Raw genomic sequence first — 71,244 nt, 5'->3', positions numbered from 1 at the left:
GGGCGTATGGTGATTTTACTCATTGCAATGCATAGGTGAGCTGCAGGCTACGGGTATTTTCGGTGGAATAGTTATCACACATCCAGAAATGAAAATAACTTCTTTCCTCATAAACTTTCTCATCACTTCTTTGAGCGTTATGGTTGGTTTGTCATTATCTAAACTCGCCAGGCCAACGATACCGGCGATAGCGCATTACTTTGGGACAAAAGGCAGGTACGAGGAAGTGAATCCACATCTATTAGATGACATTTTATTTGTAAACAGATCGCTGCTGGTTCCCCCCTCTCCAGATTGCCGTGCCGTTCATATGGTGTCGGTGATACGTCACGGGACACGCTATCCAACCACAAAAAATGTGAAAAAGATTGCGCGACTGTTTGATCTGGTCGTGTCTGACGCTTCGGGTTCAGCGTCTTGGCTTAATAACATTAAAACATGGAAGATGTGGTACACTGAAGATATGGACGGCAGACTGGTGGATAAAGGGCGAGATGACCACAGGCATTTGGCGATGAGACTGGCACAGTCATTCCCCACCTTGATTTCGGAGGATCTCCTCCGCGCAAACCGCATTGAGTTCATCACCAGCTCCAAGCACCGCTGTATTGATAGTGTTAAAGCTTTCCAAGAGGGTCTTCACAGACTCTGGGATGTTCAGGGTAGGCTTAATGTCCTTTCTTTACTAACGTTAGCTGTTTTGTTGGCTTCTTAAACATTGTTCATGAAAAGTTCATTCAGAAATAAAAAATCTCTTTATCACCCTCATGTCATTCCAAACCTGTATGCCTGTCTTTCTTCTGTGGAACACACAAGATTTTTAAAACGTTAGTAACTAAACCGTTTTGGTGACCATTGACTTCAATTGTAGGCTATGGACAGAAAAAACACTGAGACATAATAAATGGCTTCTTTTATGTCCCACAGAAGAAAGAAAATCATACAGGTTTGGAATGACACAAGGGTGAGTAAATGATGACAGAAGAACTATGCTTTTAATTTCTCTTATATACATAGACTGTGTTTCATGAACCCCCAGCATCCCAAGTTTGCCAGATATATACCCCATGATATACCACACATGTGATTTCAAAGCTGAAGCTCAGATTATAACAAACATTTGCATTGGGGACATTTTAAATTTACATGGCGTTTAATTGTTTTACATTTTTAAAACCCTACATTGTTTATTTCCAGATTTAAATAAGATTTTTTGATTTAGATTTTTTCAGATTCATTGGGATCAAATTTCTTTGAGCTCCATCTTGATAGGAAACAAACACAGGTATCTCCATTCTCATTTAAAGGGTTAGTTCACCCAAAAATGAAAATTCTGTAATTAATTACTCACCCTCATGTCGTTCCAAACCCTTAAGACCTTTGTTCATTTTCGGAAAACAAATGAAGATATTTTGTATTAATTCCTGTTCACGTGAGCACCACGACACATGCGTGTGATGCTGAAGCAGGAGCCGGTCAATACTGAGCCGCCATTCTGACGTAGAACCCGGAAGCGCTGCAGTGTGTTTACGACGGCAACAGCGTAGGAGACTGACACAAAAGAGAAGAAATTCTTCAGTAAAGTCGTTATTTTTATGTTTTTTTTGCGCACCAAAAGTATTCTCGTCGCTTCATAACATTAAGGTTGAACCACTGGAGTCACATGGACTATTTTAACGATGTCTTTACTACCTTTCTGGGCCTTGAAAGTGGTCGCTGCTTTGCTGTCTATGGAGGGGTCAGAAAGCTCTCGGATTATATCAAAAATATCTTCGCTTCTGTTCCGAAGATGAACGAAGGTCTTATGGGTTTGGAACAACATGAGGCTGAGTAATTAATGACAGAATTTTCATTTTGGGGTGAACTAACCCTTTAACTACAGCACCTTTAGGCCAAACAGCTGGCATTTAAAGACACTGAAACACATCCTCAGCACATCTGCCATAAAGTGTCGGTTGTTATCTGTGCATATACTTTGTAAACAACTCTCCACCAGCTGTGGTTGATGATCCTGCAAGCTTTATTGCTGAAGTAGTGGTCCTTGGTCATTCAACTGTTATTCAACTAACCATACTTCTTGTTTTATAGATATGGATTACAAACACTATGTGGATGATTCACTCATGAGATTCTTTGATCATTGTGAGAGATTTGTTGAAGGTGTTGAGAACAATAAAACAGCTTTGAAGGAGGTAGAGCGCTTTAAATCTTCGGCAGAAATTGATGCGGTCCGGAAGAAAATATCCAACCGCCTTCAGATTCCATACAATCAAATCACCCCAGGTAATTTAGCTTTTAAAATTACGGTGTACAGTTTTATCTTACTGTTCACTGAAGTTGTTTAATGTTAATCTGTAGACTAAAATAGTCAATAACAAAGATCCTTCCTGATATTGATTGAAATTTTCTTCCAAGATATGGCAGAGGCAGTTTTCTTTTTGTGCTCCTATGAGTTTGCCATCAAGTCGGAGAACTCTCCATGGTGCGATCTGCTGGATGAGTCTGACGCTCAAGTACGTATGTTGGTTGGAAATTGAAAACTTCCTTTTTCAGTGGATTTAATGGATGTTATTAGGATTCAAAGTGTAATTCCATGTCAGCTGGGGTGTTTGTATAATGTCTAGTAATTATGTACGGTAATAAGTGCCCTGATTCACTGTTTCATAACCTGATTTACCTTGGCGACCAAACGCATGTTTCTCTTTTTCAGTAACATGTTTTTGGCCTCTTGTTAGGTCCTGGAGTATAAAAGTGACCTGAAACAGTACTGGAAGAGGGGATACGGACATGACATCAACCGTAAATCCAGCTGCCCTCTCTTTCATGATATTTTCAAGCGTCTTGATAAGGCCGCTAATGACTACAGGTAAGGAAATTAAGATGTGGACCCATTCTCAGTCAGCTTTGGTGTATTTGTCCACTTACAATACTCCATAAAACATGCTAAAGATGTTTGTGTTCACTTGTGTCTCCTGTAATCTGACAGATTTGGAGAGGTAAAAAAGACTGCCACCATCCAGGTTGGTCATGGTGAGACCCTGCTGCCTCTGCTGTCTCTGTTGGCCTTTTTCAAGGATGAAAACCCTCTAACTGCAGAGAATTTTTCTTCGCAGCACAATCGCATGTTCCGCTCCGGTCAGATTGTACCTTATGCTGCGAACTTAATCTTTGTCCTGTATGAATGTAGTGATGGATTTAGAGTACAGTTGTTTCTCAATGAGAAGCCCATGACTTTTCCCAGCATGAATCATTCGGCTCCACTGTATGAAACCGTGAGAAAGCATTACTCAAAGCTCCTTCATGGCTGTGATTTTAATAAGGAATGTGATGTGCCTCAATCAAACCTCAGGAACACTGAATTGTGAGTCAGGTTATTAAATAGTGGATTACAGGGATCAATTACTGTGCACTTGCAATGACTGTATCTTCACTTTTGATTCTATTATTATTCTCATACTGTGGTTGGAAATCCAAATATTGTTTTATTTATTTTACATGCTACCAAATTACCAAGGGGTGTACATTTGTGCTTTAAGAATGATTTCTGTGTTCTTTCTTCTTTTATTTGCCAAAGTACTAAAGAAATGCAGTGCCAAATAATTTGTAATTTTGTAATTTATTTTATTTTGATAAAACAGTTAGGTTTTTATAAAAGTCATTCCGGCTATCAGGTTAGAACAAATCTTGAAAATGGGTTGCCAAAAAAAAAAAAAGGGATTCTGAAATTGGATTCCATCACATAATCCAGTCTTGGTTTTGATCTGGATCAAACCTTCAATATGTGTTGTTAACAACTATTTATCAGGATTATCCTGATTCCAGGGTCCAATTGTTCAGAAAGTTTAATCTGTATCAGAATTATCTCATTTATTGCTATCCAGGTTCAGGTAATCCATTTTATGTTTGTCGCGGTTTTTAAAAGCTTGCAATGAGCAACAAAAACAAACAAATATACATGGAATAAGGGATGCAGTTAATAGAAACTACTTTTGACTGGTTCAACTCTGATCATTGTGCCAATGTAGTTTATATAAAGTGATTAAAAAAACACTTTAAATCATACTATTTTTGTTTGATATTGACAGCTGTTTTGTGGATTATTTTATGGTGCCAAAATCTCTTTTAATTTAAAGTACTGAAAGGCTTAATAGGTGTCCTAATGTCTACTTCTACTTCATTACTGTAACAGTTACATTAATCAAGGGTAAAATAAAAGATATAAATGAAAAAATAAAATAAAAGTTTATCCAATCTTATAAAAGGTTTTGAACAACGTATACTGATTGTTTGATCCCAAAAAAAAAAAAAAACAAGATTGGATTTTGTGATCTAATCTGATTTCAGAATCCTTTGAGCTCATTTTCAAGATTTGATCCAATCCGATAAACGAAATCTGATCAGATTACTTTTGAACAACTGGGACCAGCAGAAGGGTGGATTTCAGGAGCAAAAGAAATAAAACTTTTTAAAAAACATTTATGTTTTGCACATGATTTGTGTTACCATTACAATGTCTGACCAGCAAAAATACAACAACCAAACTGCTCCACAACATCCCATACAACCTTGAAATTGTGATATTCCCTCTAGTCTCTTATTCATCAAGACAAACATTCCACGAAACCCCACAATCATCTAAATACAATAAAAATAACAGAAATTAATAAATTATTAAATAAAAAAAGTAATAAGTAATCAAATGATAAACTACATAAATGATTAATAATTTTAATCATTATTTTACGTTAATTGTAAATAATTAATTTATAACATTATGTTATAAATGATAACATGAAATGAAACAAAACAATTGTGTTGTTTTTCTTTATTTTGTATGGTTGCTCTCTTGAAGCTACACACAGTTTGCTACTGAAACAGATCCTCAGATTCCTATACTGTATATCCATAAAGCCTTTCAATACATTGAAGTAAAACATGTCCTCATAAAATAAACCCTCAAACAGCTCAATGTCAAACAAAAGCAATATATTTATTTGAACTGTCAATAATTATCATATGTTAATTATGAAGACAATCATCAAATGCATGTTTGTTTTCTATTATTTATTTGTTGTGGGACAGATGAGGGATCTGACTGTTTAAAACATTTTTTTTTTTTAAATGGACGGGGATGTTTGTAATCTTTTTATGATGCTGGTTTCGGTCCCAAGCACTGGCTATTCTACCGGTAGTTCTTCATAGTAAGATGTAGTCCGGTAATACGGATTTGGTGATCTAGTTTTTATCTGAGTCAGAGTGATCCAATTCAGTCAAAACCAGCACAAAAGTAAGATGGATTACCTGATCCTAGGTTCCATTTTTTTTTTTAAACAAAAAACTAAAAGTAAAAATACATTTAAAAAAGTGAGAGAGAAAGGTTTAACATGATTATCACCACATAAACCTGTGGAGTTCCTGCTGCTCCAGTGCTGTTCTCAGTAAAACAACAAAAAAGGACAACCCAAATACTGAGACATTCTGAATTTCACTCAAATTATTATGCTGATAATTTAATTTGTAATTAATTAAATGGTATTATAAAAAATAATGCAAAATAGCATTTGCACTAGTCAACTCAAACTTTGTAAACACACTGAAAGGGTTTTTTCTCAAAAATAAATGAGTTTTTTTCTAGAGAAAAGTTTTTTTCATTAGTTAACATTAGTTAATGTATTACCTAACATGAATTAACAATGTTATTAATAGAAATACAGTCATTCATTGTTTGTTCATGTTCATTCACAGTGCATTAGCCTTACTAATAACAAGCACAACTTTTGTTTTTAATAATGTATTAGTAAATGTTGAAATTAACATTAATTTAGCTTCATGAATGCTGTATGTCTTCATTCTTAATTCGTGTTAACTAAAGTAGTTAACTAATGTATTGTTAACTAATGAAACCATATTGTACCGACCAAGTGTTACCGACATTTCTTTTAAAAAATTATTCATTATATGTGGTTAATGTGGTGCAATGTTTTATTTTATTTTGTTTTTATAATGTTTGTTATTGTTATTAAAGCTTTTCTTTTTAGAGGGTCCATGTGGGTTGGCTGAGATTGAGATGGAAGTTGTCAACCCTAGATCAGAGCAGTAATAATTCAATAATGTTTATATCTTAATGTATCTGTGTTGTATTACTCTTTGTGTGCTGTGAGAGAGATGTTGAGTAGTAGGCTAACTGAGAATCAATGCAGTCAGTGTGTGTAGTCGTGATGGTGACGTGAGCAGCGCACGCTGATGAGTGGGAGGATTTCAGGAAGAACGCTGAGTGCTACGTGTCCAGTTTATCCTGACTTCCACTAACTTCACTTTCTTTTATTCTGTGTTAGTCCCTAAACTGCCTAAAGGGTCACATTATATAGAACGCTCTGACCAGCGTGTTCGCGTTGTGACATCATGTCTGGGTTGAAAAAACAGAGAACGGTACGTTTGCTGAAGTTCAGCCTTTTTCTTTCTTTTGTTTCTTTCTCGCTAAACTTTTAAAAGTTGCTTCGATACGAACTACGAAATTTCAACAGACTTTAAAAACGTATCAGAAGTATTTTGTATTACTAGTATTGGTTAAAAAAAAAGAAGAAGTTTATTTTGAAAGGCTTAAGGCTACATTCACAAAAATTAAGAGTTGCTCGACTGGTCCGTGTAACTTCGGGAACTTGGATAAATATGTAGTGACAGTCACTTAAAATAACACGAGTGTTTGCTTTCGGAAGGATATTGAAAATATTTGGTGATGTGGCAGGATGTTATGATTCAGGTTTATTCTTTTCATCAACTTATCTTGATTTGACATTGGGCTTAAACTCATTTGAATGGCTGAGGCTGATATGTTTAGTGTTTTTTTGTTAGGGGTCACGTCTTTTATACTAGAATGTCTTTCTTTGTTTTACGTGAAGTGTTTTCTGGTTCTGCAATAGGCTATAACCACACAAATCCCATGGAAGATTAATGTTATTTGTAACAGGTCCTATGAAGCCAGATTTTGCATATCCTCAGTCAAAGGGACACTGTGTACCAATGGGAATTAACAAACCCTAGGGTTACTTGCATCAAGCTGGGATTTCCTGTGTATCCAAAGAGCCTGGGTAGAGAGAGAGAGAGAGAGAGAGAGATGGCTCTGATCCAACTGGCCACATCTCCATGGTCCTGCATGAATGGCCCTTTTTGTTTCTTCATTTCTCTTTCCGAAGCCACTCCCCTCCTCAGTCCTGAAGTTTGAAGTTAAAATGCAATAATAGAAGTTAAAATTAAAGGGACCGCTTGTTCAAAAATAAACATAATTTCATCATTTACTTGCACTCATGTTGTTCCAAACCTGTATGTCTTTCTGCTGTGGAACATATAAGAAAATATTTTGAAGAATATTGGTAACCAAACAGTTTTGGTGACCATTGACTTCTATTGTATGGACGACAAACATTGATCCATTTCTCAAAATATTTTCTTTTAGGTTTGTAATGGCATGAAAGTGAGTAAATGATGACAGAATTTGTATTTTGGGTTTACTATCCCTACAAACACTTTATCTGACCCATTGTCCCTATAGAAACACACTGTCGTTATCAGTAAAGATGGAAATGGTGCTTTAGGCTCAGATTTGCAAATTGTTCTCAGTCTTACTTTTCACATCATGTATATCGTGTATATCCACTTTAGGACATGCAGAGAGCAACCAATGTTGTTTATCAGGCTCACCATGTGAGTAGAAGCAAGCGTGGCCAAGTGGTTGGGACCAGAGCTGGATTTCGTGGATGTACTGTTTGGCTGACAGGTGGGAATTTCTCCTGTGAGACTTCCAGGAGAAAATTAGATGGATCAAATTAAAAGAATAGTTAACTCAAAAATTTTAATTCATCATTAACTCCCCCTCATGTTCAGATCTGTATGACTTCCTTTCTTCTATGGAACAGAGATGTTAGGTTGAATGATCTCAGTCACTATTCACATAAAATATTTAAAATTTTGTCGCTACAGGGTTGTCTGGTGCTGGAAAGACTACAATTGGATTTGCTTTGGAGGAATATCTAGTTTCCCATGCCATTCCTTGCTATTCGCTCGACGGTGACAACATTCGACATGGCTTGAATAAGAACTTGGGCTTCACAGCCACAGACAGAGAAGAGAACATTCGACGTATTGCTGAGGTCGCCAAACTGTTTGCGGATGCCGGACTGGTTTGCATCACTAGTTTCATTTCTCCATTTACAAAGGTTTGGTGATATCAGAGGTTCCCAAATTTTATGAAATTGTTTAATAATTTCTGCAACAGGATGCATTAAGAGAATGATTTTACGTGTGCTCACAACAGGATCGAAACGATGCCAGGAAGATTCATGAAAATGCAGGTCTGCCATTCTTTGAGGTGTTTATAAATGCCTCACTGGAGGTGTGTGAGAGCAGAGATGTCAAAGGACTTTATAAAAAGGCCCGTGCTGGAGAGATTAAAGGTATTTTGAAGATTATTCAGGAAAAATAAATCTATAAATGCATGGTTTATAGCTGTCTCGTCATATTTATCTTGGATAGAAGAGAATATTTTAACATTGAAAACATCACACAGTAAAAAACAATTTTTGGACTGAAAGAGATAGTTCACCCAAAAATGAAAATTCTATCATCATTTACAAACCTGTAGGAATTTTTTTCTTCTGCTGAACACAAAAGAAGAACGTCTGTAACTGAACAGTTGATGGGTCTCATTGACTTCCAGAATATATATTTTTCTATACTATGGAAGTCAATGGGGCCCATCAAATGTTTGGTTGCCCATATTCTTCAACATATCTTCTTTTGTGTTCAGCAGAAGAATGAAATTCATACAGGTTTGGAACTACTTGAGGGTGAGTAAATGATGACAGAATTTTCTTTTTGGGTGAACTATCCCTTTATTAATTCGGAGCAATCATTTGCCAATAATCTAGAAACATGTTCAACTACATTTTGCTTCACGTAGGTTTTACAGGAATAGACTCTGACTATGAAAAACCTGAAGCCCCTGAGCTAGTGTTGAAGACTGGAGAGCTCACTGTCAATGACTGCATTCATCAGCTAGTGGATCTCTTGAAGGAACAGGTGGGTCAGTCTTTCATTTCTGGTCATTAAATAGATAATGGGCCCTATCTTGCACCCAGCGCAATTGTACCCGACGCACAGCAGACTTTTCCCTCCACAGACGCACGTCGGTAAATTAGGGAATGAACTTGTGCTCCCGCGGGCGGTTCAGCGAAAAGAGAAGGCGTGTTCCGGCGCAAACATTCCCTGGTGCCATTTTGCAGTTTCGGAAAACAATTCCACCACAGACCAGGAAAAACCTAGTCTAAAGTCAGTGGCACGTTATTCAGATGCTATTTTAAGGGCGCATGCTTGGCCATAATGTAGTGTGTGCACAACGTGTAGTTGCAATCTACACAATCTACACAGATAAAGGCAGCAGTTCCCATTTTTGCAAACCATACATAATTACAAGGAAAAATATTACCACACAAGGGGAAATCGTTGTGGTGCTCATGAAGATGTGAAAAAATAGGCATACATCTAGCTTACACATTTACACCCAAATTATTATACGCCTGTTAAACCGAAGCTAATTTGGGTGGGTTTCTCCCATCCCCATACAATGTCACTTCTCTGTTTTTTACGGCCCTGACGAGAACGTCGGTCTCCTCGGCTGTGAACCGCTCCTGGCGTGCGCCTGGCAAATCCGCCGTTATAGTAGCAATCCGCCATGGAACAAGCGTGCCTGCTTTTAAAAGGAATGTGAGATTACGCTTTGATTGGTTTATTTGGTTTACACGTTACGCCAAAACCACACCTATGAGTAATGAAGCTACTTCAGACCAACCCATTTTAGATTTGCGTCAGGCGCAAGAGGCATTTATCCCGCCGGTATAATAGCAACAGCGCCCGAGATACGCCCTCAAAGTTACTTGCGTTTTGCGTTTGATACTTGCTTTTCAGATCGTTAAAATAGGGCCAAATGTGTTTTGTCAGTTGTCCCTTTCTTTGTGCCAGCTGACAGACTGTCAGTATTCTCTTGACAGACGTTAAAACGCCACTGACCAGAGGATTTGTTCTCACAGGATATTGTGCCCACGGGTGTGACAGAGGAAGTGAATGAGCTCTTTGTTCCTGAAAACAAGCTGGACCTGGTGCTGAGTGATGCCAATATACTCCCCACTGTAACCATCACGGAGGTAATGCAACCCTTCATGAACACACACTGCTACTACTACTACTGCTGTGGAAATCAACTGCCCTTCTTGTTACACCACAGGCATTTCCTCACAGTTTAACTGAGAGCTTTTCACTGCAACTTGGTGTTTGGAAACCCAAATCTACTTCATAATTTATGTTCTGCAAGAGCTACTGAAATAACTACTGTAGAAAAATATGAACTGTCGTAATTCATAGTTGTTATTTTGTGGCAAACTGTCATTCTTGTCATGAGATAAAATGAAATTGCTGTTTGTGTGTTTCTCGTTGGTCTTGTAGCTGGATTTGCAGTGGGTGCAGGTTCTGGCTGAGGGGTGGGCGACTCCACTGAGGGGATTCATGAGGGAGAGAGAATTCCTGCAAGTCTTGCACTTTGGAACTTTGCTTGATGGTAAAGACATTTTCAAACTGATCATCACCCTCAAAAAGATATAGTTTTATAGTGTATCTACTGTATTTCAAAGAAAACTTTTAAATTGACATATTACATTTATATATTTACAAGTGTGTGTGTGAATATGTAAATTTATATAATACACACAAACACACACACACACATACTTACTTACATACACTTATTTTTAAGACATTTATAATATTACAAAATATTTATTTTTTAAATAAATTAGGGCTGTGCAACGATTGATCGCAATTAATCCCATCCAATTTAAAAGTTTGTGTTTACATAATGTGTGTGTACTGTGTATAATTATTTTGTTTATATAAATACACACATATACATGTATATATTTAAGAAATATTTGGATGTATACTGTATACTGTGTATGTATATATATATATATATATATATATATATATATATATATATATATATATATATATATATACATGATTTATATATAAATAACACATTTTCTTAAATATATACATGCATGTGTGTGTATTTATATATACAAAATAATTATACAATATATTTATAATTATAGTATAATTGCCTGTGTTTAACGTTTTGAGACATAAATGCATCACAGTGAAAAATGTTTTTTAGTGACAAATTTGTTTAGGCTATTGAGAATTTGGTTCAGAGAATGGTATAGTGTTTTAGCAATTCAGAAAAACTGTAATACTTCACAGTATTACTGTTTTTACTGTATTTTTGTTTAAATAAATACAACCTCAGTGACCATGAGGCTTCTTTCAAACTTTTGAACGGTGGTTTATTTAATATTGAATATTAATTTAATAATAATCTACATCTAATTAGTAATAGTTAATAATTTACATTTACCTAGTTATTCAGATTGCATATTTAGTGAATGTAATAATATCCAACATAACATTAAATAATAATAATATTATTGTTAAAAATAAAAATAGTAATATTAATAATCTTTTATGTTTAGGTGGGATCATCAACTTGTCTGTTCCCATTGTGCTGCCCGTATCCAAGGACGACAAGGAGAGGCTGGACGGTTACACTGCTTTTGCCCTGGAGTTCAAAGGTCAAAAAGTGGCAATCATGCGCAACCCTGAGTTTTATGAGCATCGTAAGGAAGAGAGATGCGCAAGGCAGTGGGGGACAACATGCCCGCAACATCCGCACATTAAGGTGAGAGGACACATCTCCGTGACATTGCTTTTAAAACAGTTGTATATTATACTTCCTAATACAGTCAGCCAATCAAATGACACCATTTATGCTTTGCACAGATGATAATGGAGAGTGGTGATTGGCTGGCTGGTGGAGACCTGGAGGTGTTTGAGAGACTTAGGTGGAATGACGGTCTTGACCAGTACCGTCTCACTCCACGGGAACTAAGACAGAAATTTAAAGAAATGAGAGCAGGTAAATGCGAAACATGGATCCTTCCCATAATTATTTGCTAGTGCGACAAAACCCTCTGCAATTGTGTCTTTTCCCCACAGATGCCATTTTTGCATTCCAGCTGCGTAATCCTGTGCACAACGGCCATGCGCTCCTGATGCAGGACACTAAGCGCCGTCTGCTCGAACGAGGCTACAAGAAGCCCGTGCTGCTTCTGCACCCTCTGGGTGGCTGGACAAAAGATGACGACGTACCGCTGGACTGGCGCATGAGACAGCATGCTGCTGTGCTAGAGGAAGGAGTCCTGGATCCAGAAAACACAATTGTGGCCATTTTCCCCTCACCCATGATGTATGCTGGGCCTACAGAGGTCAGACTCTAGCTGAACATGTTACACTGAAACAAATAAGAGGCTGTTTAATAAGACCTTTTTTAATACAAATAATTGAAATTGTGAGTCAAGTCAATTCTGAACAGGGCAAAAATTCTGAACGTTCTTATAGGTACAGTGGCATTGTCGGGCCAGGATGATCGCGGGGGCCAACTTTTACATTGTAGGGCGAGATCCAGCAGGTATGCCCCACCCGGAGACAAAGAAGGACCTGTATGAGCCCACACATGGTGGAAAAGTGCTGACCATGGCACCAGGCCTCACCTCTCTTGAGATTATTCCCTTCAGAGTTGCTGCATACAACAGAGTCAAGAAGGCCATGGACTTCTATGACAAGGAAAGGTGCGTACATATTTCATTATATTTTATTATATTATATATTATGGCTGTGAATAGTTTAAATTTGCCATAATAAATATATTTATTCATCGAACCTCCGAATTGATGTAGAATCAAGATGAAGTATATTTTAAATGTTTAATGCACAGCTTTTTAACTTTAAATATATTGGTATTGAAAGCCATCATTTTGAAAATTATTTTTTAATTCTGTCTGTTCTGTTTGTCGTTTTTTTACAATAATTATAGAACATGATCAATCTTATAACAACTTTAATTTAACCTACAATAATATTTGGTTACACATTGTAATTATACATTTAAGCACTGAGTAATTTTAATTAAGAACATTAACTTACTATAGGGTTAGGATTAGGGTTAGTTACATGTATGTATGTATGCATAATATACTCTGAATGTATAACATAATATACTATAATAGCAAGTACATGTAACATGTAGCAAAGACACTGTAAAATAAAATGTTACCCAATCATCACATAGACCCATTATAAAGACTGTCGCATTTAGCTTTGTGTTTATTTAAAGTGACCTCTAATAATATTCCTCTGTCATGTCGCTTGACTGCTCTGTTTCATTCATTTTGAACTTTATTTATGCATTATTGTTCATCAGAATATTAAAATCATTACAGTATTGATATTTATAGACATTTTTATATAGGCTGCAGCTCAAGTCAACAGCTTTTCTGTTTTTCAGACACGGTGAATTTGAGTTCATCTCAGGAACCAAAATGAGGAGCCTTGCCCGCAGCGGAGAGAACCCCCCTGATGGTTTCATGGCCCCCAAAGCGTGGAAAGTCCTAGTTGAATACTATAGTTCTCTGCAGAAGGACCAGTGAACACAAGACATACAGTCCAGTTTATAGAAAGGTGCATTATATACTACAATCCTACATTGTAGTGAGATTTTTTTCTTTTTTTAAATAAATACGTTTATTAGACTCATATGTACCACATTTTTAGATAAATGTTATCTATATTTATCCCCTGCAAATTTCTTTAAAATACAGTATATTTTGTTCCTGAGATCGCCCAGTATAAAAGCATAGATGGATCAAACTACACAGCTACTGCTGTTTCAAATGTGTTATATACATAGTCTGATCAAAGTATGCCGGACAGTAATAGGACCAATATTTTGCCTACCTCAACTGGAATTTTATTCGGATAAGTGCCTGTCTTGGCAGTATTTTTACCAGTGGAGAACGTCTTGTTCTCATTGTATACACAGGTTTTATTTTAATTCTATAACATTCTTTGTAAGAATTTAAAAACATTCAGTACTGGCAGTAGAGTATAACCACAGTATTGTCTTGCACGTCCATCTCTTTGTACTTCCTTGTGCCTTAATGTAAAAGTGGCATTACTGTTATATTCCCAAATGAACGAGTTACTGTAAAGAGTGATGTATGAATGTGAAAGATTTGTGCTGAATGCATAAACATAAAACTCTTGAGGAATCCAATGTGAAGGAACAAGAGCATATTTATTGTCTTGCCATTTTCTTATTGGTCCAACCTAAACATATTTATTGTCTTACAGGAAATGTATGGACTTGTGAGATTTACACTTTGTCATTTCTTACAATATTTGATACAATGTGCATCGGGCAGTAATTCCAATAAACGTAATTAAAAGAATACGATGGTCATCCAATTCTTGTACAGTGTAAACAAAACATTTTACATATATTCTGACTTCTAAACGGATTTAAATTGAATAGAGCAATGGACTATTGTGGATTAGGAAACCTAATAACTGAAAAATACTTGTATACGATTGTTCCTTGTATTGCCAGCATTCTAAAATGGTGCATCAATCCATATCCATAAAGAAAACAGTTTCTCTCCACTTATTAAATTCTCCATCGCCCATTCAAACCCCAGAAATAACAACAGCAGTGGCTTGTCACTTGCCCTAAATATTTTGTGCAAGTATATTTAATGTTTCACAAATAAATATTTATACAACAGCCAGGCCATCCCACTCTCTTTAATCTGGGCTAAATTTAACACTTAAACATTTTATTCAATGTAAAAGGCCAACAAGTCTTATGCGTTTATAATTTAAATCATTCAATCACTGGGGAAAAACAAACAGATGAGAGTTGTTAAAATTGTTACTAAACACTTTGTTCTTACAGATCAGCTAAATTGTTACATACCGTTGATGTAAAACACTATTCTTGCAGGGGAAATTAGATGCCTTATGCATAACTGGAAAAAGTAACTACAATGTTGCCCATCTTCATAAAAATCAAACACCACCCAAGCCAAACCTATAAAGACAAACACAATGGACCTCATTCTTGGAACACAAGCAGAATGAGTTTTATGTAAAACGTTCAATCTTTCATAAACTGTCCCATTGACTCAACTGTGACCATTACAACTTTTTTTTCTTTTCTTTTTGTGTGTGTGAATAAGGCTCATTGATTGAATGGCAAAAACAGAAAATGGAAATTACAGTGCAAAAAAAAAGGTGATTAGAGAAAAAATCCTCCATTCCACCATTTATAAATCCTGAGTTCCCCCTTTTACAAAACATGACATATGCCACAAATAAAAAAGAAAAACAGACCAAATTTAGTTTCATGTTCTTTTAAAACAGCAGCATCACATTCAGTCCAGTGCTACGTGCATAAACGCCTCTTGCACTCCTGCAGATTTGGACTTCTTCATCTTCTCGATTGCCCTCTGCATGTCTTCCTGCCTGATTGGCCGGATGAAGTCTTCCACTGGACTGTCATGGGATGGAAAAAAATGTATAAGAGCACCGCAAATGCAAGTTCAGTCAGGACCACTTCGCCAAGTAAATATAATTTATTACAAGTATAGCACACAGTTAATGTTGGCGGTATGGTTCTTTTCTGGGCAAAACTCCCACGCCTGTCCATGCAGCTACGCCTGGACAGAGCGGGGACAGCAGCAAGTCAAACCCCGCTGGGGTACAGAGCAGAACCAGTGTATGCATACATGATTACAATTCTCAATTACATGAGTTGTGGAAATACAAATACATGATAGAAAATGCTTGCAATGTAGTGAACTGTACGGAAAAACAAAATGACAGTCAGATTGATTACAGGTTCGGTTGGGTGGAGTTGGGGTTGGAGGAGGGAGTTTGATTGTGAGCAGCGATGCTATGGAGGAAATGCTGAAGGAATGGGAATTTAAATGGGCCGCTGTGATAGAAGTCGAAACTGGAGTGGTACACGTCAGGAACAGCTGGCTATCAGCTGATGCGAGCTTGGCTGACGTGGCGTGTCTGAACTTACAAGATGCTTGATTTTCATACAGTTTCAAATGTAAACTATTGACGAGACATTATGTAAAGGTGACAAGCCTCAAACTTAAGATACAGATAAAAAAAAAAAAAAGAGCCTGTTGTGTTCTGTGCAATTTTGGAGTCTGAGGTACATTGTACATGTAGCGTCCGTCTACATTAATCCGGATACGTTTGAAAACTGTGTTTTCATTTCAAAATGAAATGAAACGCTCTCCGTCCACACTAGCGTTTTCCAAAAGTTGCTCATCCACACTGAAACGTCTGAAAGCACTTGAATCACCTTACGGCGCATGGGTAAAACGTAATAAAAGCTCACAAGATGATACAGAGAGAGCTGACATAGTAAAGTTCTTGTGCTAATCTTCTGGCTCAATTATTTAATTAGCAAATATCCCACCACCACTCACTGATTAAGCATCCAGGTCACACTCAAAATCACCATTCCATGTTTGGTCTAAAACGCAATTGTTCATGTTTTGCCGCAGGAAAGCAATTGCGAGTAAATTTTTTGTCATCTTTGCAGGAATGTAATTATACAAAAGGAACATTTATATTCTTTAGCAACACTATGAAAGTGAATAAGCAGGCACACCCATAGATATCTATGGGTACAATATGCATCACATGAGTAAATATATGCCATTGTTTTCAAATACTTTCGTTATCCCATTCCACTCTACAACACTTCAAATTTATCCACTTGGGCGAGCATTTTGAAAAAGCCTAGTTTTTGTTGAAAAAAACGCCGTCTCAGTGTGGACGGATGGCCAAAACAGAGAGAAAAAAAAAGCGTTTTCAAATGAAAATGTATTAATGTGGACAAGGCCTGAAGCTCTTGAAGTGTTTACCTTTCTTGGTGCACAAAGTCCCGCACACAAAGCAGAGCAGCATCTCGGCACATCTCTCTGAGGTCACTTCCTGAGAAGCCGTCAGTCTTTTTTGCAATTTCACCAAAGTCCACGGCAGACTCCACCTTCAGAAAATGGGAAAATGTTCTTTCAGCATTTACAACTTTCAATAGCAACAACAGTCCAATTAATAAATACTTACATTTTCATTCTCCAGGATCAGTTTCAATATGTCTTTCCTCTGCTTTATATTCTAAATACATACAAATGACAAATGATCATTTATAAGAATCACTACAGTCAGAGTTTAATGAACATTTAATTTAAACCATAAAACATATTTTGAGCTAAAATCAGTGAACTTACAGGCTGATTGATGTGGAATCTGGTAGGCATCCTTCGGAGTATAGCAGAATCAAGATCTTGTGGCCGATTGGTGGCTCCCATTATTATGACCTTAGTGAAACACAATCACAACACATCAGTTAGAAAAGGAACCTGACTTGGATCTTGAGTCACTGATCAAACAAGTAAACCTCACAAAGATGCGGAATGGTACCTGGCAGTTGTAGTCAGTTTCCAGCCCGTCCCATAAGCTCATGAACTGAGCCTTCATCATGGCAGTGGCCTCATGATCTGAACTTGAGCGATTCCTCAAGAAGGAATCTAAGACATTAAGACAATATAAGTTCATTTTAAAAATGACAAGTATACAGAATCTTCCACTTATTGACATATTATGTGATTGTAAAGGAGCAACAGGAACCAAGTTAGGTTCAAAAGTAGACTTCTAGTGATTCATAAATGTGCCATTAAGCTAGAGATCTAGCTTTAAAAGCATAGCTTAAATTGATAACTACTGGGATGTCAATATTAGGAGTGGATAAAGCATAAAAATCAACATAAGCATTTACCAATCTCATCGATGAAGATAACAGAGGGCTGTAGCTTGATGGCCAGAGAAAACACGGCTGCGGCTAGTTTCTGGGACTCTCCGTACCATTTGTCAGTGAGAGTGGAAGGCTGCAGGTTGATGAAGCGGAATCCAGCCTCTTTGGCGGTAGCTTTGGCTATAAGAGTTTTCCCACAGCCTGGAGGCCCATACAGCAACACACCTGAGAAGATGACAGGCAAACCACCTCAGAATAAAGTGTGGAGTTGAGCTTAGAAACACTTTATAGAAACATTTTCATCCTAGTGCCTGCCTCTGGGAGGTTGAAGAAGTCTGGATCCTTCAAACAGATGTCTCTTCTGGATCGGAAGTATAACAGTGTCTTTCAGTTCAGTTATGACTTCATCCAGACCTGCAATGTCATGCCATGTAATCTGTGGACACACATGATTTGTGTAACAATGTAACATGTGTTACAATGACTTGCGTAACTTGCATTCTCTTAACAAAACGAAAGTAGACTGTTTTAGAGACAAGTAACTACTGGTAAATTAAGTCAGATGGTGACATCATTCCTCACCTGCATAGTCAACGGATCCACAAGATGAGCTGCAATACTCATCTCATATTCAGAAAGCTTCACATTCTGCACTCCAATCTGCCGCATGAGTTTCTCTGCCTGTGAGGGGGCAACAAAACTTCACATTATTAAACTCTAGCCTTCGGTGATGCTAAGGATTGTCAAAAGTTATAAACCTGCACTTAAGTTATACTTAAAACTTGGACCCGCATGTAAACAGCTACATTGCTTTTCTATGTCTGGAAATCACACAAATTTATATTTCCCTGACATTAAAACTGCATACCTGCTTTTGTGCCTCAACTTTCTGTTTTCTTGTTGGATCAATAGCATCAACCATCCACTTTATTGTAAAATAAGTGACAGCACCAAATATTGTGAGGCGGAAGAGTAAACCTATGACCTCATTCCGGCCCAAAGGGCGAGTAATATTGTCTGTTGGAATCTCTTTTAATACCATCTTCTCACATTTACCTGCAAAAGAAAAACAATACAAATAGTATAATTAAAAATCTAGGGGGGTTCTAAAAAACAGATTTATTTTACTTTTTACTTATGAACTTTCATCAAAAAAAACAAAAAAACATCTACAATATATTAAGCTGTTCAGATGAAAATATGGGCCTGTCCCAATACTCAAAAGGCAAAAAATATCCCATCATGCATCGCTTTAAGGAACTCGTGTGGCCTGAAATTTTGAGATGTCAAGACTTTTTAGTGTAAGTTAAATAAAATAGATATTACATATAATTTGGCTGTAAAGCACAGTGTGTTTGCACATTGCATTGTTGCAGAACGGCTTTTTATAACTCAATTAGAAACACCTCAATTAATTGACTTCTAAACAAAACATTTTAAAGTGCAAAGTATAGAAAATCGAAATGTGTAAATAAAGCACTGTAAAAACGCTACTTGCATCTTTACAACACTAAGATGTAGTGTTGTCTCATCGGGAAATGTTATAAAAAAGTTATACACCCACTTGGGGGGCTTCACGCCCACTCAAACACTTGGGCCAAATACAGGAAACACATCATTTACGTAAGAGGCCAAGTGCAAAGACAGCAAGTGTGGTTATTATTAGGACAGGCCCTGTGTGATGTAATGGCAGAGACAAAAATCTCATCTCCGTGCTCAAAACATTCAATAAAGTGTTCACACCTTAGCACGCTTTTGCGCTTAATTACCGCTTCACTGTAAAAAAAAAAAAAAAAAAAAAAAAAAGCAGCACGTTTTGAAATGGCACGTTCTGTCCGGAGCAAGTATTACATGAACATAGATACACACTACAGACGCATCCTATACGCGAAGTAGGCACATTTCTGTCAAATCTCACTTGTTATAATAATCAGATGATGTGTCAGCGCAGTTTACTTTCATTTTCACTGAAGAGCTGATGTTACTGAAATGAGGTTCTTGTGACCTTCCTGCATCTCAAACATATCACTTACCAGAAGCGTCTTTACTATTGGGTCTTGGAAATATTGTTTAAAAATTTAGCTTCCTTTTAATAAAATGATTCATTAACTTCCAGAAATCAGACTTTTTCCCCTTTTCTACCACATTTTAGCCTATTTTTCCTCCACCTTCTTCTTCGTCGTCTTCCTCTTCTTCTTCTAAGTTTTAATGGCGTTTGGCAAAGCAGCATAGGTGCATTACCGCCACCAACTGGATAGGAGTCTGGAGCGCCGTTATTGCCTACTTGCCTGGTTACCAAGTCACCATGTTATCAAAATGGACAATTCTTGTCTTTTTTTTAAATAGAATATTGCAGTTTGTTATAAATGGTTTATCCGTGCCCTTGTAATCTTTAATCAAAATAACTTGTTGAAGTGAATGAGGTGGAAAGCACAGGATTGTGGGATATCAAAGGCAGTGAAAGATACATTTATGCTGCCTTCAAAAATCGATCAGATAAAGGAATAAAACCTTGGAATGCATCTTACGAAGGCAGCATTTTTAAGCTTTTGGATGCAGCCATTGTGCCAGAGCTGGCGAGGGACTGATATAGCTGAATGAGTGTTGGCTGATTGAAAATGAAAACTGAACGGCCACGTTTCAATTAGTCGGTTTCTCTTTTATGTTGAAACAAATTTTGTCATGTTTGAAAAGATGGAGGTCGGAGAAGGTTTTATTGTTTTGTTGAGCACATTTAAGTTCCTTTGTCATGATAACAAGACATGTTTTTAGCATACTAATATGCACTATTGCTGGTTTTGAGGCACTGTTGTGGCACAGGAACTTAAATTGATTAAGTTTTCTTAACAAAACATAATGTGTTTAAATGAACTTGTTTTATTCATATTGTAAAACCAGGGGTGTCCATACTCGCTCCTGGAGAGTTTAGCTTCAACCAGAGCCATATAGAGAGAGAGTTGCGTCAACTGAAATAAAAAATGCTTGAAATGCTGAAATAAAAAATGATAGAGTTGATAGTGACAGAGTGACAGAACTGTGATTTTAACATATTAAAACATATTACATATAACATATTAATAAATTAACATATTTAACATATTGTCTTAAAGGGATAGTTCACCCAAAAATGAAAATTAGCCCATGATTTACTCACCCTCACGAGTCAGGTGTATATGACATTCTTCTTTCAGACGAATACAATCGGAGTTATATTAAAAAATGTCTTGGCTCTTCCAAGCTTTATAATGGCAGTGAATGGCCGTTTCTGTTTTGACGAAGTCCATAAAAGTTCATCTATCCATCATAAAAGTTCTCCACACGGCTCTGGGGGGTTAATAAAGGCCTTCTGAAGTGAGGTGATGCGTTTGTGTAAGGTTGTGAAAAAATATCCATATTTAAATAAAGTAAAATAACTAGCTTCCGACCAAACGAACATACGGATTCCACTTAAGTGTAAAGCACAACTTATGCGAGTAATGTGACGTACTGCTGATATTTATGCTACGCCATGACACACTACGCTACTTCCGACGTCACAAGTTGCGCAAGTTACACTTTTGGTGTTAGTGGAATCCACATGTTTGTTTGGCCGGAAGCTGGTTATTTTACTTTATAAAGTTTTAAATATGCACATCAGATCGCATAGCTAATGCAGAGGTAGGCTAGGTTTGTTAGTGTAGGCTTATGAAATAGACACCTGTTAATTTACATTAAGGAAATCTGTAATGTACCTTTCTAAACTGTGCGAAAGTGTATTGGTCTATTAAATTGTGTTTAGGTGTAATGTACTATATTATTTATCTTTTAAGCTATGGTTCTTGGTGTCATCGCTGAAAATTTCTTTCCCATATCCATCGCTCCAGTGATAGTTGAATTGGCCCAGAGTCTTGCACTTGATAAGATGGCCTTGGGACAAAGTAAGCTATCACACACCACAGCCTCCTACAAGTTGGTGAATGGCTTGGGGTGTACTTTTTTCCAAAAGGACGTTTTTTTTATTGGCAAATGTTGGTTAGCTAGCACCATGAAGATGCAAAGAAGGTGGTGGTAGAGCACCTGGGGTCCTTCGAAGTGCAGAAGGTGAATGCTGCCAGCTTGGAGAAGTCACTGTAACTTATTTAGCTGCATGAAATACAATGGGGAAATATGGTGAGCCTTATGATGGACAAGGTTATGAGAGGAAGCAAGACTGGTCTCGAAACCAGGATTCGCAGCACACTGCCTAATACTAATATAATGCCTAATATATATTTCTTACCCCAAGACTCAACTAATCTCTGCAATTCTTCAGCTGTGATCCTTGGAGAGTCTTGCACTCAAACTTTCCTCCTCACCCTGCATTAGGACGATATACAACAATCTTTTGATGCACATCAGAACTATATTCTTTGGTTTTACTCATTGTGATGAATGATTAAGGGAATTTGGCCTTTGTGTTTCTTCATATTTATACTCTTGTGGAACAGGAAGTCATGGCTGGACAAATTCATGCTCCTTGTCACCCTTGCATGCTAAATAAAAAATAAAATGAAAATAGGAAAAACAGAAAAACCGCTGCCTGCAAACATCCTAATTCGCCGATGACCACACGGGAGAGGACACAACCTTGGGCTTGAGAGAGGGACTGGCTGCATGGGCCTCTGTGAGGAGCGTCAGGTCACTGTCACAAGACAACGGCACTAATGTTGTCAAAGCGGTGGAGCTGAATCAGTGGTCTAGGTTCCAGTGGGCATAGACTTCATCTGGCCATCGGTAAGTTAAGCTGATTTCATCTTTTGTTATTAGGCTGCAGAAAATATTTTATACTATTATACTTTTAAGAGGACAGCAATTAACCATGGCGTTTGGGGGTAGTTGTACTGTCGATTTAGGAATAACAATTTTAAAAACAGTGTAGAATTCTGTTTGCCAAAAAGCATATTAAGAGTGGCCTTTTTCATTTAGGGGTAATTATTAGCATGAAGCATAATTCTGTAAGAGATGGTTGTGTGTAAATGACACATCTACCACACCTACAGTATTTGTCGACTACTGCACTATCATTCATTAGGCTTAGAGTGGTAACATGATATGAATATTAACTGTGTTTGCGTTATTTTGTATTACTAATTTATGCTATTAGTGTTGAACTGGTAATTTAATCAAAGTGTGAACATTAAATGTTTTGCAATGTCACTGTAGTAAGTAAACGTGTTGTCTTATTCAAAGTAAATGCTCTGAAAGAATGCACAATGCATTAACAGGGCTACTGCAGGAAGATTGTGGGCCACTTCTCCCATAGGTGGAAGAAGAGAGTGGATTTGAGGGAAGCACAAAGAGAGCTCACCCAGACAGCAACATATATATGGATTCCACACGCACCAGATGTGGGCCGGATCTGGGCCGACAGTATATTGCTGCATGGGCAACCTCCCAGAGCATGCCATGGTGACAGACTGCTCAACACGATGGGGTTCCACTCAGAAAATGATAGCAAGAGTCCTGGAGCAGCTAAATCCTTTGTCCAAGGTTCTCTGCAGACCGCAAAGTAGACTCCGTCCTACTCCCCTGGCAGGACGTGGAAGTTCTGGAATCTGTGAACAAGGCACTCAGCCCACTCCAGGAATTCACAGATGACCTGTCAGGTGAACGTTATGTGAGCATATCTTGTGTGAAGCCTGCTCTGCATCTTTTGAACACCTCAGTGCTGGCTGAAGAGGAAGAGGACACTGGCCTTACCAAATCACTGAAATCAAAAATTCTGAACTACCTCAACGAGAAATATGAATTCTCAAAGGACCTGATAAACATGTCTACATTCCTAGACCCAAGGTTCTGAACACAATACATCTCTGCAGAAGAGACCCAGACCTTAAAGGAACGAGTCATCTCTGAGTTGATAGTGAAACCACAGTGTTTACTTAACTGGTAAGAATTCCATGTAACAGATTTCTAAAACATGTGCATTTTTTATTTGTTTCAGGAAATTCACCAGCAGCATCCTGAAGCCCAAAGCACTGCAGCGATGGAGAAGGATACAGTTTAGAGAAACTCAACGATTACATTTACATGTGTACACCACGGAGAAGATCCACTGAAATAGAAGTTTCACAAAATAAGCTTCTCTAGGCTATGCAAACTAGCACAGAAATACAAGCATACAAGCAACAAGCTCTGCATCAGAGAGCGCTTTTAGCACTAGTGGTAATATTGTATTGAAGCATCGCTCCTGTCTGAAACCAAACAAGGTGGATATGCTTGTTTTTTGGCAAAGAACCTCTCAAGTGATACAGTAAGTAGAACTTTTTAGAAAGATGATTTGGAAGAACCAGTTATTGTTTTTTAAATGACAGACAACAGTTGTAGTGGTTTGAGTGGTTTGAGTGAACCACACTTTTATATCCTGTTTCCTTTTCAAAGAGTTAATATAAAGTATATTACATCCTAAATGTCCCTGTTTGGACAAGATATCTTATTTTCATGAACATACAAATTTTCTTATTTATTGTTCTAATTATTTTATTTAGCTGTACAATTGAGACAATAACAAATTTGCAGCAATGCAAAGAAATTTCATTTTGTAAAAATATTATTATAATTTGAAAACACTGTGCACTTCTAGTTGTTGCTAGCTTGAGTTGAGAAATACACATTTCAGCATTATCAGTAATCTGTGAGTGCACATCTTCCTTAGCCCCTTAACTGTCACCTGCCCGTATACGGGCAACCTAAATTTACTTCAGTATATTACTATTAAATCCTAATCTAGTCATGACAAACTATATATCGTTGGAAAGGTCTAAGACTCCTTAATAGATATTTCAGCATTGTTTTTTGTTACAATTTATGCCGGAACAGTAATAGATGAATTTATGACAAGAGCGCACCTCAAAAAATCTACATCATAACAGGCGTTTCTGGCGTTTGTCACAAAAAGTCGACGCACACACTTTTAATAATTTAAACTTTGGTTTTCATGCTAAAAGTTCATAATAAAACATTTAATCTAGTATTTGTCAATAAAAAAAATTATAAAATAATATTATCCTCTAAAAAGTATATATTATCCTCTAAAATATAATATTATCTTTTTTATTGCCTTTTTTATTACATCACATATTTTAGTAGTTATCATAAATTAGGTATCATTTGAAAGCTTACGATCTCAGAATTCATCCTGTGAAAACTGTTTTGAAATTGGACATTGTGTTACCATAGAAACGGTACTCTAAATTATTTTATCAGGCTCCTCCCCTTTTGGCCGTCATCATGTTTCATCATTTATGATCAAAATATTTTCTAATCTTGACAAAACACATATTGTCAGAAAGGTCTGAGTCTCAAGGTTACATATTTTGTGACAGAAGTGATATTTGGACAGAAATTTATTAATTTGTTATGGTAGAATGCATACAGTTAAATTCAATGGAATTCAATGACACCCGGTGGCTATTTGTGGTAATACGCCTAAACAAAATCTCATGGGAACTTCAGTTTTTGTGATATCAACTTCAAATTTGGAACACAACTTGGTTAGATATATGGCTTTGATTTTATAGTAATTTTTTTGTAAAACATATTTTGTAAAATATATATTTTATATAAAAGAAAAATATTAAATAAATTATATTTTATTTAATGTAAATTTAAACTTCCATAACTTTTTCATACTTGAATTTTTTTGAAGTGCTTTCACCTCAGTAATAATCTGCATTTCCCCCCCTTTAAAACAAGACCAAACTTGGGTCTATACTCCAAAGCATTCTTGAATTACAACCATTTAAGCTTGAATAGTGCATTTTAATGTCAATTCTCAAAAAGGGGGGTGACAGCTAAAGGGTTAAGAACCAAGCAAGTCACAATCGCAACATTGACCTCAATAATCGCAATATTACATTTCCCCAAATCGTGCAACCCAAGTTGGAAGCCTGTACAAACAGGGGTGATAATGGCAACATCAATTTTGATGGCCATGCTGACAAGAGGACACGTTTGGGTTAACTTCAAGGTTTACAAGACTTCCTTAAATACATTTAGCTGTGTGAGGTTTAAAAATCCTTTACCAACTCCAGTGGAATTCCATCATGCACTGAGAATCATATCTGTGGGGCAGTTCCTCGCCACCATCAATTCTGGCAGCTACCGGGAAGAAGCTTTTTTGGAGCAAAATGCAACTCCGTCAGTCAGAGTGGAGCAGCTAATTGCAGTGAACAGCAAAAGCAAAGCATGAAATTACTAACTACTGGGATGTCAATATTAGGGGTGGATGAAGGAAATGCAAAGCATGAAAATCAACATAAGCATTTACCAATCTAACGATGAAGATAACAGAGGGCTGTAGCTTGATGGCCAGAGAAAACACGGCTGCGGCTAGTTTCTGGGACTCTCCGTACCATTTGTCAGTGAGAGTGGAAGGCTGCAGGTTGATGAAGCGGAATCCAGCCTCTTTGGCGGTAGCTTTGGCTATAAGAGTTTTCCCACAGCCTGGAGGCCCATACAGCAACACACCTGAGAAGATGACAGGCAAACCACCTCAGAATAAAGTGTGGAGTTGAGCTTAGAAACACTTTATAGAAAAGTGTTCATAGTTGTTAGCTTTTTCGATCCTTCAAACAGATGCTTCTTCTGGATCGGAAGTATAACAGTGTCTTTCAGTTCAGTTATGACTTCATCCAGACCTGCAAAGTCATGCCATGTAATCTGTGGACACACAAATGATTTGTGTAATTATCTTGCATTCTCTTAACAAAACAAAAGTAGACTGTTTTAGAGACAAATAACTACTGGTAAATAAAGTCAGATGGTGACATCATTCCTCACCTGCTTAGTCAACGGATCCACAAGATGAGCTGCAATACTCATCTCATATTCAGAAAGCTTCACATTCTGCACTCCAATCTGCCGCATGAGTTTCTCTGCCTGTGTGTCAGGCTTTGTCACGGCAGTCTTATGGAGAAAGAGGACCCAGATGCAGAATGACCCAGGGATTTAATTTTATTGACAAGACAAGGCACAATAGTGATGGTTAGGAGTGAAGATAATCCAAACTGTAGGACAGGGCAGTCAACAAGAGAAAGGGAAGACATGATGAGAACCGAGGAGATGGAGTAACACCAGATAATGACAACACTGGAAATCAGGCAGTAGTTTGAGGAACCAGAGGCTGGAAACTTTGAGCTGCAACTGAAACTGTATCCGTCTTACTGCCTGGTCTAGGGAACAGCAGCCAGGGTGGATCAGGATGGAGGACAGGAATGAACACAACAAGAGAGAAAGATAATTTAAGTTAAGTTAATCATTTAAGCTAATTTAACTGCAGATAGAATTTTTTTTATAACAAATTCAAAAAAATTCAAAATAGAGACCAAAAATAAGGCTTAAGAAAACTAGAGCAAAAGACTAGAACTAGACAACAGCAAACTCAAAAGAATAAAATGCAAAAACTAGAACTGGCAGGGAACACTGTCTAAAAAGATCAGTAGACAAGCAAAAATCTCACACATACACACAAAGAACCAGCAAAGACATGAGGGAAGGGAGCACAATATAAAGGGATCAGAGCACATGAGGAGCAGGTGAGCACAATTTGTGAAACAAGGACCAGACAAGGGGTACTTCTCAATATCCCTCCTTGTCTCCTCGCACCTCTGTCCTCCATCCTATGACCCGGAAACCGATCGAGCTCAGCCATCTTGAAGGACATCTCAATTCTCTAATTGCACCGTGAGGAGTCGAGGATCGAGGAGTGAGGAGGCTTCCTGAGGAGTTATGAGCGAGGATACACAGGTGTATCCTATGCGGAAGAGTTTTATCGACTAAACGTGACGCACGTACAGTACAGGTCAAAAGTTTGGAAACATTATGTTTTTTTTATATTTTTGAAAGAAGTCTCTAATGCTTATCAAGGCTGTGTTTATTTGATCAAAAATACAGAAAAAAACCCAGTAATATTGTGAAATATTATTACAACTTAAAATAATAGTTTTCTATTTGAATATACTTTAAAAAATATTTTATTCCTGTGATGCAAAGCTGAATTTTCAGCATCATTACTCCAGTCTTCAGTGTCACATGTGACATCCAGTCTATCACATGATCCTTTAGAAATCATTCTAATATTCTGATTTATTATGAGTGTTGGAAACAGTTCTGCTGCCTAATATATTTGATGAATAAAAGGTTCAAAAGAACTGCATTTATTCAAAATAAAAAAATATTTTCTAATAATATAAATCTTCTTTACTATCACTTTTTATCAATTTAACACATCCTTGCTGAATAAAAGTATTGATTTATTTCAAAAAAAAAGAAAGAAAATAATTACTAACCCCAAATTACTGACCAGTAGTGTATATTGTTGTTACAAAAGATTTTTTTTTTTTTTTAAATTTGCTTCTTTTTATTTTTTAAAATTATTTTAATTTTTTTTACTTTTTATTCATCAAAGTATCCTTAAAAAGTATCACAAGTTATGAAACAATATTAAGCAGCAGAACTGTTTCCAGCTTTGATAATGAATCATCATATTAGAATGATTTCTAAAGGATCATGTGATAGACTGGAGTAATGATCCTGAAAATTCAGCTTTGCATCACAGAAATAAATGATAATTTAAAGTATAATAAATTGAAAACCAATTATTTTAAATTGTAATAATATATCACAATATTACTTTTTTTTTCTGTATTTTTGATCAAATAAATGCAAGCTTGATGAGCAGAAGAAACTTCTTTCAAAAACATTAAAAATAGTAATGTTTCCAAACTTGCATCCAAACTTGTTATCCAAATGCATACTTGTTTTTGTGCCTCAATTTTATTAGTTTTTCTTGTTGGATCAATAGCATCAACCATCCACTTTATTGTAAAATAAGTGAGTGATATTGAGATGGTGAGTGATATGTGACTCTGGATCACAAAACTAGTCACAAGTCGCACGGGTATATTTGTGGCAATAGCCAACAATACATTGTACAGGTCAAAATTATCCATTTTTCTTTTCTGACAAAAACCATTAGGATATTAAGTAAAGATCATGTTCCATGAAGATATTTAGTAAATTTCCTAATATATAAAACATTTATTTTTGTGAATGAATGCAGCACAATCGCGAACATAAATGGACAACTTTAAAGGCGATTTTTCTCAATGTTTCGATTTTTTGCAGCCTCAGATTCCAGATTTTCAAATAATTGTATCTCGGCCAAATATTGTCCTATACTGTCCTATAAAATTGACCCATGTGACTAGTTTTGGGGTCGAGGGTCACATATTGTCTGTTGGAATCTTTTAATAACATCTTCTCACAATTACCTGCAAAAGAAAAACAAAATTATCATTATTAATAAAAAGCTACAGTATGTGGTTAGAAAAAAGAAAAAGAAAACACTTCAAAATAAACTTTATTTAAAGAGCCAGTTTTGCCTCACTTTTTTTTTTTTTTTTTTTTTTACAAACAAAAATACCCTTGTAGTGAGTTCCAGTTTTTTTTTATATTTATAGGAAATAAACATTAGGCCTAGTTAAGGAATTATCATGCAAGCAACTGTCCTCTCACCCCAAACAGGAAAAATCGGTTGTCATACCAATCCAAACTGAGCAAAGATAACATTTTCATAATGCTACTTTTAATATAAGGAAATGTTTATGTCATTTTCCACAGAAGCGGAGAAGTGTGTGCAAGAGCACGACCTTTAACTGTGATGACTTGTCTACATGATATAGTCCCTTTTCAAGGCAAGTCAATTCACTAGGCGGCCACCTTGGCACTTATAGTTATTTCGTTTACTGTTTTAGTATTTTCAGTCATGCTACTTGAATGGGAAAATGTTGGTTTGAAAAAAAGTTATTAACTTTGGGGCCGCTTACACGAGACCGGTTTAACTGAAAACAGAAACCTTTTAATGTGTTCTGGCCGTTCATTTGCACGACACCGGTGTTTGGTGGCCCGAGAACGCAATAGGTTCCAAGGTGCAAGTTTTGAAAGATTTTGAAAAACGTTATCATCTCTGTGTACACTTCAAAAACGTGAATCTGTGAAAACTGACGGCGTGCACATGCATATGTGTTTAGTCTATAGGTATGTGCGTTTGAATATGTGCGCAGGCGCGTAGTCTTTCTTTACACATTGACCTCACCAAATTACTTGTCTGGCCTGCATAATACAGAATTTTTATTTATTTATTATTTTTTAACTCCCAGTAAAAGGCCAGTGCTGATCGGTTAATCCTCACTTGAATCTGGAGAAGCAGAGACAAAGAGAACACACTAGCATTTATATACATAATATACAAAAAACATCATGTATCTAATATATATAATTAAAACATGTTTATTTTGTTAAGGAGATCTAACCAATCAGCGACAAACTTATTGGTGACGTCGGAAAGGACGTTGGGTGGCGAGTTATAAACTTCCCGAACAGTTAGCAAGCAGAGATAAGAGAAGAACACGCATCATATCTTTCTGTATCTTAACCTTTAGAGTTTATCTTCTGTGTGTGCGTTCATGATAAAATACCACACATATACACACTAATACAAAGTAAAGATGAGAAGATCACCTTCAGCACAATCACCTTATCAGCACATAATGTCCTCTACATTATTACATCTACTTGTATATTCAATTGACTATTGCAGATCTTAATTGACTATTAACAGATTTGAAGCTGTACAGTAACTTTTATTAAATATTAAAATACATTTCGATTTGGTTAAATATGTGTAAATGTGTTCTCAATGGTCTTAAAGGGGTGGTATAATGCCCTTTTCACAATATGTAAAATAAGTCTTTGATGTCCCCAGAGTGTGTATGTGAAGTATTAGCTCAAAATACCCAACAGATATTTGTATATAGCATGTTAAAGTTGTCACTTTTTGAGGGTTCGCAAAAACGCACCGTTTTTGTGTCTGTCCCTTTAAATGCAAATGAGCTGCTGCTCCCGGCACAGAGGGCGGAGCTTCAACCGCTTGTGTCCTTTTACCTCACACAGGCATGCACCTAAAATGTCAAAAACTTTTAGCCTTTTATGTTCAAACCGGAGTCAGACAATGATGGAGAGACTCAAGAAGAAGTGACAACATGTAGAAAGCAACAGGGCATTTCTGAATGGTTAGTTGAAGAATTTATGCAGCTGATGTGGAGTTAAATATCTTCTAGTCATTGATAATCTATAAATCGAGTTCCCGGGGACGGGGTTTATGTAAATTTTAGGGTTAGTGATGTCACTAACCCTGGAGGAATGTTGTGTAGTCCCTACCAGCCGTTTGTTGTAGTCCTTAAAAAACGATTTCTTTAAAAGCAAATATATTCCTTTGCTTTGAACTTTGAGCGTTGGAACTTTGCAGATGTTGTTTATGCTCAAACAACAACATTACACACTAACTAAAGTTAGAAAAGTGAAATCATAATCAACCACCCCTTTAATAATTGTAGCGGTCTCATCTTGTGTACTTTCTTTCCCATGCGCAGATGCATAGTAAACAGTCATGAGTAAACAGTAATGAGCCTCAGCTGCTTCTCAACACTTTTTCTTTGTTTACATACAATAGAATATGCAAATTGAACATTCATTGCCATAACCATTCATAAATATTCTAGTTTGTATAACAACAACAAAATGTTTATGAATACCCAAATGCATTCGTAAACTCCTCTGTCACAGAGCCATTTAAAAACTCTTCCAACGGCTCTGCTCCATCGTGAAGTCAGACTGGTGATGCAGTTGCGCTATGAAAGCTGCGATTTATGCTATCAACTTCCTGTAGAGTGATGTATCGATGTATCGATGTATCCATTATTCCCTATGGCGTTCGCAGTACCCTTTGAACTGAACTGGTTCACTCCCTTCGGACTGGAATTTCACTTAAGATGGCAGAATACCCTGTGAAGTCCACTTCGCAGTCAGCTTACGGTCGAATGGAACGCACCCCAAGTCTGTCCCTGAGGGTGGTGTGCACACTGTGCAGTGTGAGACATGAGTTCATTTTGCTTTGAACCTTGTGAATAAGCTTGCAGATCACATAAACTATTATTGTAGGAAGCAATAGCATATCCTGCCTGACTGTTGCCTTCAATAACCTTATGCAAAGCCGAAATAGATTTATTTCCCAAAATTCCCCAAATAATGAAAATTGCAACATTTCTATCCTCCAGTGAAACAGTAGGGATCATAACAGAGGTTGAGTGACTGACTGGAATATGGTGTAGTATAACATTTAAGGCTGTGAGTGTACTATAGTGTCCCCACCCCCACCCAATGGGAGGAAGTGATAGTCAACTTTCCTTTGTTTATTTTACAAAGAGTCTTCCATCTATTGATTCCTATCATATTTCAAGCAATTTAAAACCATCATGGCGACCAGTGCGCATCTGAAGTGTCTCATCTAATAATCCATTATTTATCGGCTTTAAGATCTCAGACAAATTTCTTACCAAACCAATAACGATAACATTAAAAATTAACATATATATCGGCCGATACTAATATGGTGGCCGATATATTGTGCATCCCTGATAAAAATGAAACATGAAATGGTGTATTGATCAATGCGACATGGTTCTAAAACTCAAAACCTCAAGCTCCATTTTCAATATTGGCATGCAAAGTCGGACTCTTTTCCCTCATGACCATGTCAATATTCTCCTCTTTCACTTCCTCCTCTTTTTTTCAGCACACATAAAAGCCACAATTGCCAAAGTGCGATTCATCTTGCTCTATAGAGTAGTGCTGGTACGTCACTTTGTAGACCAACCGGCAGTTAGCATCACATTGGTTCCCTCGACAAAAACCCAATAGGATTTCCCCATAGGCTTTTGGATTATCAAAAAACACATTTTGTCCATCAAGATCATTTTCACAGATGAACACAACTTTTATGAATTTTGATGCCTAAATGCAGTTGCCAGAAGTAAAAAGCTAAAGGTTAGCTAAAGCTAAAGCTAAACTGAACCACACCATGGTCCCACGACTTCAGCGTCACCACCACTAAGCTTCCGACAACTCTTTCAGTTTTTATCTAAAAATATTTTCCCCAGAAAGTCTGAGTTAAATTAGTTATTATAAAATTAATTATAAGTGTAACAAGGCTGTAAAAGCGGACTGAGTTTACCTGTTCAACGTATTTTTTTGGGGCACTCATGGCCTTATGTTTAGCGAGTCCAACTAGTAACCCGAAGGTTGTGGTTTCTAATCCAGTACCAGCAGGAAATGACTGAGGTGCCCTTGAGCAAGGCAACAAACCCCTAATCGTTCCCCGGGCACCACAGCATAATGGCTGCCCACTGCTCCGGGTGTCTAACGGTTTGCAGTGTGTGTGTGTTCACTACTCACTACTCCTAACGAGTGCGCACTAACTTGGATGCGTTAAATGCAGAGGACATGTCAGAGGACTTTCACTTTTTTCACTTAATCTCCCCGACAGCCTATGTAGTCCCATTTAGCCACTTGTTAGCAACAACCTTTTTCAAGACACGTAACAGCTTAAAAATATCATGAGAGGGGTAATACTGATGTATTTTATGTTGCAGAATAAAATGTGAAAGTGTCTTGAGCTTGTGTTCAGCACAGACCTTATTTCAGCCCTTTAACCAAAATCCCATTAAAAAAACCCATTGACTTCGGGGCAAGTGCTAAAATGCTAACTCTTTCCGTGTTTTGGACTACAAATTGATGTCATACCTGCACCACTCTATTTGTTTACCGCTATCGCATGCTGATGACGTTTTATTCTTCTATACTAACTTGCGTTACAACGCCTATGTTTCAATAGGTGTTATCATCGTACAGTCTACATACATCGTACCCAAGTTTATAAGATCCATGTCGTACAGTGTGATTTGTAATGACCTTATAGGATTGCCGAAATTGAAAGTATGTAGCAGGCATAATGACTTGAGCTTGTCATGTTGAAAAAAAAAAGTTGTGTGTGTTTACTCCATCAGGGATATGTTGTGGTATCGCCTCCTAATTGTTTTTGTGTTTTCTGCACTGTAACTGAATTTCTTTGACAAATTATTTAACAAAAAGCAATTTTTTATAGTCTCCCATTGATGTCGATGGGTGATTCTGGGGGGTTGGGGCTGTTTGTGGGGGGTGGAGGTGTGTGTGTGTGTGTGTGTGTGTGTGTGTGTGTGTGTGTGTGTGTGTGTGTGTGAGCACGAGCGTTCCACTAGTGGATGTGCTAAAGGGTTGTCACTTCACTTTTGTGTATTTTTGTTCTGTGTTGTGGTTGATTTTGTTTTTTTATATTTGACAAATTTCCCTATTCATCCTATATAAAAATATATTTTTTTATTTATATAAATGTAAAAAATACCTTAAATCCTCCAACACTGCACAAATGTAGAGTAAACATAATAATGTGAAATGTTCATTAATAAGGGAGTGATATTACATTTGTTTAAAAATAAAAGAGATTATGTTACAAAATCACATTTTATTGTGTGGGGATTTGGGAGACAGCGAACATCCTGAGAGGGCCTTTTTTTCCACGCTAACATAGCTACAACTAGATAGCATTCCAATTTTTTTTTTTTTTTTGGAGCAAGTATCAACCAACATCAAGCCATTTAGATGAAGAAAAAAATTATAATAAATTCAGAAAACGTAATTTGGGGTCAAAAAGATATAGACTGAAACTCTTCATAAAAGATCACTTATCAGAAATGTAGTGGGTTTGGAAATGTTGATTAAAAATGTACTCGGTTACTATCGTAACCTCGGTTCCCTGAGAGTAAGGGAACGAGTATTGCGTAGCTATACGCTTATGGGAAAACTCCTTTTCTTGAGAATATTGAAGCCTTTATTATAAAACGCAGTGCAGCTGCACAGCGAGCACAGAGCAGAGCGGACTAGCGCGCTCATTGGCTGTGCTGCGGGAACTGCACGAACCTATGGCAGAGAGGCTGATGCGCGCAAACCAATCAAAGCACCTTGCGCGTGCCAAAGCCCACCAGAATGGGCGTGGCTTCTGGCTATATAAGCAGACCATTTCGCCATAGGAATCAGGTTTAAATCGACTGAAGCAAAAGCACCTGAACCAAACGTAATAGTACGGCAGGCTACGCAATACTCGTTCCCTTACTCTCAGGAAACCGAGGTTACGATAGTAACCGAGTACGCTCCCTTTCGAGAATGGTCTCTCGTATTGCGTAGCTATACGCTTATGGGAACCCATTTTGAAACTCTGTGCTATTAGCTTAAAAACTTCCCCTACACCTCGGGCTGAGAAGCCCGAGGTTAATAGTAGAGCTAAAAGTCAGAATCCAATGGGGACCAGACCATGTCGGGCCCCACAGAGGAGTAACTTGAGGCTTGGGCCCTCCTTTTGGGAACATAACCATGCCTTGGCCTGAGGACGACTTTAGAGTCGTTGGGCCCAATCTCAAGGCAGGAAGCGCTCATAGAGAGCGCTTACAAATCACCCACTCGCTTGACTGATGCTAGGGCTAGCAGGAGTGCGGTCTTAAGCGAAAGAGGCTTCAGGTCAGCCGACTGAAGCGGCTCAAAAGGGGGCCCCTTCAGGGCCCTGAGGACCGTGGAAAGGTCCCAGGCAGGTATAGAAGGGGGCCGAGGCGGGTTCAGCCTCCTGGCCCCTTTGAGGATGTGCACAACGAGGTTGTTCTTTCCCAGTGATTGGCCGGCCACAGGGGCATGGAAGGCTGCTATGGCCGTCACATATACTTGGAGCGTGGAGGGGGTGCGACCCGTGTCCAATAGCTCTTGGAGAAAGGAAAGCACCAGTGGCACTTGACTTGATTAGGGGTCAAGGTTCAGGGCTGCATACCAGCCAGTGAACATTTCAGGGCATAGAGGCACCTAGTTGACAGTGCTCTAGCCTCAGTGATGGTACTTAAGACTTTTTCTGGGAGGCTCCCAGATACCCGTTGAGGGGCCATACATGGAGGGCCCACAAGTCGGGGCAGGGATGCCAGATCGTCCCGTTCGCCTGCGTGAGGAGGTCCCTCCGGTGGCGCTGGCTTTGCTGACCCTAACCCGAACTGGAGCATTTCGGCAAGACGCCTTCTGTGCTTCGGTTAAGCGCTTGGAGAAGCCCTTCACTGTGGGACCGAAGAGGCCAGTGTTGGAGATTGGAAAGAGTCTGGAAAGAGTGACTGGAAAGAAAGTTTAGCCAGAGGTGGTGCTCTAGCACAACCAAACTGGCCATACTCCTTCCAATTGCCTGGGCGGTGGTCTTAGTGGTGCGCAGGGCTAGATCAGTGGTGCTGCGCAGGTCCCTAAAAGCCTCGGGGTCCGGTCCAGACTCGTCCATTGAGCGGAGGAGTTTGGCCTGGAACACCTGGAGGACCGCCATGGTGTGCAGGGCCGATGCAGCCTGGCCAGCGGAGGTGTAGGCTCGGCCAGCGAGAGCTGAGGTGGTTCTGCAGGGTTTAGATGGATGAGCCGCCTTGGATCTCTATCCAATAGCGGTGGGCGGGCACCGCTTCCTCTACGGGGGGCAGCTTCTCATATCCCTTTTCCTCAGCGCCGTCAATGGTAGAGAGCGTTGCGGAGGTGGATGTTTTCAGGCGGGTCGAGTAAGGGGCATGGACCTCAGGAAAGAACAGCGCTGGTCTTTGACGAGGTGCCTGGTGGCGCCCCGGCAGGAACCATGATTTCACTGGACTGAGATGGGGGGGCCGGGTCAACCACTCCTCTCACTCGGATGCTGCCAAAGAAGGGCTGTCATCTCCCTCCTCCTCTGATCCCCCGAAAGAGAAGAGGCCGGCTGCTTGCAGAGAGGGGCACTGGTCTGTCTGAGTGAACAGGGGTCTTCGCTGGAGAGAGTGAGGCATGCGGGGACGGGGCCGGCATGGGCTCACTCATCTCGGTTCGCTCAGGCATCCTCTGCGGTTCGAGGAGGGAAGGAAACGGGAGAGCGCGAGGGGTGGGGTCGCCCTCTGAGAAGAGGGCTAGCCGTGAGCGCAGCGTGGAGATCGGCATACTCTCACAGTGAGAGCAGCCGCCTTTGCCGAGTGCAGCTTCCGCATGGTGAGGTCCCAGGCACGAAGCACACTCTCTGTGTCCATCCACGTCATGCAGAGGCTTCATGTTGCATGAAGCGCAGTCCGGACGCGACATTTGAAACAACGGCGGTGAAATTTGCTCTTTTAAACAGAGAACACAGAGAACGCTCAGAAAGGGTATGGGGCTTTTCTTGCCGGATGGCCGCAGGTGAATGGCGAATCAGGAGAGGCTGCGTCAAGTCTAGCACGTAGAACAGGAGGCCGCCGTCCGTTGCACTGTTTAGCTGCAGGTCGCTCATTGCTCTGCTCTGTGCTCGCTGTGCAGCTGTACTGTGTTTTAAAATAAAGGCTTCAATATTCTCGAGAAAATTTGTTTTTCCATAAGCATATAGCTATGCAATACAAGAGACCTTTCTCGAAAGGGAATGACTGCTTCTCTTTAATCAACCGACCCTCGTCACCTAGTGATGGGCCCTTTGGAAATATGAGTTTGCCCTTTCTGTTTGAATGCTGTAAATAGGGAAAACTATTCAGACAAAAACACTGATAAGATATTTATTTAATAAAAAAAAAAAATATTTAATAGTGTTGTGTTATATTTCATCTGCAATAACATTGTGAACTTTTAAAAAGATACGAATAGCTACTTATTTTCTCTTCAGTACGTTGGAAGAATGATTAAGTAGCCTAAATTACAATGTGGGTTTATATGAGGATGCTATTCATTGACAGGCAAAATCCGGTTTACGCATAGACTGTAAAAAATACAGGATGCACAAAAAACAGTAAGCTACAAACTTTCAAGACACATAACCATAGTCACTCTGTGCACCAACACTACCCTCTACTGGCAAAGAAAAGCCAGCAAAGAATACAAGAAGATATTATTCAACGGCAAATGGAATAAGCATACAAAATATAGATAGGCCTACCATAAGAGAATAATAAGATAAATAAATAAATAAAAACCAAACATATCCAACATAGCCTAAATAAATTAGAAACAGCACAAAATATGACTACTATACAAATATAAAACACCAAAATATGAGCATAAATTTGATAGTTTTGTTGCTGTTATTGTTAGAAGAGAATGACAAAACTTAAATACACCGCAACATCTTTAAAAAAAAAAAAAATTAAAAGAGGTTTTCATATATTATAAGATTTATTACATCCAAACACAAGATAAAATACAGAAGCAAATTATTTATTTAAAATAATTGATCTCTTTTATTTTTATTAAAAAATGGGAAATTCTTTCTATCTATAGGCCTACAGGTTTTTTATGCTACTTAACATTTCCGTAAGAAGGATAATTTCGAAAGGGTTGAACTGGAAAAGCAACCATGTCATTGTAATCATCTATGATTGTAATATCCATGGACTTTCATTCTAGATTTTTTCTGACAGATGGCGCTGTACAATAACGATTTGCCATCTGAAACGCAGCTAGAACTTTCCACCTCCGTTCCGTCCTTGGGGGCAAAATGCACATTTGAGCAAATGGAACATGTGTACATTAAATTTGCATCGTACGTTGGCGCAATTCATTTCTATAATTTCATTTATTATTGCCAAATGATGTGCTTGTGCCTTTATGCAGTAACTTACTTTTCTGCTTGCGTAAGCATTTCAGTAATTTCCTGTCTTCTATTGCAGGGTAGTAGAGGCATTGGTGAGGGGGGTAACTAGACGCATTCTGATATTTTCCCCGTATACAGTAGTGTTTTTAAAAATACATCTACAGGTTGTTCTTTTCAGTCATGATGTGCCAAACCAATAAATAATTATTTCAAAGGAAACGAGAATGCTGGTGCGTAATAACTACATTACTAAATTGAAATCTTATATAAAATATTGGAAACTTCCCTCATTTCTGTACACACGTGACGCTGGAACAAAAAGTAGTCCGATTGTGCCCTGTCTGTATTCTTCCGCTTGCTGTACCCATAAATAATAGTTAACGTATTTATTAATTTAATGTCATAACTGGTGTATATCTAATAATTTGTGTATTTATATTCTGAAATAGGCTGCAGAAAAAGCATTGGCATAATTATAAAATGCTGCATTAATGGAACTATTTGTCATCGCGGATGAATATGTTGTCTGAACGTCACCTTTTTCAATGGGAAGCCATGATGGAAGTTTGAGAGTTTAACAGGGGAGAAGTGAATGAAAAGGACCGGACTGGAGACCGCCCCTACGCGACATTTAAAAAATCGAGTTTTTAATTTCTTGGTGGAGGCTGTCACCTTTCATATATGTGTTGGGACCTGGGTATCGTGGATTGTTGTATGTTCGATGGCTTTTATTTTTTAAGGATGTGTAGACGAGCTAGTGCGCTAGCCGTTGAAGCTAGCGGCTAGACGGAGCGCGAGCTGAGTGCGAGCGGGGTTCTGACAACCGTGAAGCGCCCGGAGAGGATCCTCTCTCCGCCTTTGCGCTCAATCACGGCGGCTACGGTGCGACCAGAGACTTGTCGTGCTCTAGAAATTCTGCAATTCGAGACGTGGGAAGTTGCTTATCGTTTCACCCGGGGCTCGTCTGAGTCGAGGAGGGCATTTTGGAAGCCGGGCCTGTGGTGGTTTGGAGCGAGGCCCTTGATGAGAGAGCCACAGCAGACTCCATTCTAGCTAGCAGGGGGACTGCGAAACCAGCAGAGCATAAAGACGACGTATCGTCGGAAAGCAACAATACTCCCTCTCACACTAAAAACCTTAAAGACTCCTTTCACAGCAATGGCTGCGATCATAAAGGAATTTGTCAGTCGAAACAAAAGGAGATACCAGGAAGATGGGTTCGACTTGGACTTGACATGTATCCTCTTTGATCAATCAAATGTCCCTGTTCTGTCTATTGTGTAGAAACCAGTGTCTGCGGTGAAGGTAATGGCTTGCATCTTGTTCCAAATCGAAAAATCTCTGACGTTTCATCAGAAGATACAGGAGAAATGAGTATTAAGGTTGTTTTAAATGAATTTTTTTTTTTTTTTTTTTTTTTTTTGCTTGGTTGAAACTATTGGTACTGGCACCTACTCGGCGACTGGAGATTGACATGATCTAGATCTATTGGTTTTTGTAACTGGATCAAGTCTAAGTCAGCGCATTTTAGATTCATGTCAGTTGTCAATTCAACCAAGTTATCGAGTAACGTAGACAGAAAATCAACAGACTGCACGCGCACTTATTTCATTAGTAACGTTTTTCTAGGCATGTCCGCAAGTTGCATGTGTAGACTACAATAAAATCAACGCCAGCGAGGTTGTAAGATGTCATTTGCCCCCTTCTTACGTAATCTGATATATCGATTAACGGCGAATCTGTTAATCCTGCTCACAAAACGCGTTCATTTCAACTCAAGGCTTCTCGCACGAAAACTGCAGTTTGGGGGGTTTAAAACAAAAGATGCGTCGCGTAGAGGTCTTGCTGGCTTATATAATGCGATGGATTAGATGAAATGCACAAGCAGTGTCACACAAAGAGCCATTGCATCAGCTGCTCGTAGAAAATAGATCTCGCGCTCAACTTGGGTTAGTTTTGATTGAGCAAAAACGAGTCCGTTTGCGAACAAAAGGAAATGTGAAGTGTCTTTTTTTAATGCAATCGCAGGAAGGGATTCGTACAGTCCTGTTAAAGAGGACTCCCTCTGTTGCGCTTTATTTTAGAAACGTCATTGACGCCTGCTCACTGTTATGTGCCATATGTCAATGTCATTTTTGACTTTAAAGCACAGATACAGTGTTGGTTTTGTGATGGCTGTGATTTGGTGGTTTATATTCTTGAAGATAAAGTGCAAAGCATTAGTGGTTTAGTAGCTTGTTTTATTTAAGCAGGATTCAGTGTTATTGAAGATGCTCGTTGACGTTCACTTCTAGTCCTGTTCACTTAACTGTCCTACTCATTGTTGTCCTGTTATAAACAAGAAAGGCAGGTGTAAAATATTAAGAAATTGGGCTGGAAGGACAGTTAGAGGGCAGAATAAAATCATTCAAGAGGTGCTTTTATTTCTATAGCACTATAACAATCTGGCATGCTTTGGTGCATGTTTTTTCAAGAATTTTGTAATGTTAAGTGTATTTACACTAAACAAGGATGTTACTTTGCTTTAGCTTTAGTGTATTACATGAGTAAACTGAATGAATTGATTGCATGGACATTGATTTGCACCTCTGCTCAGATGGTGTTTGGGTCCCACTTTATTGACACATTGCATCATGCTATGCACTCATTGCGTTTAAAACGCACACACATACACACAGTTGAAGTGGAATGCAGGCCTCTAAATTCCCACAGGATTGTTCAAAGAATATACATGTTGAATGACTTCATTCTTTCAGTCCCAATTTATTGATACTGAAAAGCAACACAGTCCACGACACTGATAAAATAAAACGTGTATGATTTCAAGGCGTTAAATATGTTTACCAGACTTAAACGTAAAAACAATTTTCTATGACTCATGTAAATCTATCTAGATTAGATTAAAATTGGCACAAAGCATCTCTGGATGGAGAAACTGCCCTTAGGATCGCTGCACAGCCATTGCTCTTAAATGTACACAAAGCTCAACAATAAGGATTGGATTTTCACCGACTCCACTGCAAAAACTGACCCATTTATAGATAGATTTATAATTTTCATAATTTTTTTTTTATTTAATAGCTTACCGTAAATGATTACTTGCATATTTGAAATAATAGCTTGACATTATATTGCTATAGACTCAATCATGGCATACAGTGACCCATTTATTCATTATTAATAGATTTATAATTTTCATTAAATTATCATTTAATAGCCTAAATGATTACTTACATATTTGAAATAATAGCTTGACATTATATTGCTATAGACTCAATCATGGCATACAGATAATGTTAATTTGGTGATTCAAACACACAACAATGACTGAAAAAGGTCATGCTGATTTGAATTTGGATAATTTTGTGCACAAATCTTTGTAAGCTAGAAGTCTTTGATGTGCATGTTTCTGCATATGTTGGTCTGAAAATGTATATAGCAAGCTTTTTAAAAGAGAGAAACACATCGGATGTTTACTAAACACGTGCATTTCTGTTTTAGCCTTTTGGCTTCTGGACCATTAAAAATGCAGACCCATAGCACGTTTTACAAGTTAACATGCATAATATAATCTGTGTCATGGGTATGTGAGTCCTAACCATTTTACTGTTTATAACCTGATGGACATTGGACATTTAGACATTTATATATTTAAAAACACAGCCTTTAAAGATCTCTCTATGTCTTGAAAGAATCGCACCATCTCTGAGCTCAAATCCAAATAGTTGTCAAAAAATGTTGTTTCTTGTTTTCTTAAATGTCAAGTTTGTCAGATCAGGAGTGAGAACCACATGCTACACCATCCGAGAATACAGGAAGATGTTTCTTACCGTAATCTACTCCAGACCAGATGTTTACATTTTTCTTTAAAGAGCATTCTGTCAGAAATCATCGATTGATTTTATTATTGGAGCGAAAAAAGAAAAAAAAAAGATACAAATTTGGATGGTGATCATGAATGATCTAACAAATAATATTTTAGTTGCATTTCCAAAGTTACATTTTGAAGTTGATATAACAATTGTGAGTCTCTTGTCTCTTATTGATAGATATTATTAGAATTTCTCTGCTACTATCAGGTATGTAATTTGTCTGCTGTATCCGGGACTTATTAGATTGTCTTTATTAATAAAGATCTGCACGTGTATGTCAGGCCGAAGGAGTGATGCACTCGTTATGGAAAGGTGAGGAAGGAAAGTGATTCCAGACTGGGCTGAGGCACAGTGTGATTTATTTAGTGCCCCTGTGTGGCCCTCTGGGTTAGAGGTCTATGCATTGGTCTCTTACAGCGAGAGCCATCTGTTCTATATTACCCAGAATTCTGTTATCTGAGCTCTCATTGCACAACTAAAAAGTAAAGCGCTGCTTTAGTGGAATTGCTGAAGTTCTCAGCTGAAACCGGGGTTTGATGTTTGTTAGTTTCCTTGCTCCTTGTGGCATCATTTTGCTGCTCTGCATTGTTCACTAATATTGCCTCAGAGTTTTGGATACAATTTATGTGTTTAAATAGTTGTTATAAATGTGTAAGACAATCAGCCAGTGAACTTTATAAATGGGTTAATGTTTAGTCAGATGTTTGTACGTTTTTTTTCTTGTCCACATCAGTTCCCCTAGTAAGACTTCTCTAGATTTCCCTAACTTTGCTGTCCAGATATATACCCCAATATTATAGCAATGGGTTTTCCGGCTGAAAGACTTGAGGGTGTCTACAGAAACAACATAGACGACGTCGTAAGGTAAGTATTCACTTTGTGTTTTGTCTCTGGAGATTTAGTCAGTATAACCTTTCCATGTCTGTGAGTCACTTTTAACATTTACAACCCATGTTGTAGCAAAAAAAAAAAGCTAAAGCTGATATTTACAGCTGTGTTGGACTAGGCCTGTCACACCATGCATCCTAAACCTCTTGCACTGCTTTGACTTTGCATTGTCGTGGTCACATTCATTGACGTTTTAAGAAATGTGTAACTTATGGTAGGCAGTGTGTCATTCAAATATGCCATTCCACAGTCAAATGAATAAATGCATTTGTGATGTAAATCGGTTGAGAGCAAATATTAGCCTTGTCTGTGTGGTCTTTTCAGGTTAAAATAATGGTTTTGTATAATTTCATCCCAACAATTAAGTTCATTAGACACTTTATTTTAGTCATTTAGTGTCATTAGGTGACATTTGACTAATGGCTAAAGTGTACAGGGCTCGACATTAACGCAAGTGGATTTTTTTGAAGAGGCAAGTGAAAGAGAATTTCACTTGCCTAACCGGACAAGCCTGATTAAAACGTCAATAACAAAAAAAAGAACTAGGGAATCACCAAAACGTGAGAATGACTCTTGACTCTAATTGTATTACACGTAGTGTAAGTGGCGATCGATAGTGGATAATAATATATAATGTAGCTATAATGTACTGACAGTAACTAGGTTGTGCTGTTAAGGCTATCGCAGCCTCTCGAGGAGAAATCGAAACAAATGAGCCCAGCACACACAAATAAACTCTGTAAAAAAATATGGAGTTTTTATATTTATAACATGATAGGAGGTTAAGCAACATCACATGGCCAAGAGTGCTGTTTTCATGAATACATCAGGATTGAAAATGTGACACTGATTTAATTCGACACTTCAACAAACAAGTAGTGAATAATAAGTCACTTACATTTTAGACACAATATTGACTGTTTTTGTTGTTTCAGCAGCGAAAATAGTTCCAAATAAAGATTTCAGCAGAATCATAGTGCATCTCACAGCAACACTGTTTTCATTACTGAATGATTCAGCGTTTTAAACAAATTGTTTGTCAAATATTCAATGAGCCATTCATAAACAACTGCCTCATTCCTGAACGAATCAGTCGTTTGAACAAATCGTTTGAAGGAATGATTCAAAGACTCACTCATTAAAACGATCACTTGCCGTCACCTACTACCAGTTTAGTTTAAAAGTATATATTTTTTCATATTAACATTTCTTATTTGTATTTTCAAAAAATACATTATTTAATGCAGGTGTAATTTTTCAGTGTAAATTATTGAATTTGATTGGGAACAGCCCTATAGTGTACAATTTAACTTATTGATCAAATTTAAAGAATTTGCAAATGCAAAGAATTTAAAATATAAATGATTAAGAACATTTCATTTAAACATTTAAACACAATTAATACAATTTATAAAGATAAAAAAAGACTTTTATCACAAATATTCATATTTAAATATGTCAAAGCTGATAGAACTCTGATGAGAATATTGCTTCAGAATAAATTAGAGATACACCACAAAAAATGTAAAAAAAATTGTGGACAAGCAACTTTTTTACTTTGATAAGTGAAAGACCGATATATTTATCTGAAGGACAAGCACATGAAAAGGCTTAATGTCGAGCCCTGATTTTTGGGTCCACGTACAGTGCGTGATGGAAATGTCATCATCATCAGAATGGTACGCGTGCCGCCCCATTTTTTTAACCGTATGTACTTTGTACGCACATGCTTATTGAATTTGTTTTGCACAAATCAGTTGTTTAACAAGGTGTCAACACTAGCCCTGGCCGTTGTTTTACACTTACAGTAAAAAAAACTAAAAAAACTGGGAACAACACAATACCGACGTTATTTCCACAACAAAAGACGGCAGCATTGTGTGCTTGTGTGTGAGGGTTATGAGATCGCCGTAACTTTAGTTTAAAAGAATACAAAGATATTTTATCAGTCATAACTTCTGGAGAAAAATAGTGCAGACACAAAGAGCATGCATCGACCGCCTGCTTTCACTCACGCTATCAAATGGAGTATACTTTGAAAGGCTATACATTCCACACACACAAAAAAAAAAAAAAAAAAATATATATATATATACTTTGGGCTCAAGACTTATGGGCAAAATTACCTGTAGATATTTTTTAGGCATAATTATGTGTGTATTGAAATAGTCTGGCAAAGACACTCTCATTTCATTCCAAACCCATAAGAGTTCTGTTCATCTTGAAACATGAAGATATCTTTAATTAAACCTAAGAGATTTTATTCCCAACATTTTAAAAAGTATTCCACCTAAACTTTGATGGTTCAAAATGTTCATAAAGAGATTGTAAAAGAAATCCATATGAGCGCTTTAATTCAAATCTTCTGAAGTGACACGATCACTTTATATGATAAACCATAGGGATGTTACAATTCACTCAACTCGTGATGCGATACGATTCAACGATACTGGTTTCATGACACAATTTTCTCATGTTTTTTTTTTTTTACAAAAAGAGACGAGACAAATTATAAATGAAAAAGTTTCCTATTTCTCAGACAAAATGCTGCACATTTCTTTTGTAAAAATGTAAATTTTGTGTTAAATAATAAAACTAAATAGAAATTTTAAAACAAATCCCATAAAAGTCCGTCCAAGGGGATCTTCCAATGCTGTTTTGTTGGCAGGAGGTTGTTTCAGCTCAGTCTGTCTGGTCAAGAGGCTGCTCTGCTAAACGGACACTGGCACATTCTTCACTCTCATCATGTACAGAGAAATAGCTGAAATAAAAGTACAGCAGTGACAGGGTCACTTGTTATAAGGGCAACATTTTATTTGTTATAATTTGTATCATTACACTTGCAAGAGTTATAAAAATAAAACGCATTAAAATAAATGTGCCATAATAATCAACAAATTAATAAAAAATGTAGGCTATGTAAAAACATTTAGAGAAAGTAAGAAATAAAGTAGTAAGTAAAATAAATGAAATGCCTGGTTCTGCACGTGTCAGCAGCTTTCTCCTTCAGTCTGTGGAATACATCCTCGTGATGGTCTTTCTACGACAGAAAACAGCACCATGTGATCTCCGTGGCTCTCGCGAGTTGGGCTGCAAATTTGCCGGTCTGGCCTATTAATAGCTTTTTACGTACAGATGGAGGAGACTCTGCATTATATGCTGCATCATGTTTGTTGTGCTGTTAGTATATATTAACATCATCTTGCAATATTCTGCACCCAGTTTTTGTTTTGTCTGTAACCACCTCACCGGTTTCATTTTTAGTCTTCGGAAAGTCAAAATGCTGCCACACCTCAGATTTGAATGAGGATGGGGCATCCTCAACGTCAACATCTAGCTTTTAATGCTACGTTACAACTTGCTCGCTGCTATCGTGTCTGAAGGGATGTCACCGTACACAGCTTCAGTGTCCCTGCTGTTTAAAACGCGTATCACGATTCATTTAAAGTCTCCACCGACTTGAATGTCATTGCAAGCGTGTTTGAGCTTGGATTTATTAACCTTTTGAAGCATCAGTTTTGGTGGAGGGACGTAAATCTATCAGATTCATTGAAATAATATTGGAACATGAAGGAGAGTAATTAGACAGGATTTTCATTTAAGGGCGAACTATTCTTTTAATGAAAATTAACAATGTTTTTGTTCTCTTTCTGCAGATTCTTGGACTCGAAGCATAAAAATTATTACAAGATATATAATCTGTAAGTGTGTTTCAAAAAACCTGAGTTTTGTAAATGGGTTTTCTTTTAATGGATTTTACTGATGGAACATTTCTTCCAGTTTGATGTTATAAAAGCAAAAAAGCTGCAATTCATGTTCAATTGAAGATTAAAGAAAACAAGATGATCGTTGTGAATGGAGTGCATTGTCATTGCAAATAGTTCTGTTATTTAGCTGAGAACGTTCTGTTGGTTTTGGCATTGATTCAAAGTTCTTAGCAGAAAAGTGTTACATTGAACTTTTGTACTCATCTTTTTTTCTTTGTATTGTTTAGATGTGCAGAAAGACATTATGATACTGCCAAATTTAACTGCAGAGGTAAGATGCTCAGATTGCAGAAATCAGCTCTTTACAGATGGCTCTGAAATGTGATCTTTTTTTGTGTGGCGATGATAATGAAGGTCTCTTAATTAACTCTTTATTTCTCTCTTGTAGTTGCACAGTATCCATTTGAAGACCACAATCCTCCTCAGCTAGAGCTTATTAAGCCTTTCTGTGAAGATCTGGATAAGTGGCTCAGTGAAAATGACAATCATGTGGCTGCCATTCACTGCAAAGCTGGAAAGGGACGTACGGGTGTCATGATTTGTGCGTACTTGTTACACCGAGGCAAATTCAAAAAAGCACAAGAGGCTCTGGACTTCTATGGTGAAGTTAGAACCAGAGACAAGAAGGTGAAGTATATATGTTTGCTTTTCCAAAAAAACTGTTCTCATTCAAGTTTTTGTATAGAAATGTAAATCACAAGGTCAAATGTTTTGATATATTTTATCATTTTAAAGAATCATTTGTCGTAGTCCAAGGGCTGTTAGAACCTGTTTTGATGATCTAAAATGACAACACCACAAGCTCCATGTGATGTCATTATAGACTGCATATCGCATATCAGTTATGTCCCTAGTCTTACTGAAAGAGAAGAAAATATGTTCAGTCTCATCAAATTGTAATGTTTTTGGGCACTGATATAGTTACACCAAGGCTGTTGGATAAGAATTATCTATTAATAATATCATAGTCTAATACGTTTCAGTCCATAGTCCCAATGATAAAAAATCCCCCTACCTACCTTTCCCCCTGAGTATTCTTCTGTAAAATGCAACAGTGCCCCCCAACAGTGCCTTTGTTCTGGAAGTGTTTTTCTCATAGAAATTTTTAATTCTTCGTTAAAGAGTTCTAAACCATGTACCAGCCCACCAGCTACGTAGTGAATCAATCCAAAAAGTATTTGAAAATCAGACCAAAGGGCTTCAACACAACATATGCCATCAATTAACAACCTCATAGCTCACAGTAGGTGTGTCTTTAAAGGTTTAAGTTATCAGTGTTTCATATTCGTTACCTAGATTCTGGTGGGCCACCATACTATAATCTGTCCTGCCACAGTTGAACTGAACTTCATGCATTAAAATAGCTTGAATTTAACTCTACACCCTTGCTTTTAGTATATGCTATTGTTGTCAAAAATACAGATTTTTCAAAATGTATTGGAATATCTGAAACCATTCCAATACTCCTTTTCTGCAGTATCGATACACTGATACGCTTGGCGTTCTCACTCTTGTCTTCTCTCCGACGGCAAATTGACTCATACCCGCCTCCACTCACTCTCTCGTTTCATTTGTTCCGGTTAAATAGTGCTGGTGTTACAGGGCCTGAATTTTGGTGCAGAGTTGGGGGTATTGTTTTTTTTGTGTGAATACTGAATATTAAATGTATCCGTGCATAAGCTCTTAAAGTGACATCAGCCTAATTTTCCTGTTGCTGTCTGTTAATCAAAGAACAAAAGACGAAGAAAATAACTTTTTGTAACTAGGCTATATATAATCCATTCAGAATTTGAATAAAAGTTGACATAACAGTTATTGATAGGATTAGCCTTTGGCTTGTTTTCAAACAGCTAATAATGTTTTGCTAATGTTGCGCAAGCCATGTTCCCATTCGCTATCTCAGAGTCAGACAGCTACCTTCTAAAAATCAGCATTCCTAGAAATGATAGAAAAAGCCCCGCCCCACACATTGACGGGATTGGTTACAAGTTTGTGATGATAGGAGAGAGTGGTGGTTTCAAACCACGTTTTTGAGACTGTCTTTGAAAATACTCAGCAGTGATGTTGACAGATGCATTTGTACATGGTTTGTCTTAAAGCATATTAAAAACACCACATAGACAAACAACTTGATTTTCATCAACTTCTTATAACAATATAACAGATCTCTAACTTTTATTTTGTGCTTTTGCTTTGGCAAAGTATCTTGTCAAATGAATAAAAATTGAAAGCTTGATATGGCTTTTGCCCTTATCAAAATCGCGAAAGGTTGCAATTTAAATTAGTCTATAGTCTGTTGGGCTTTTCTCTCCATCTCAGAGTGGCTCGGTTCACAGTGAAATTCAGCAAACCTCATCTCTGCATGTGATGTGAGTTTAGCATCCATTTGGGAACTCAACAGGAACCATTTATGCATTTTCACATTTGCATAATTTCTAGAATTTTTGTGGATAGATGATTGCAGCATTTCACTAGATTTGTAATGAGATGTTTATAAACCTGTTTTCATAAGAATTGCAGTTTTCTGCCAAAATAAAAGCTCAACTACAGTTTCCCAGCAAGATAAAAGCCCAAGTGTTTACCTCTTCAGGTGAAGAAATTAAGACAAAAGTATTGTAATTTCCTAAATGTGCTTAATCTTTCATTTGCATTTATTTTACAGTGCATTTGTTTGACATATGCACAAGTTGCTGTCTTATGGGTTAATAATACGATAAAAGTATTATTATTATTAATATATTCTAATTGTTTGGCTTCCTAAAACACCAGTATGAATAATGTTGACTGAGACACTATCACAACTAAAAGAGGGTCAATTTTGATTTCATGTCGACTTTATTCCTATTTACTTTGTTAGCACATATTACTAGTCTTGTGGTGTACAATTAATCCGTGCAAGTTAATACACAGAATTTCTTTTCTTTTTGCCATAGAAATCTTTAATCAAAATCTGAAAAGTTACTTCCGGTCTAGAATGGCGTTCCTTTTCTGATGACGTCAATTTGACGGCGTGGGTTGAAAATGCTTAACCACTCTCCTCAAACCATTAGTCTGCTATGAGCAGAGATGGAGAGGAGGAGCGCTAAAGTAAAACCCTGCCCTCTGTTCAATATTCCGTTTCACGTGGAAATGCGTCACAACACTGGAGAAAAGTAATTTGCAACTTCCGGTTCACGGGGACTTTAAGTCCACTTTTAAGTCCAAGTACAAGTTTTTTTTTTTTTTTGCTCAATTTGCGCACTGAACATGGTTTGGAGCGCTTAATTCTAATTTCTCAAAGTGTGCCAGATTGATGCATTACATTTTTAAATCTACAAAAATGTTCACTAGAGGGATAGAGTTCCACACCCCATAGTCTTACAAAGTCCTGTGTGAATCAGTTCCCCTATGGAGAAAAAGAATGGGATTTTTAATCCTGGAACCCAAATGTTGCACCCTACACTTATCACACAAAATAAAGGTTCTTTATGAAGGTTCCATGAAGAAACTTTAACATCCATGAAACTTTTTTCCATTGCACAAAAGGTTCTTTAGATTAAAATGTTCTTTGGGGAGCCAAAATTATTATTCTATGGCATTGTTAAAAATAACTCCCCTGTAGAACCGCTGTTTCAAATGTGTCATGTTGCCTTTAATGACTCAAATCGGGTGTTGTTGAGGCCACGGAGGAGATGTTTGCATTAACGCTGTGGTTTTCTATTTCACAGGGAGTGACTATTCCCAGTCAGAGGCGGTATGTGTACTACTATAGCTACCTTCTGAAGAATAAGCTCGAGTACAAACCTGTGGCCTTGCTCTTTCACAAGATGGTGTTTGAGACAGTGCCTATGTTCAGTGGAGGGACCTGCAGTAAGTGCTCTTTCTCTTTTTATCTTTCTGGCACTGTTGTTTTATATTTTGTATCATCATCATCCGTCTCGGGTGATTAGATCACAAGTGCTTTGGGTGAGAGGCATCGCTGTATACACCTGGTATTAACTTTCACTTCCTGTGTCTTTTTTGACCAGTCTTGACTTTTCCAACTTTTGTGGTCAGGTATTTTTTTTAACATTTACACACACCCTTCAAAGTTTAAAACTCTTGTTTTAGTTTAGTGGATGAGTAGGTGAGTTGGAGGTCCTTTGTTTTCCAGGAAGCATTAGCTTTTACAGTACAAATGCAACGTTGGCACATGCGATTCTAACTACAGGCCATTTCACGCGGGATGCGCCAGTCACAAATGTCAGGGTCTGTTTCGATGAGATGCACATGGGAAATCACAGGCAGTTTGGCAGCGCTTAAGCAGTGCTTGTACACCCAAAGTCTTGCTGTTTTTGCGTGTTCTAGAATATTTCACTGAGCTGTTTCGTCGCGGTTTCAGAAAACATGGAGGAGACTATAATACTGGATCGTATTAGTACTAAACTGAATTGTCTCTGAGAAGTGTCATACTGAGACATGCTTTTTAAAAATCTGTGGCATGGGAGTGAATTAATGGGTTTACCAGATACCAAAGTATAAAATAAAGATTCCAAATTTCAGCCAGATTCAACAATTTACGTGAAGTTAAATCTTAATAAACATTTTTCGTCAACACTTGGCCTATTAAAACTTACACTTACTATTCTATATAGGGTATCTATTTAAAAAAAGCTAGCACTTTTTTACAGTCCTGTTCCCCATACTGTACTTATTATAGTAATTACAATAACTGGTTAAAAACTAGGTACTAACCCTGAACCTACCCCTACCCCTAAACTTAACCTTAACCCATGTAGTTACCTTATATTACCCAGTACTTTCTTGGGTAAGTACTCCAAGTACTTATATAAGTGCACGTACTGTAAAATAAAGTGCAACAACAAAAAACAACACCTTCCTACGTGTACTGTGCTAGACTAACTGGAACTAGTCACAGTACTTACTAATGAGGAGAACAATAGAAGCAATCGAAGCAATAATAGGGCAATGGTATGTAAGGCGCTTTGGATAAGTGTCTGCTAAATGATTAATGTACTAGAACATTTATGAATGACATATTAGGTGTGCATCCATTCCAACAAATTGCAATAAGCTTTTTTGCTTTTGTGATAGACCAATAAATCATGTTACTACTGATTGAATCTTTTTTTTGTTTTTTTTGCCATTTTGCCTAATCATCTCAATATGTCTTTAATTGCTCATTGTTGCAGTTGGTCTTATACTCGTGCCTTCTTTGTGCTTGGCCCCTTAATTGGTGCTTGCAGCTATATTTCATAATTTTTATGGTGATAGGATTTCAGACTATCCTATAGTATGTGATAGGATATCAATTGATCCTATCGGCCACATCTAAGTTGCTAAATGTGGGAGATTAGGCATTATACAAGTTATACAAATATTAACATCATGTATTTCTGTAAAGCTACCTCCATTTTACCTTCATTTTAGTTCCGTCCACTTGTCGGATCATTTCAGACATTAATACCAGGTGTACACAGGGTCTCCGGAAATGGAGATCAAGTCTCTCACCCCAGCCAAACACACTCACACACACACTTCACTATTGTAACAGTGCCAAGGGGAAGCTTTACTAAATAGCATTCATGGCTGCTTGCGGCTTTCCTTTTTGCTTCAACTGCTGTAAATTCTACCCTACAAATTCAAACTTCTCTTTTTCTATGCACCTAGACATTAACCTTTATCCAGATAGACCTAATGTACTTCCTGGACTATTATATGTACTTTAGGCACATAGCTCTGTCGTTTTCAAAGAAAAAGGGGGTGGTAGTGGCGCAATGGATAAGACACATGCCTTTGGTGTGAGAGACCCGGGTTCGAATCCACTGTGAGACACCAATGTGTCCCTGAGCAAGACACTTAACCCCTAGTTGCTCCAGAGGCGTGCGACCTCTGACATATATAGCAATTGTAAGTCGCTTTGTATAAAAGCGTCAGCTAAATGAATAAATGTAAATGTAAAAATGTAAATGTAAAAGTGGCAAGAATGTGTAAAGATTTTCCAGGCAGCTCTGCTTCCAGAGGGCCAACTCTTTACTTGGAGTGCGAGTTTGTCCAGTGGCGCTGTTGCACAGCATCCATGTCTCTGTCTATGACTGTATCTCCTCCGGGCCCTATTCTGAACACATTCTTGGTGACACTAACCAAGCCTGCCGTACTCGCTACAAACAGAAAGGCACACAGCTCCAGGGTGGATCATTAATGATGCTTTAGACAACCTACTGTTTGAAATCTGAACTTTATCCTCCATTATATTTTATTTTTGTTCTTCTGTCTATAACAACTTGTGTGAATATTAAAAAAAAATTTTTTGAGAGCGTACCTCAAGACTAAAGGGCTTCCAATTGATGTTGCACTTACGGTTTCCTCCATAGTCTTTTATGGGCATTAATATTTCAGTCCAGTTCTGTTAAAGCTCTACGTGTGTGTGTGTGTTGTGTTTTTAGCTCTGTTTAAACGTTTCTTCACCTCAAAGTGCCCTCTCTCTCTTGCTCTGGCCAGGCCACTGGACAGTCTTTAATCTCCTTCTTTTTCTCCAAGGGGATTCTGCTGTAAAAAGCAAGAGTGAGCAGATTCCACATGGGTTCAGAAAAACCAATTGGCATTGGGGTAACGTCAGCTTTTTAAAAAGATTGTTTCTCATTTTCTGTTCTGTTAGCCTAGCCAGTGTTGCTTTGTAGAATGTGTTTGCCATGTACAAGTAAAAGTCCCTAACACCACTTTTGGGTGGTCGTTTGTGATGTCCCATCCAAAGCAGATAGGAAGTGTGGTCCTGCGTCAGCTGTTCTCAGAATAGGGCCCTTAGCATGCCACTGTTAACTTGTCTTTTCTGTATAAATTTTTCTGCTGTTTCTATCCTGTTGTTTTCCTCTATGCTTCTCTTCTGTGTCATGTTAACAAATGCATAAGCTCACATTTAGTTTGTCGCACAGAGCTGGAATGGCAATTACAGTACACATTGTTTTATTTCGCAGATCCTCAGTTTGTGGTGTACCAGCTGAAGGTGAAAATCCACACCTCCAACCCAGTGCACACAAGGCGAGAGGAGAAATACATGTACTTTGAGTTTCCGCAGCCGCTGCCTGTGTGTGGAGACATCAAGGTAGAGTTCTTCCACAAGCAGAACAAGATGATGAAAAAGGTAAGTGTCAGTTCCCAAACAGCCAAGAGAGCGCTTTTACAGATCTCTATTGTTACTCATCTTGTTTTCTAACTGGATATTAAGGATGATCTTTTCTCCACACTGCTCGACCACACGCAGTCCGTTCAGTGACTGTGTGTCATGTTAATGTGTATAGCCTAATGTATGTGCGTTTCGATTCGAGGCTGGCGGGGTAATGTCATCACGTGATCGCACGCACATTCACATCAAAGTAACCTTCAGCTAGTGACTACTTGACGTGTGGCTGAGCAGTGTAGCGAAAGGATAATCATTTTATTCTGTCTTGTATTAATAAACAAAATGGGAAAACTGCTCTCAGACGGAAACCGACCCTCACCGTTCACTTAGAGCCGGCTCATAGAGTTGAACGACACTTCACTCCTGTTTCCATTGATGGTGTTTTATTTACTGTTGGTTACTAGGTTACCAATACCACCGTCATGCAGCTTTACAGTGAGAAACAGGAAATAATAATCATTGATGCAAACAGAATTCAAACAATTTATAATGTAGAATATAATTCTATATATTATACAGAGTTATTAGAATTATGGTAAAACTTCACAATATGTTCTCATTTTTTAACATAGATGTATTAGCTAACATGAATTAACAATGAGCAGTAAATTGAATGAGCGGCTTTAGCATATCATTAACTAAGCTGCAAAGCAGTGGAGTCCCGAGAGAAGCCAGGTTATCCCGGTATATTTCTTTGTTAATATGAAAAATTGGACTCTGAGATGGTGACAGGAACATGGTTTGTGTAACATTAGTAACACATTATTAGCTGTTTGATAACGTTGTCAAGCCAAAGACTAATCATATCGGTTACCGTTATGTCTCCGACCTTTTAATAAGCGATACATAAAACACATAACCATTCTGATACATCGAGTTGTAGACGAACCTGTATACCCTTCCTCCTCTTCTTCTGAATTATTTTCTGGTTCAAACATATATGGCTGAATTAAACCAGTATTTCCACTTTCCATTGTGCAGCTTTTAGTGGCAAGTTGAACGAGTGGCTCAGGTAGTCCGAGATTTTGTGATTGAGTGGAGCCGGGGACCAATTTGCGTATTCATGGATCCACGTATACTAAATGAAGCATGGGTGTAGAGTTACATTCAAGCTATTTTAAGGCATAAAAAAAAAAAAACTTTTAAATGTGTTATTTTGGTGATCAAAGGTGAGTTTTAAGTGATAAAATGTACTACAGGAGGGCTTAAAGGTGCTGTATGTAACTTATTCACTCTATGTAAGCATAAAAATACCATAATATATTTGCATTTGAGGAACATATTGAGGAAACATGCTGTTCACTTACTCGTTTCTCTGAAAACCACTTATACAGCCAGTTATTTGACTTTGAAATGTGTGGAATGTTTGTTATTGTTTTGGTCTGTGATACTGCACGGTGCCAATTTTCATTGTCCATTACGCTCTTTTCCTGTTGCGTGTGCTCAAACTGCACTAGCACCTATACTGACGTAATTGTGACACAATATCCTAAATAAATAGCCTAATTTTGTGTGTCAGATTTTTCTCATCTGTGGCTTTAATAAAAGAATCTTGCGCTGACCAGTGTTACGGTCACTTATACTGACACCTACTGGCGTGCAGCATCATGCAAAAATAAAGGTTTACAGTAACGGACGCGACTGTTAATTTGTCATTTGTAGTGACCCATGATAGATTTATTTTGTGTCTTTCCTAAGCCCCTTTCACACAGCGATTCTGGAAAATACATGGATAAAGTGACCTGGGATTTGACCCGGGTTCATTTGATTTTGGTTCATTCACACTAGGGCTGTCAACGAATATTCTAAATTCGAATAGTTTAAAAAAACAGAATTTCGAATGTGAAAATTAATATTCGAATGTGGAAAAACGCCCGCGGAAATATTGGGTCTGCTTTGCGAGTGGGCGCGCTGCCTGAGGGGACAGGTAACAGGAAGAAGCGTTAACGTTAAACAGAAACATTACTAAAGTAGGCTACTGTACTGACTGAATAGCATGATTAAGGTAGGTTAGATACAGTGGTTTCATGCACTGCAGGCTTCCACTGGTTTGATTATTTACCGTTCCATGTCAAGGAAAAGTTCCATGTTTACCACAGCACAGCTCGCTCGGAGCGTTCAATGTCGGATTCGCGTCTAGTTGGACGCTTGAACATTTTGAATCCATTCGCGCGTCAAAAGCAAAAGTTTGAAGCGAAATTGACGCGCGGAGAGCGTCTTACTTGCTGTACCTCATTCGCGCCGCAAGACCTCCAGACCCGCGTAAACGCGTCTTTACATTGACTTAACATTGAAATCTCTCGCGCCAGACGCTCTATTCGCGTTTGGTGTGATGAACGCAGCATGAGGGTGAGGGCGAGAGAGAAAGAGTGCCTGCGAGTGAGCGAGCGAGCGAGAGTGAGGTCTGCGGTCTTGGCCATTAGGTGATTTACTTGTTTTTGTGAAGTAATACGTTGTCAAATATGTTTAAACTTAAATAAACTACCTATACAAGTAGTTATGTCTCTTTGTATTAATCTGTCCTGTTATTGACAAAATGCGCAACCAGATGTTCGAATAGTTCGAATATATGTTTTTTTTTTAGAGGGAATATTTGAACGTCATTTTTTAGCAATTTTGACAGCCCTAATTCACACTGCCAGTGATTTTCCGGAATCAGAGAGTGCGTTCACACACAACCCGTAAAAGTCCCGTAAAGACACGTGACACCACGCTTGTGCATTTTTTTTTTTCTCTGATTCGATCATAAACTTGCGCATTATGTACCGTTTCACAGCTGGCGAACGATCCCGACTTCAGCGTCATCATTACGACACGGCATTATTAAGGCTTTTGTTCACACAGCGCACGTTCCGGGACTGAACACGGCAATGTTACTAGGTCCCCAACCCAGCATCAATCCCGGGTCGTGTTTGCGTTGCCATGTCACTTAATGTTAATACCGCCTCTCTCAAAATGGCAACCCATGTGAGCGCCGTCCAGTCTGAGGAGCAGTTGGCGGGAGAAACAACGATATTTTGAATTTGACTGCAGTACCTATTTCGACCACTAATTGTCATTCTTACATACTGCACCTTTAACTTAAGTGTAAATATTGAGGTTAACATTAAACGCTAAGATTAATAAATACTGTACAAGTATTATTCATACTTAGTTCATGTTAACTAATGTAGTTAACTAATGTTAACAAATGAAAATTTGTCAAGTCAAGCATTACCAGAACTGTTGAGAACAAACATTTTTGGTAACGTAGTGATAAATGTGATCAAAAATGCTACAAATGGAATGAAATACAAAATGAATACAAATTAGGTACTTGATCTCAAGTTATTAAAATAACTTTTACTTTGAACTTGATTGAAGCAAAATATAAGATCATTCATATCAAATGAGTAAGTCTGGCATCAGCAGCAGAACAGCTTTTTACATGGTTGGGTGGTGTAAAACACAATCATGGAATGAGTCATTGGATATCACAGTAATGGTATATCATTATGTAGTTATTTTCTGGACATTCAACTTAATGTATTACATAACCATGTAGTAATGTTTTTTCAATTATATATTGAGTAAAATACGTAAGCTCAAATACACGCCCTTTCATTTGTTTTAAGTGTGCCATCAGAAACTGCTATTGTAGTACAACAGAATCTCCACCACACAATGTATTTTAATAACTCCAATTTACAACTACTGTATGTATATCCAACTACACCCACATGTTATTCACCACTTGTGCACTCCATGGCAAATCGCCACTGTTTGATTTTTCTATATCATTGCTGAATACAAACGATCCTATCGCCACCGCTCTAAACTGCTCAGTGTGGACTAAAAGGCGTTAGGTATTATAACATTAACATTTCCTTTAAAAATGCTTTAAAGTAATGTGTATTGTGAGATGTAATTGAAGACTTCTTTTATAAAATGTTTTGCATTTTCTTTAAAATTATTACACTACTTGATTGTAGCTGTTATTTGTTTGTTTTTGTTCAACAGGACAAGATGTTTCACTTCTGGGTGAACACCTTCTTCATCCCTGGACCAGAGGAGAGCTCAGAGAAGGTTGAAAACGGAGGTTTAGTGAAGGAACTGGATGGAATCCAAACAACAGAACGGGGAGAGAATGACAAGGATTATCTAATCCTGACTTTAACCAAGAACGACTTGGATAAAGCCAATAAGGATAAAGCCAACCGATACTTCTCTCCAAACTTCAAGGTGTGTTAAGCACTGGTGCTCATCACATTCCAAATGCTATTCATTCAGGTGTTAAACTGTGGTGTTAAGCTCATCCAAAGTTGCAATGTATAAATCTAAAAATGTTCAATTGGCTAAAATGTTCTCTCTTATTTTTTTTAATTAGGTGAAGCTGTACTTCACAAAAACAGTGGAGGAATCATCCAACTCGGAGGCCAGCACTTCTACATCTGTAACCCCGGATGTTAGCGATAATGAACCGGACCATTACCGGTATTCGGACACAACAGACTCGGACCCTGAAAATGAACAGTATGATGAAGAACAGATTACTAAAGTTTGAAATATTTTTATGGGAAGAAAAAAAGAAACCATACGTAATAGAGTTGTATAAAGGAGAAAACTTGAATATGAACTGAAAGCAAGTACTATTTTTTTTCTTTTTCTTTTTTTTTTTCACCCCCCCTTTTTTTTTTTCAAGCAGAAGTAAGACACACGTCACACAAAACGCCACCAGTTTTAGGGACAAAAATGCGGACCAATTTTTCATTTGTTCATCTGCCCCTCTCCATGAAGTATCAACACTGATGTTCTGTGGAGAACGGCATCATGTAAATACATGTTCATGCTGTAACACAAGAAAGGAAACCCAGTCAGGATGGGAGATCGTTTATGGGAGACATCCAGTGGAGATTAAAATTTGCTGCTCCATCAACCTGTTGACACCAAGGCCAGTGCTTTAATCAGCATTCATGCCCCCATGTCTGTCCTCCTTTAGTCTGTCCTACCTACTGTGAAGCTCTTCTCATGCTGCTGGAAGGCTGCCACGTTTCAGTCGGGCTCTGTTGTGCAGTGGAATATTTCTGTCTGCTTTCATCATTATTATTACCACTACTAAAGTGGAGGTGGTAATGATTCTTTTAAACTACATGACATTGGCAGTAAACACAAATAGCTCCATGTATTATTATTATTTTATTTTTTTCCCCTCCTCTTTTAAAAAAAAATGCAAACACACACACACAACACAACAGGGAAACCAGTATTGCAATAATGTTGATCTAAGGTGTGCATGTTATTGGAATCAGTTTCCATGTTGTCAAATAAATAGTATACAATGTTTTTTCTAAAAGAAGTTTCTAAAGTCATTTACAATTTGATTGTATCTGGGAGGAAGTCGTGGCCATCACTCTTTTCTTCTGCAGATGGGATTTGAATCTATAAACAGTCCCTCAGTGGCACTTCATTTCTTATAATTCACAAGTTCCCCCTTTAAAATTGGCACTTGTTTAAATTGGCTCTTTCAGGATGGTTTAGTTTTCTGTTTCACTTCTTAAAGGTTCATGGTTTGAGCTCACATTAGCGTCAGTCATAAAACTGTTGTGGGATGCGGATCAATCTTGCGCGAGGGCTCCGCGTGGCCACGGTTCATTACAGCGATCACAGGTCAGATTTGATGATGTACAGCATCTCATGTAATGCATGTCAACACGGAGAAGCCCTTTTCTGAATGTATCAACCTTGGATGCAAGTTTTGATTTGAATTCAACAGCATTCACATTGTTGTTTTTTTTCTTTCTGGCTGTCAGACATCAGATCTTTGGCTCCCTATAAACGTGTTTGTAGCCTTATCGTGCATGATCTAATGAAATCTCTATCATTTATCCAGCATTGGTGCTTGCTAAACTGCAAACTTACAATGCACAGTACAGTCGTTTCGGAGCAAAGAACCTCATGGTGCAAGCGTTCAAATACACTGCGGTGCTTGTCGTAACTGTTAATTGCACTTTGATGTGCATAACCAATTAGTTTCCAACAATTTGTGTCCCTCACTAGCTAGAATTCATTTCGATATTTTTTTTCTTTTTTTTTTCTTGTTCTTGAACAGGCCTCGTTCCCTTTGGAATGAGCATAGTGCAGCTACGGATTTTACTCAGTCTTGTGCTTGCTTCAGAAATATTAAAGCCCTATATATGAGAATATTTAAATGTATAATTTTCTTTTAAGCATGCCAAATCTTTTTTTTTTCTTTTCTTTTTTTTTTATACATCTGGCTGATGTGGCCAGACCAAAAACACACACACACACACACACACACACACACACACACACACACACACACACACACACACACACACACACACACACACACACACACACACACACACACACACACACACAAACAAAACCTTTCTCAGTCTCTTGGGCAAGAATCTTCTCTAAGGGTAGTGAGTAAGCTGCCTTTCTTGTACTGTTAACGTTCAGGCTTCACTCTTCTCACCAGCCCTCTGCACACACCGTACATCTCGCCTTCCTTTAGAGAAAGATTACGTTTCCCTCACATGAGGAGGAGACCTGGCCTTCCTTCATGAGATTGTACACTAACCAATCCAGGAATAAAAGCAAAGCCTATCAAGGATTCTCATTTTGTTTACATTTTATCACATCACTGAAAACCTGCCAAAATTAAGCTTGATAATTTTTGTTTTATAATTTTTCTTTGTGTTCAGAAGAGGAGGCGGGGCCCACGGGAGGTATTATTTGCCTTACTTGAAGTTGACAATGCTTACTCTTCTACTGCTTTGATACCTACCATTCTGCCCAAGCACTGACTTATTTAAAGCTACTATAATAGAGCAACATATTGTACTAGACATTTGCACTGTTACAGGTCTTTGCAGGGTTTCAGTCAGCGGTCCACAGTATTTTTTTTTCTTTTCTTTTTTTTTCTGGAAATGCTTTACAGCAATCAAAAGTAGGAGATAGAGGTGAAAAGACAAATATTGTCTCTGTGCATCCCAATAGAATCAAATGTTTTTAATGACTGAAAATATTTTGTTTTTTTTAAGAAAGCATAAAATAGAAAAAAAAAATAAAGCGACTATTTATGAAAGTATTCGTTCACATTCTGGCAAAGACCCTCTGCAGGTAGTCCGTCTAAATATAAGCTGATGTCTTTTGGATGTTTAGCGGTTTAATGTGCGAAGTGCATCGCGGGATGAGTTCCGGTTTAAAGGGATTGTTCTCCCAAAAATTCTGTCATATTGTTGCCCTCATGTCATTCCAAACCTGTATGAACACAAAATAATATATTTTGAAGAACTGTTTTTGTCCGTATAATGAAATGCAATGTTGTTTTGGACCCCATTGACTTTCTTCTACTTCTGTTGTCCATATAATGAAAGTCATACAGGTTTAGAACAACATGAGGATGAGTGAATGACAAAGTTCATATTTAGGTGAACTATCCTTTTAAGCCTCGGCCTCATCTCTATGAAATGACACACATCACCTGCCATTTTGACAATTTAGACACAGTACCTTAACACACAGACCCTCAGACATCCTGTACGTGGCACGGGAGTGTGGAGCTCACAGGCAGCATGAAAAAAATTATTTTCAGCTTTAATGAAAAACAAAACGTCTTCAAAGGTGTCAGTGTATATGTTTCACGTCACTCTTTCTTAGCTGATTTGTGCAATATGATGTTATGATGCCTGTGGTTGCCACAAAGTGCCTCTTGTTTACAGTTAAAGAAAAGTACTCTCTAAAAACTGTTGGATAGGACATCGTCATGCAATGAATGGATGGGGTGGTACTGTGCACTAAATCGTCCAGCTAGACTTGCTACACGGGGCCCTTTGGACTTCAGCCATGCTCCATTAGAAAGCATTCTCCTCCTCAGAGGGTTTTTACAGTCAAGTAATGTAAACGTGGTATATTTTCAGTCTCTTAAGCAAACAGCCTTACTCCGTTTCAGCCTGTTCAGATACTCTTGTGCTGTGCAACAGTTGCTCTGTGTGTAATGCCTATGCACTGAGAATACACAAACCAACCATGTATGAAATATTGTACAGGTAATCATGTTGCTCATACAAATCACATGTTTGTTTGTAATTGTATGTGTAAACTGCCCTTTATCTTAGTGTTATAAACTCCACATAAATCCAATAAAGTCTCATTCTTGTCAAGTTTGTTGTTTTTGACAATTCGAAATGTGTGCACTGAATTTGAAGCATTTATTAGGGATGGCTTATTTTTAATTTTTTCTATTTAAGGATACATTTTGGCTTCAGTAACACTTTATTTTACAGTGTCCTTGTTTGTTATTATAGTAATAACTATTAATTATGCATAATTATAACTAACCTGCGCCTAATCCTATGGTAAGTATTGGTAGTGTGGTCAAGACAAGACCAGCACTCCTTAAATTCATCTGAAAGATCCACAATCACTGTCTGAGAAATGTCTTCTATTTGATCAATATTTAGAATAAGACACTACAGAACTGTTACTTATCAAATTAAATCATTAACAAAATTCATCTTTGTATTGCTGAAGTGACACAGAAGTTGCATCCTTAATCGGTACAGTTACGACTGCATACATAATGTTGAAATTAATGTTTTCAATTTTGCAATCCTGATCATTTTAGTGAAAACGACCTTGCTTATGTGATATTGCTTAATCATCATGGTATTAAAAAATATTTCTTACAAGTACAATCATATCTTGAATTTTGTGGGCATTTGTCTTAATTCTGGTGACATTTTTCACACAATCCCACCATCTATTTCTGACCACAATCAATAGCTTATTTACTTATTTGATGTATGACCTGGCACAACAGTAACAAAAGAAATCGAATTAGAAATAAGTTATTGATTGTGCTGAGAATAAGTTATTGATTGCACTTGAAGCAGGATGCAATTAAGTGATATCCTCGCATGCAGTCGTGGCCTTGAAATAAAATCCCTCTAAATGTACGCTGACGTTTAGTGGTTTAATTTGTGATTGCCAAGGAGTATCTCATGATGAACTTATTTCACAGAATTTAAATGAGACTGATCTCGAGTGCTGCAACAGCAAGTACATGTAGTCAATTTATATTACTTAGTACTTATCTTACTTAACTTTATGTAGACAGCAGTATAAATACAGCAGCACATACACTCACATTTTATGTAAGTAAGTCTTTTAAAAACATGATTGCAGCAGGTATAAAGGAATTCTTATATCTATTTGATTTGCACAAAGGGAGTTTAAATCTCTGGCCTGAGGGAGGCAGTTTAAATTCAGTACATAGTGGGTGGGTGATATCCCAGACCGCAACATAGTGTCGGCCCACATCTGGACCGTGTGGAATCGACGTGTACCAGATGTAGGCCGGATCTGGCCCGACACTGTTGCTGTCAGGGATTGGAAAGGACTAACTGGCCCTATAGTCACCCTGTTAATAAATTTGTGTGATAGTCCTTAAGTCGGTCCCCACTATCTTGCTGCACATTGTATACTACTCAACTTATTCCTATTCTTTATATTGAGATTGCCATACCAACAAATAATGGAAAAACTTAAGACAGATTCAATAAAACAGGTGTAAAACATTGTCATAAAAGAAACATCCATATTAAAAGTTCGAAGTTTCCTCGGAAAATACATACGCTGAAGAGCTTTCCCTCTAAAAATGTCAGTGTTTGCCTCGAATTTTTGTTTATCATCGAATACAGTCCCTAAATATTCCCAGATAGTAAATGACATCTGCCCCTGTTGTGGCCCACATCTCCCACATTCTTCTGGCCCACATATCGCATGGAATGACGGCGATGACTTTACCTGAGTGTGGCTGGAAATAGCACACATATGGCCTCATCTGGGCCAACTATGGCTCAGTTCTGGCAGTAGCAAAGGTTATTTGGGCCGTATCTGGCCCACACACATCAAGCCGGATTTAGTGTGAGTTGTGGCTTGCTGTGTGTGGGCCAGATACGGCCCAAATAACCTTTGCTGCTGCCAGAACTGAGCCATATGTGCCATATTTGGCCCAGAAGAGGCCCATGTTTGCTATCTGGGTTTATACAGCTTGACCACATACTTGATGTCCCTTTAGGACAGCAGGCAACACAGGTACAGAGTTCTTACTGAAATCAATGGACATCTCTTTTGTTTTAGAAGCATTGCTGTTTAAAAATGAATAAAATGATCTACCACTTGATCAGGACTCCCATCTGACTCGGTGAGGAGAGACACAAGTCATCTGCACATTTAATAATGTGTCTCCCCTCAAAGACACTCCGACAGTCGTCAGTATATAAAGAAAACAAAAGAGGGGACAAAACACAAGACACCATTGACACGTACTCTTTGGGATCTATTGGTTCAAAAATACACCAACCAACACATAATGTTTAAGTCTAAATGAAAATTGTCTGTAAGTTTCCTTGCCAAAATATGGGGCTGAACCCAATTAAAAGCAAGCGGACATGATTTTTTGTACCTTCCAAATGTCTTAAAATCATGTATAATTGAAAAATATGTATAATTAAACTGTAACAAGGACACCTTAAAATAAAGTGTAACCTCTGGTTCAATACCATTTAAGAGTATTTCAACAGCATTTGTGTCATAATGTTGATTACCGCAAACATTTCATCTCATCCCTTGCTGTTTTTGTTTAAAATATCAAGGTTACGGCAAGGCACTTATACGGACGTTAATGAGGCCTTTTCTTGGAGGCTTTTACAGCAGAAATATGAAGCATATCATTTTATTAAAGCACCTTCTTTAAATGTGTGTATTATTTGAACTGTGCAGCTGTCTAAATCCCTTTGCATAAAACTTAAGGTTAGTCATTTCTTTTTTCACACTAAAATGTGTTTAGGTTTTATGTTTATGCTTGTGAGACGTGTGTATTTTTATGTTTACAAATGTCATTGTGTCTCACTGATTTCTTTCTTTTTTTTTTTTCAGGTGATTCTGGTGATTCAAAGAATTATTCCACAAAAAAGGTCGATTGAGTATAACTTGCATTGAACCTAGAATATTCCTCTAAGGAGCCCAACATTCAAATTGTAATGTGCATATTCATGAAAACAAATCACCAGTTTTCATTCAAATAATGATTGTCTCACTCATGAAAATACTATTGGGGAATCTAGTCTTGTTTTTTCTGGCCAAATGCATTAGCATGATGACTGTTTTACTTGAGTGAGCCTCACTTTTTGTTGCCAGCTGCCAATTACAGCTCTGGTAACTGGCTGAACTCATGACTTCAGTCTCATGCTGAAGGTGCTTTTCATGTCAGCTGAAGAAAAATTCAGGAAAACGAATGTAGTTCTGTTTTTCTTTCTTTAACTTCTCTAAAACTACTCTTGGGGACTATTTAGATTTTCTCAACGGCACGAAGAAATATTTATTACCTTCTGTAAATAAACTGCCTTATGGGATACATCTTTGTGCCCAGAAAATAAACTTAGATTTTAAATATATCTCTATTAGGTTTAAAAAGAGTTCCAAGTAAAAAACCCCAAACCACACTTTGTGTCTGGAGCCTGACTGGAGATCTGTTAATGTTAATGACCTCAGATTTACCCTTCTGCCCGGTTATCTATAAATAAAGGCTTCACTGTCGGACCTACAGGAGCCGTAGAGACGCTGCTTATAAACTCCATGCACGAATCTCACTAATATCCAAGACCAAATTGGTTTAATGTACAGACTGATGAGCTTAGTCATCTTCACCACTGATCTTTGATATCGCCGCATCCGCTGTTTGATATGAATGTGGCATGACAAACCCTTTTAAGAAGAAATAATTTGAATTTAGTATATTATTATTCAAGGTCAAGGTCTGTTTTGCTCAGTTCATATTTGTTTGTTCTTTGGGCCAAGATTACGTGCTACATTAAATAGACAATTTAATAGAGAATCCCCTTTAAAATTGTCTAATGAGAGATCTACACAGTGTCTGGGTTACAAATTACTCAAATAAGTTGCTACTCCGAAATCTATTACATTACGCTAACTTTATTTGTCTGACCCCATTAGCAAATTGTTTATTGTTTTGTTCTTGTTTTAAGCTAAATAATAATATACAAAAACAAATACAGTGAGTTGAATGAAGCAGATTATAGCAAAATAGTTTTATGATTTTAATTATAACAGTGTTTTATGATTACTTATTGCTACTGTTTTAATATACAACCCTCCCATTCTGAATATACCAATACACTACCATTTTCTTGTTTTCCCATAAAACATCAAAATAACCTTGATTTATTTGTGCATTAAATATTTGCATGTTGCATAATATACTAATTTTACATTCTCTAAAATATTTTACAAATTATTATTATTATACAATAACAAATACAATGAGTTAAAATTTAGCAGATTATATTAAATTTATGACATTTAGTTATGATTTGTTTATTAAAGACATTTTAATGTGGGGCAAAAAAAAAATCCTAACGTTAAAACAAATTACTTTTTGTGTTAAATCAGGGATACCAGAATTTGTTCTATTCATTTGTTCTTATCATAACAAAATAACATTTGTGCCTCTAATGCTTTAATTGTTTGCTGATGAAGGAAGAGCCAGCAGTGACCCAGGACAAGCTCAGCTCAGGACAGGAATCAAAAGGAGAAGTAAAGGTTTCAACACCGCCTCTCCTTTCCACATTCACATTGTGATCATGTCATGATGGACATCCTCAACCAGGCTTGCTCTCACAACCTCGTGATGAATCACAGTCCCTTTTCTTCTTCTTTTTTTCTCTCTCTTTCTCTGACATATATCATATGTTGCATCTTTACACATTCATTCATGCTGTTTAATTTTCAACAGTTGCCCTGAACATGTGTTTGAATCAAACCAAAAAGTTCATACACATTTCTTAACCAGGTGTTGACAATTTTTTTTTTTACAAATTATACACAATCAAGGATTCAAGGTTTATTGTCAAAACCAAAAAAATGAGTAGCACTGTAAAAAAAAAAAAATCCGTTAAATTTACGGTAAAAAACTAGCAGTTGTGGTTACCAGAAACTTCCTGTTAAAATACGGTAGCAACATTTTAGGTTTTAAAGACTTAACTTAAAATTTACAGTAATAAACCGTATTTCATTATCAGATATAATGTTAATTTACCGTCCTATTGAAGTATTAATATCTGTTTTGTACCATTGTAATACACTGACAATTAACAATCCCTGCAGTGATAAGAATCACATGATCATTCAAAGCTCATCACAAGCAGTTTATCCACAAGAAAGTTAATACTAACATATATAGAAGCTGCACAGTGTCATTCACACAAACATTAAACATCATCACGGTAACACACATGAAATTTTTAAAATACAATAAACATTAATTTAACAACATTAAATGTAACATAAAACCCTAATGTACATAACTGATTAGAAAAAAAACTAAGAAAACTATGACGAAACATAGTTATTTCAACAAAAATACATCAAATGTGAAGTGTCACGCAGGGAATTGTGGGAATGACAATTATACAATGATTTGTTCGTTTTCACTTCCAAAAACTGTAAATTTAACGGCATTTTACAACTTTCTGTTAACCAATTAACAGTTTTTCACTGTAGCATTTTTACAGTCTTTTACTGTTAAAATCGCAATCATTTTTATGAGTACAAGTACATGAAAGGAACGTAACTAAGTTCTGAGTGTCATTGCTGTAATCAGTGTCAACGCTGTGGTCTTGAGGGTTAAACAATCAGACCTGATGGCAGGCCTGGTTCTGCGGTGTGTTCCACTCGTGGCCCTGGTCATCAGACGTAACGGATGGATTTAAAGTTCTGCTTTTCTTGTCAGTGTAATTGACTGAAGCTCAGGGCAGTTACCTAACAACAGCAGCAGCAGCAGCATGCATGGTAACTCCCCAAGAGGAGCATGACATAACCGCCTCCCACACGCTCTAGCCTTACAGAGAGGGAACAATGTTCTTTGGGAGCTGGGGAAAGTTTGCTTAAAAAGAAAGTTACCTTCTGTGGAAGTAATTTTGTGTGAAAAATCAAGTTCGGGAAAAGGGCAATAAGAGACTTTGCTGCTTTGCAGTTTTTTTCCACATTAGACTCTCACAAGAGGGCTGCAAATAAGAGGATGAAACAGCCTGTCTGTTTCCAGCCTGTCACAAGCGGCTCATTGTGAGACTTGGTGTTGGACACTCTTGCATAAGTAGTATTTATTTCAGTGTCTTCCAGCATGAAGACCAGCATCAGACTGTGTTTGTGCTTAAAGCATGTGTAGGAGTTGCGGTCAGGTTTCACATACATGATAAAACTCTGACATACCAAATCACAACTCTTCAAATCGGAATTCTTTCTCTTTTCATTATTCATTTTTCATCATTCTTATCATTATTTTTGTCTTGTTTTCCTATTAAATTTTAGCATCTCTAAAACAAGTTACATAAAAAAAAAAATCAGTGCATAAAATATTTGCATTTTGCTTATAGGTTATAAATGTGCTTTTCACAACTCCCATAGTGTATGATTGCAGAAAAAAAATATTGAACACTGATGGAGCAACAGATATTTTGTGAAAATAAATCATAAAAGTGGTTTGTTTGTTTAAAAATCCTATAAATGTATAAGGTGGCAAGCTGGGCCTTTTACCCAACACACGGGGTAAAAGGCTCACCAGGACAAAAGGCAAAAAGTATTGATACAAATACTTTAGCTAAAATAATATGTTTTTAATAATGTTCACGTTAACACTTGTTTATTTTGAGAAATAAAATAATAAATTTGATAAAGTTGTTAAAATTTATTCATTTTAAAAATACAGAAACAAAATTATTTAACAAAGTAAAGATTCTGAAAGCATTACATCAGATCCCATAATAATTTAATAAAGCGTAACAGTAGTAACAAAGAAATATGACATTTTAGTATATGATATGATTTTTATATATTTAAATGGTTTCATTATAAATATGGTGATAATCGCTAAGGTGGACACCCAATTTGATTCTAACCATGGCTTCCCTATACTGGTGAAAAACAGTATGTGATAAAAGAAGTATTCACAGTATTTATAAGAGAGTAGACAAAAAGTATCCAGATGGCCTAATTCTTCTGGCGAGATTCTGAAGTGTGCTATGGACACTTTACTGTCCCATGAGGCCACGGGAGAGGATTTATGAATGGCAGTGAAGCAACGTAACTGAAGCTGGTAGGTCACATGATAATGACAACATGGCAAATGTAGTTAGTCCAGATTACGTTCCACATATAGAACATACTTTTTTTAGTGGTCGTGAAGTAAGTACTTATTCCACATAATAAATAAATTCCACATGATTTATATCAATATAAATGTAGATCAGAGAGTGAGATAAGAATCTAGATAAGGTTTGTCCAAAGAGTAGCTAGATTTATTGCTGGGCTTTAAAAAAAAAAAAAAAAAAGTCTGAAAAGGGGCAAGGGAGTTGTAAATCTAGTGACAAAATTGCTAAATTGGCAACACTGCTCAGGAGATTGCTCATCGTAAACACATGCAACCACATAGCATAGACGATACCGGACACTCAACAGAGGGAACTCAGGGTACGTTTACACGACAACGATAGAGTTAAAACGGATAAGTTTTTCCTTTGAGTTTTCCGTGTACAGACGACACCATTGTCAAAACGATTCCCATTCACAAGGATCCACGAAAACGACTAAAAACACTGTATTCTGCTGCCAGGGTGTTAGATGGCGATGAAACACTGTAGACTGAACACGTAATACGCATGTGCATGACGTCATCGTCTTCAGAGATTCGTGTTTTTGTTGTTTACACGGAGACCGTTTTCAAAGTTTGCGTTTTCAGGCACCCAAACGGCTGTTGTCGTGTAAACGAACGGTCAAACCGCATTAAAAGGTTTTACGTTTTTAGTTGAAAAAGGTGTCGTGTAAACAGTCCTCAATCACAGAGAGAACGTAATCAAGGAGAACAGAATCAGGTGTGTGGAAACTAATTAACAGCCAGGGAAACTAATGAGGAACTCGAACAGAGCAAACAGAGTGAAAACAAAACCAAAACAGAACTTAGCTGGAAAAAGAGGGCAATGAAGCATATGATTTGGCTTCTGATCCACAGCTCTGTATACAGACATGAGACAGAGAGGCCAGGTAGAAACGTGTGTCTTGGCAGGAGCGGAGGGTCTGCTGACAGACAGACAGGTGGGCCTTGTTACTCTCCGTCTCCAGCCAAGACAATGCAGTCATCAGCACTTCCACTGCCAACATGGCTGAGCGCAGACAGACAGAGAAATTACGACCTCTCAGTCTGTCTGGCACCTCTGTCATCACAAAGGGTCATGGGTAATGAGAAGTAATCTCAGTTTTATCTATGGATAATCTTAATAGTTGTATGGGTAAACAAACTTACACATGCTGATAATCATGATGTATAACAGTGCAAGAGAGCAATAATACCAGACTGATAAAGTCAAACACTGCTCAACAGCAACGAGACTGTGACTCCCAGCATGCTTCTGAATGGAACTCTTTTGGCTGTGGTGAACGAGGAGCTATACTCATCTCTAGCAGAGGACAAGTGTGATTCAGCGCAGTGCTGTTTAACATCCGTCAGTTCAGCTGAAATGGAGAACTGGAATAATCGTAATAGGCCTACTTTTTGCTAATTATTCAGAAAATGTTCCGAAAACTTTTATATTGTGCCTCAAGCATCTTTGACATGTTGTTGGTTGTTTTGGTGTTTGTTTTCTTTTGTAAAGGATGGTGAGTTGTTTTTTTAGTTGAATTAGAAGAATGGAGGGAAAGCGTATAGTAATCTGTCCCAGAAGACTATTGTTTTGTTCTTTTCTTGAGAGGTAGGAATGTTTTAACTCTGTGGGAGTTGGAGTTTAGATTAGATTAGTTAGCTCACCAGTTTTTAGTTAAGTCTTGTATATGTTTATATGTTCTTTGTTCATTTGTTTTTGTTACTTTTTGCTGCCAATCTTTATTTCTTTTTTTGCCCTGTCCGATTTGTTTTTCAAGTTTTCGGAACGACTTTCTATGTTGGTCCCAAATTTAGATTGTAAGTTACAGCAGTCATTACATGTATAACTCAATTAAGATACAATTAAACAAGAAGTTCATGAAGGCTAATGTTATATTCATATAAGCATTTGAGTATGCATTTTTGATGCGCATTAACATGCCAGATAGTATGTCAGACTGACTTCAGCAGGTTTAGTGTTCACATTGTGCCACCACTGGTGACGCTTGCCCTCAAATATTAT

At 37.6% G+C, this 71,244-nt stretch overlaps 5 protein-coding genes across 8 annotated transcripts in view; 3 read left to right on the top strand and 2 right to left on the bottom strand.

Annotated features, from left to right (window-relative positions):
• The window catches only part of minpp1b (multiple inositol-polyphosphate phosphatase 1b), a 4,497-nt gene extending 22 nt beyond the window's left edge, over positions 1-4,475 (top strand). Inside the window, exons 1-5 of the mRNA XM_082152814.1 lie at positions 1-662; positions 2,089-2,283; positions 2,416-2,513; positions 2,736-2,866; positions 2,987-4,475. The exon at positions 1-662 is cut by the window's left edge and continues 22 nt beyond it. Of these exons, the coding sequence (XP_082008940.1) occupies positions 89-662; positions 2,089-2,283; positions 2,416-2,513; positions 2,736-2,866; positions 2,987-3,365 (1,377 nt within the window). The 5' untranslated portion in view covers positions 1-88 and the 3' untranslated portion in view covers positions 3,366-4,475. The remainder of the gene's footprint in view (positions 663-2,088; positions 2,284-2,415; positions 2,514-2,735; positions 2,867-2,986) is intronic.
• A 1,775-nt stretch (positions 4,476-6,250) lies between these two features.
• papss2b (3'-phosphoadenosine 5'-phosphosulfate synthase 2b) lies at positions 6,251-14,393 on the top strand. 2 transcript variants are annotated; one of them, XM_082152750.1, is made up of 13 exons: positions 6,251-6,429; positions 7,454-7,471; positions 7,660-7,774; positions 7,978-8,213; positions 8,312-8,450; positions 8,957-9,075; positions 10,083-10,196; positions 10,495-10,606; positions 11,580-11,785; positions 11,887-12,022; positions 12,103-12,371; positions 12,505-12,734; positions 13,451-14,393. In XM_082152750.1, exons 1-13 carry the CDS (start codon positions 6,403-6,405, stop codon positions 13,590-13,592), a joined length of 1,863 nt encoding a protein of 620 aa, XP_082008876.1. In that variant the 5' UTR covers positions 6,251-6,402; the 3' UTR covers positions 13,593-14,393. The 2 variants fall into 2 exon arrangements, with proteins under 2 accessions (XP_082008876.1, XP_082008877.1); XM_082152751.1 differs by lacking the exon at positions 7,454-7,471.
• On the bottom strand, positions 14,221-19,994 carry LOC309485797 (outer mitochondrial transmembrane helix translocase). 2 transcript variants are annotated; one of them, XM_082152847.1, is made up of 10 exons: positions 19,813-19,994; positions 18,648-18,835; positions 18,362-18,460; positions 18,095-18,215; positions 17,804-18,004; positions 17,449-17,555; positions 17,256-17,345; positions 17,092-17,142; positions 16,890-17,014; positions 14,221-15,495 (listed from the first exon to the last, which is right to left on the bottom strand). In XM_082152847.1, exons 2-10 carry the CDS (start codon positions 18,819-18,821, stop codon positions 15,375-15,377), a joined length of 1,089 nt encoding a protein of 362 aa, XP_082008973.1. In that variant the 5' UTR covers positions 18,822-18,835; positions 19,813-19,994; the 3' UTR covers positions 14,221-15,374. The 2 variants fall into 2 exon arrangements, with proteins under 2 accessions (XP_082008973.1, XP_082008974.1); XM_082152848.1 differs by lacking the exon at positions 19,813-19,994 and adding an exon at positions 19,698-19,717.
• A 3,270-nt stretch (positions 19,995-23,264) lies between these two features.
• Positions 23,265-26,718, bottom strand: LOC309485854 (outer mitochondrial transmembrane helix translocase-like). The gene is made up of 4 exons (XM_082152913.1): positions 26,579-26,718; positions 26,338-26,458; positions 25,739-26,266; positions 23,265-23,629 (listed from the first exon to the last, which is right to left on the bottom strand). The coding sequence occupies exons 1-3, from the start codon at positions 26,663-26,665 to the stop codon at positions 25,998-26,000; spliced, it is 477 nt and encodes a 158-aa protein (XP_082009039.1). The 5' UTR covers positions 26,666-26,718; the 3' UTR covers positions 23,265-23,629; positions 25,739-25,997.
• Positions 26,719-38,851: 12,133 nt separating this feature from the next.
• Positions 38,852-62,169, top strand: ptenb (phosphatase and tensin homolog B). Of its 2 annotated transcripts, XM_082152825.1 has the most exons (10): positions 38,852-39,549; positions 42,964-43,048; positions 46,729-46,773; positions 47,067-47,110; positions 47,228-47,466; positions 50,547-50,688; positions 53,359-53,427; positions 53,793-53,959; positions 57,998-58,219; positions 58,365-62,169. In XM_082152825.1, exons 1-10 carry the CDS (start codon positions 39,471-39,473, stop codon positions 58,539-58,541), a joined length of 1,269 nt encoding a protein of 422 aa, XP_082008951.1. In that variant the 5' UTR covers positions 38,852-39,470; the 3' UTR covers positions 58,542-62,169. The 2 variants fall into 2 exon arrangements, with proteins under 2 accessions (XP_082008951.1, XP_082008952.1); XM_082152826.1 differs by lacking the exon at positions 53,359-53,427.
• Positions 62,170-71,244: the final 9,075 nt, after the last annotated feature.

This window comes from Leuciscus leuciscus (assembly GCF_965113295.1).
Source record: "Leuciscus leuciscus genome assembly, chromosome: 21".
NCBI classification, from domain to species: Eukaryota; Metazoa; Chordata; class Actinopteri; order Cypriniformes; family Leuciscidae; genus Leuciscus; species Leuciscus leuciscus.
The sequence above is the reverse complement of the archived record's forward strand: the minus strand, read 5'-3'. Positions and strand labels throughout refer to the sequence as shown.

What these genes read in the sequence shown, in the direction of transcription:
- papss2b (XM_082152750.1), top strand. Translation starts at nt 6,403, where the DNA reads ATGTCTGGGTTGAAAAAACAGAGAACG. An exon ending in CCACTGTAACCATCACGGAG is followed by an intron (nt 10,197 to 10,494) that starts GTAATGCAACCC and finishes TTGGTCTTGTAG; the next exon opens with CTGGATTTGCAGTGGGTGCA. An exon ending in CTTTGGAACTTTGCTTGATG is followed by an intron (nt 10,607 to 11,579) that starts GTAAAGACATTT and finishes TTTTATGTTTAG; the next exon opens with GTGGGATCATCAACTTGTCT.
- LOC309485797 (XM_082152847.1), bottom strand. Translation starts at nt 18,821, where the DNA reads ATGGTATTAAAAGAGATTCCAACAGACAATATTACTCGCCCTTTGGGC. An exon ending in AAGTTGAGGCACAAAAGCAG is followed by an intron (nt 18,461 to 18,647) that starts GTATGCAGTTTT and finishes GCCCCCTCACAG; the next exon opens with GCAGAGAAACTCATGCGGCA. An exon ending in ACTTCTTCAACCTCCCAGAG is followed by an intron (nt 18,005 to 18,094) that starts GCAGGCACTAGG and finishes TCATCTTCTCAG; the next exon opens with GTGTGTTGCTGTATGGGCCT.
- LOC309485854 (XM_082152913.1), bottom strand. Translation starts at nt 26,665, where the DNA reads ATGCGGCAGATTGGAGTGCAGAATGTGAAGCTTTCTGAATATGAGATG. An exon ending in TGGATCCGTTGACTAAGCAG is followed by an intron (nt 26,459 to 26,578) that starts GTGAGGAATGAT and finishes GTGTGTCCACAG; the next exon opens with ATTACATGGCATGACTTTGC. An exon ending in AAAGCTAACAACTATGAACA is followed by an intron (nt 26,267 to 26,337) that starts CTTTTCTATAAA and finishes TCATCTTCTCAG; the next exon opens with GTGTGTTGCTGTATGGGCCT.
- ptenb (XM_082152825.1), top strand. Translation starts at nt 39,471, where the DNA reads ATGGCTGCGATCATAAAGGAATTTGTCAGTCGAAACAAAAGGAGATAC. An exon ending in GTTCGACTTGGACTTGACAT is followed by an intron (nt 39,550 to 42,963) that starts GTATCCTCTTTG and finishes TTTGCTGTCCAG; the next exon opens with ATATATACCCCAATATTATA. An exon ending in TATTACAAGATATATAATCT is followed by an intron (nt 46,774 to 47,066) that starts GTAAGTGTGTTT and finishes TGTATTGTTTAG; the next exon opens with ATGTGCAGAAAGACATTATG.